This window comes from Gopherus evgoodei, chromosome 10, assembly GCF_007399415.2.
Source record: "Gopherus evgoodei ecotype Sinaloan lineage chromosome 10, rGopEvg1_v1.p, whole genome shotgun sequence".
In the NCBI taxonomy this organism is placed as follows: Eukaryota; Metazoa; Chordata; order Testudines; family Testudinidae; genus Gopherus; species Gopherus evgoodei.
Window position 1 is genome coordinate 8275698 of NC_044331.1, and position 72089 is coordinate 8347786.

The window sequence follows — 72089 nt, forward strand, 5'->3', positions numbered from 1 at the left end:
TCTAATATTTAGTACTTTTCTGAAAACCCCACCTCCTGAAGTTATATGATTGCATGAAAAACCTCCGATTTCATTTTTTTTTAAAAATATATACACTTCTGTAGCCATAAAGACAAATAACTCAGTATTTATTTTTATAATTCTTGTGTTTTTTATGCCAATCTCATGATTTTCTCTGGCCTCACATGATTTTTTAACATTTGAGACTGGCAATCAGTATTGCCAAGTCATGCGGCCACCCCCAAATCACGAGATTGGCTTAAAAAAAATGTCTGATCAAATCAATGAAGGGCCTCCTAGGGAGAAACAGACACAACAAAGAGGATAGAAAAGTGCAAGTTTCCCAAATTAGACTTGGTTTACATTTACGCAGAGTGATCCCTTTGTCCATAGCTATCAGGTAATAATTACGGGACAAATTTGTAGCAATATTTATACACCTGGGCACTTACCAGCACCTAGATGCATTTGAAAATTCCTCTACGTTTTTTCACACCCCTGAGCGACAAAGTTGCAGCACTACACTGGCACTTTACAGACAAACCACAAGACTCTACGTGGGAAGGGTCTGTAACCTATAAGGCCTTTATCAGAAAAGGGGATCTAAGGACAGAGTGACTGCGATCAGACAGACAGGTGTTTAGATTAATAGACACTTCTGCTGGATGGAAAGTCCCAGATTATTTAGGTTTTACTCAAATGAAGAGAATTATATAATTTATTTATTCAGAACAGATTTCAAAGTAATCCATAGACAGTGCAATTAAACCACACTGTAATTTTCTTTTTAAAAGCACAGAGCTTTAATATGTAATGGTATTAAAAAAAATTTTAAGTTATTCATTGGTGCTAGAGCATGATATTTTTACACCAAGGAGATCTTTATTGTGAATATTCTCGCTGAGTTCAGTGAGACAACCCATGATGTCAGGTACTATTCAGTGTGAGTATAGGTATCACAATCTGGCTATAGATTTTCAAATTTTGTTCTGTCAACAGCGGAAAGCTACATATTTACTCGTTTGAGTAAAGTCAGCAGGATTTCTCCCGACCCCCACTCTTTAGTGGACAAGATCGCACCTGTAACATTTATACAAACCACACCACAAAAAGTTAAACATTTTTATTAAGAATTGAAAAGCTAATATTACAAAAAGATACCCATATTTTAAATATATACATGAGGTTTAAACATATAGTAAATCTATGTACCTTCAGCTATAAAAATACATTAGATTAACTGTACTCTAATTTATAAATATATTTTTAAAAAATTAAGTAGTATTTCATATGAAAAGTATTACTGTGCAATGAAAGAATATAAATCCTCTAACGGGTCATTTTATGTTAGTGGCTAATGTTACTTGATATATAATTTAGAAAATTCAGTGTGTAAAGTCAAACCCTGATTTATACAGTAAGAGAATACATTACTACGTCATTCGTTTAACTTGAGGGGAAAAAAAGAAGTGAAAATATATATAAAAACTAAATGCTAAAAGATTGTACATTTCAGATGTTTTTATTCCCCCAAGATGTTTATCAAACCAAAAAAACACAGACAGCTATATTCATTACTATTGTTATTCCAGCTTCAGTTTACTATTTACCTTGCCTCCAGATCATTTGCTTGTAGCTCTAAAAAACGTAAGTTGGCAATAGTAAGCTGCTTGTCTGATAAGACAGTTTAGATCTCACTAAATGTACTACAAAAATAGAAATATATTTACAGTTTTCCCATTTGGACTTTCATGGGATCTCTTCTGCATTTAGGTGGGGCAATGCATCTGTGGAAGTCCCACCGCTTACATCCACGGGAGAGCAGACCCCTACCCCTCTCCTCTGGCCAGTTGTGTACAGCTGTCAGTGGCATGTTATTTATGAGTGATCAGAGTTTAAGGGGCACAAAAGCCTCATTTCTTTCAAGATTCAGTGACTAACAAGGGAGTTCAGCCCCACGCAAACCTCTTTCATACCTCTTCATCTATCAGCATGGTAATAATTCTTACTTATCCAGAAGGAGCATCTCTGGTGGAAGAAAGTTATTGAGTTATGCTCTAGCTTTGCGGTTTGCCCCACAATGCATTTCCACTTTAAACCCTAATTTCTGGGATTTGTTATCTACTGCTGCTTTAGACACCTGCATAGCTCCCTTTGACAACAAAGGGTCCTTATGAGCACTCCAGTGAAGTCAACAGGCATCCGCTGCCTTAGGAGTCCTAGGTACAACACAAAAGAGTTATACACCTCAGACCAATTTGCTCCCATGATGCCTGAGTGGGGTATTTGCCCATCACCTGCCTTCCCTCAGCTTTTATCTTGGTTGAGGATTCTAGACAGAGCCTTGCTGGAACTGGCTCTTCCAACCACCCTCACCACAAATCGCCCTCCCCAGCTAGTGCTGCCCAGTTTGAGGCCTGATTGCCAGCGTGGCAGGAATTTTATACCACTGCAAACTGACAGGGGCCCAGCTACAGGTTGCACGATGGCTTCCTCCAGCATAGACCCTAGGTGATTTAGCCCATGAAATGGAGACAGTTGAAACTTTGCATAACAGTCCTGGCCTGGGAGCAATGTCTTTTTCACAGCGTATTTTCAGACATCTATGTTAAATTACATTCATCTGGGGGCGGGGGAAAAAACAAACAGAGGTTTAGGGGAGTTTACTAATCCTGCTCAACATAAAGAACAGCTCCAGCTGAACAAAATGAGATTCACATGTTGGGATAAAAATGATGGCAGAGAAATGAGACATGTTTTGCTATCTCTCCAGCCTTCTGTTTCTTTTGGAAGATTTCCATTTGGGTTTCTAGCCCATGGATGTTTTCTGCAGTGTGCATGCCCTGCTACAAGGCTGGCAGGAGCGCTGGCGTCATTACTGTAGATGCAGTGCAAAATCCTCTTGTGAAAAGTGCCTTAGTGAAGATTTATCATACACCGTATGAACTCTTCTGAAGCCAGACAGGTTAGTGAGAGTCAATGACTTGCTTTCAGTACAAGTAGAGTACATGCATCACAATACAAGGGATACAAAACTTGCCCTCCTCCTCAAGTCTAAATATGTAGGATGAAACTGGTCTCACTGAAGTCGATGGCAAAACCCCTATTGACGTCAATGGGGCTATGCTGTCACCATTATGGAGGATGTGTGTGTATTAGAGAGACCAAGACAACTTTCAGATAAAAGTGCTTTACAAAACCTTCCACAAAAACAGAAATAAACTTCCCCGCCCCACAGGGCTCAATTCTCCTCTTCCCCTCAATATAACTCCTGTTATTTCAGTGCTGTTATACAGGCTTATATCAGCAGCAATGCCACTGAAGTCAATGGAGCTATGTTGGTTTATACCAGCTAAAGTCCACAGGTCTTTCAACATTCCATGCTAGTGATGCCTTGGGTCTCTCTAATATGGCATTGGGGGTGATTTTGCCTTCAAAGCCACGGTATGATAAAAACAAACTTTCTATAAAGCACCGTGTGACCAGAAGTTTGGTCACTGGTAAGAGACTGATGTAAAGCCAAGGACTAGTCCACTGAATGCAGCATACAGCATGTGAGGGCACAGAATGAACAGCTGATAGGTCAATTAAATTCTGTCTCCAAAAGCTAAATCGACGAGCATTCAAAGTCCAGTAGATTCAAAAAGTTTCTATAAAAAGTAAAAAAGTTCTCTTTGAAAAAAAGAAGTGCTGTTTTCTTCCTCCCACCCCTCTCCCCATGTTTTGAACTTGTGCCCCATGTCTGCGTGTCACATTCAGAGTGTCAGAATTTTTAGGCCTCCAGCTCTCTCAGTGATTCTTCTGGGATAGTTTAATAGTGACTGTTTTCACCTCAGTATATTCTGCCAGAGCGTATTCACCACTGAAAGAAAAAAATAAAGCAGTTACAGCGCTTGCATTTGCCATTTTAATCACACTACATTTTCATGTATGATAGCTGCTTTCACCCAGCACATCTTATTTGATAATATCACTACATTTTATATAAGCTATGCAGGCCCAGATCATCAGTTGCTTTAAATCAACATAGGTCCATGAAAGCCGGTGGCGCTCTGCTGACTTATACCAACTGGAGAGCTGACCCATCATGTCTCATAATTAGGGCCCCTACCAAATTCACTGTCCATTTTGTTATGTTTCATGGTCATGGGATTTTAAAAATCGTAAATTTCATGATTTCAGCTATTTAAATCTGAAATTCCACAGTGTTGTAATTGTAGGGGTCCTGACCCAAAAAGGAGTAGTGGGGAGGTTGCAAGGTTGGTGTGTGTGGAAGGAGGGGGTTGTGATACTGCTACCTTTACTTCTGCACTGCTGCTGGCGACGGTGCTGCCTTCATAGCTGGGCAGCTGGTGAGTGGGGGTGGCTGGTCAGGAGCCCAGCTCCGAAGGCAGAGCTGCTGTCAGCGGCATCACAGAAGTAAGTGTGACATGGTATGGTATTGCCATATTCCTTCTGTGCTGCTGCTGGCAGGGTGCTGCCTTCAGAGATAGGCACTCGGCCACCAGCCACTGCTCTCTGGCCACCCAGCTCTGAACGCAGCACAGAAGTAAGGATGGTAATACCACACCTCTCTCCCCCCTAAAATAAATTTGGCTCAGGACCCTCAATTTGAGAAATGCTAGTCTCCTCCATGAAATCTGTATAACAGAGGGTAAAAGCACACAAAAGACCAGATTTCACAGTCCATGATGCATTTTTCATGGCCATGAATTTGGTAGGGCCCTACTCATAATGCACTTTATATATATAAGTAAGCTTTGATACAAGTCTAGCAACGGTTGAATGGCTAATATTGACATGAGGAATGTCCCAATTCTCAGCTTGGTGGAATTCATGAAGCATTTTGGGAGTCTGCAGAAGGAAAGGCACTGCACGCACACTATTATTATCTTGTAGACAGTAACTAAAATTACACTTGCTTTCTTCTTCCTTAGAATAAAATAAGCTTCTGTGTAGGAGCATGTACTGTACATTGGGGGGTGGGGAAGAGAGGAGAACGGGACTTGTAGTGTGTGTCCTAAGAAATAATGTTAGTGTAGAAACAACTCTAACTGGATGATAGGTGCATTCATTATATTACGTCCAGGTCAGGGGGGATTTGCCCCTTTTCCCTTCATTGCCCAAGGGATAAAGCCCAGATGAGATATTATCTAATTAGGCAGGCCCTCAGACAAAGGAAAGTCATACGTTTTCTCATGGTCTTTATAATCCTTTGGAAGGATCATTCGTCCTCCTTGCTCTCCATCTTGTTTAGCAAATCAAGCATCTGAACGCATTTTTCTTCCAAAACAAAGCCAATAGAAATGGTTAATAATAGATTGTGAGTGAACACCTAGAGAGGCGCTCGGTGGTTAGGACAAAGCGGGTCCTTAGGAAGCCCCTGAACAGAGTAATGCAGTGATGAACCCGCTTCTGGAAATATGCATTCTATTCCTGGTACTGATGACTCACATGGGACCTTGGGCCAAAATTTTCAAGAGTGGATGCTAAGTTGGATGCTAGAATGTTGGAGTGACCAACCCGAGACAGACCTGGTTTCCAGAGGCACTGAGAAAAAGCTAGCAGCCCTTCAGTAACTGAAAAGCCTCGGAATGGACAAGGCAGAATTCACTTTTCTCTGGCAGAGCCACAGGAACCCATCCCCATCCCCAAGCACCTTCCCAAGTCCTAACCTCCATCAGCAGGTGAAACAAGGGGAATTAGTTACATGACAGCCTTGGTCTGATGTTTACCTGGCAAGGAAATATCCTTCATCATTAAAGCAAGAATAGGAGCTATTTAACTGAGTTTTGAAAAGCAGTTTTAGGACAGAGAGCACCGAGTGCTGTGGATGACTTGCAGGCTGGGCGAGGGGGATTCGAAGGGCACTATTCACACAAACAAATCACAATAGAAGTTTTTACATCCTCTTACACTCACTTGATCATTTCTCTGCCATTGCAGGAGCCTCGGGCACGTAACAGTCTAGTCTCCCTATTCTCTCCCCGTGGCATGCAACAATCTAGTCTCCTGTGGGCTGTAATACTTGGGTCTCGTTTCTTTCGGTGCCTGGGTTTAATGTGCAGGAGTTGGTGGCCTATGATATACAGGTGGTCACACTGATTTGGTGATCCCTTCTGGTCTCGAACTCATTGCACTGGTATAAATGACTACATAGAGGTGTAAGGGCGACAAAATCCAGCCCCAACAGTTTAAGGCAAGCTTGGTGAAATCCTTACTAAGTCATCAGGCTTACAATATCGCATTTAATGTTCTACATTCAAGAGAGAAAACAAAACTGAGTTAAAAAAAACCAACATCCCCAAAACAAAAACAAACTTACAGTTCTCTGCCATTTCCTGACATCTTAAAGCCTCCAAAAGGAGCTTGTGCATAAAGGGCATTGTAGCAGTTGATCCTATGGTCAAACACAAATTTTTATCAAATTAAACAAACACTTGGAAGGTGGGCCAAGTAGATTCATGTTTATTAATATTCAGGAGTTGCCTGACAAATGTGTCTCTCTTCCCTTTATTTATTTCACTAGGTGTTTTAGTCACTACATTTTGGTCATTTCAGCCACAGAGTTTGATTGTATCATAGCAGGAAACATAGAATATTTGAGAAACCATCACTCTCTACATAGATTGGCCCTTTCCCCGCCCATTTTCCAGCCAGGACCAGCTAACACATGTAAATGTCTTAAACTGTGTCTATGCTAGTTTCAAAGTCTCGAATAAAACACACTTTTTAAAAATATAACCTATTTTCTTGTCTAGACATGCCCACCTGAGCTGCAACTGCTTTGCTACTGTCCAGAGTACATGAAGACTCAACCCATAGCGGTGGGCGTAGGAATACAATTGTATTAGACACATTTGTCTTGTGGTGAGAATAGAAATTGCTAATGTTACACTAGCTCCTCCGAGGGCCTACTCCTATAGGACACTAGCTGTGGTGGGATTACAAGGATTCAAATCCTGTTCCCTCGACTACAGCACCTGAGCAAGGTGAGCAGGATTTGGCCTGTCGCAACAGACAGGACTGTAGCGTCACATGAAGAAGTGTGGTGGATTCTGTCTTCAGAACCAAGCCTGGATATTTTCTTGAAAATATCCTTAGAGGCTGAAAATCTTGGATAAATACAAAGCATTGTTTCTAAACGGAAACAATTTAAAAAAAAATTACTATCAAACACCAGAGCGAAACTGCCATTGACTACAGTGGGGCCAGGATTTCAGCCCAGTTCTTTAAACTGTCCTAATATTAAATACGTAGCTTTTTTACGCAAAATACTGACTTGCCTCTTTAAACAGTGACATGGTGCCATCTACTGTTCAGACCAATTTGTTACATAGTCTGAGACCTTATACAATAACTACATAATAAACAGCAACCCAATAGTAGTAGGTTTGTTTTGTTTTTTTAAATAAAAGTTTCTCAGAAGGCATAGCCATGTTATTCGATAAGGCAGGATATGCTGTTGGGATTTGCCATATGACAGATTACATTTAAAACGTGTGGGAACTAAAACGGTTTGGTTTCTCTAAAATACATTTCACTCTCACTGTCTCATTTTCAGCAACGGCTATTGCCTTTTAGGACAAAATTGCAAGAGAAAGGGAGCTCAGGGTCAGTGCTACTGGTCACCAGGGCTCAGACACGTTGTAAACTACCTCTGTGTATCACAATCCCATAAGCAAAAACACATTTACCACACTGTTCCGGACTCCAGCGCAGAAGCTAAAGTCAGAGCTCTGTCCAGATTCTTTGTGAACACGGCTGCTGTGAGTCCATATTCAGTGTTATTCGCTCTTTTTATGACCTCTTCTATACTTTTGAACTTCATTATTGACTGCACTGGTCCAAAAATCTGTAAGCAATTCAACAGGCATTACTCACCAAAGAACAGTGAGTGTTCTGAAAATTAAAACTTAGAAATGTTATATGGACATCTTCAGTTTTGGTATTTTAATGTTTTCAATCTGTATGACAGACCTGCTCTTGCAGAAACCAATGACAAAACTCCCCACTGATTGCCAATGGAATGTGGTTCAGGCCTAGTGTGCAGTGAGGTGCTACAGTAGTAGACCCATGCAAAGCTCTGAAGATTAAAGATTTTCCTTTGCATTATGCCATCTTGTAATCTACATGAGCAAAAGTTATTTAGTTAAAATGGGCAAGAGTTAGTTCTGGATACGTTTAAAATGGTTCATTCTTTCTCCGTTCAGAACTCTAACTCTCTATGGGCGCAACTGGCACTTGACGTAGTTGAAATATAGAAAACCTGGGTGAAAGTGTGTGTAAATGTTGTAACCTTTGCAAAATCAGCTGCGTGTATCACACACAAGTGGCTGCCCACCACTTCTGCATACACTAGCTCTGCAGGTGCATAACTTGGCTCATGGATTGATAAGGGCAATCCGCAGCCACACAACAGTACAAGCCTACTTTTCTGAGCATAAGTGGGCTGAAGTTTCATACACAGTACAATACAGAAGCAATGCCAGGACACTTCTTCTATGTGCTGATGATCATATGCTATGCAAGCTGATACTCCACTGATGAAATGGAGACGTGCTCCTACACGTAGCTTTCCACAGGGACATCCCCTGCAAGAGCTTAATCAATTGTTTCACAAAAAGGTGGACTCCAAACAAGTGGCTGCAAATTCCTGCCTTTTTAAGGTAGGTGTTCTTAATGGACTCCTGCTAGCAGACAAAGTAACAGGACATGAAACTGGAGAAGCCCCATGAATCATGAATTTGGGATCTGGAGGTAATTCATTTGAAAGAGGTTTGTCATGGGATTATCTGTTCAGCTTTTATTCTTCTCTATTTTTAGGACACTCATGCCTAGGCTGACTGAGATTTTTCCAGGTTTCTCAGAGACTGCATGGCAGATCTGACACACCAAGATGACACTTTCTTTCCCAGGAGTATACAATAAATGACCCCATAAAAAGATCTAGGCTAAACTATCAGACATCTTGGCATATAATAGGACCTTGGCAGCCACTTTATTCCCATTCTATTCCCCAATGGAAATACATTAGTTAATATTGTTTGAGAGGGAAACCTCAGGGTCTAATCACAGGCCCCTTGTTTCAGCTTGCTTGCGATTAAATACTGAAAACCTGAGAGAGTGTCTGACTTTCAAGTCTGGTTTTCCCAGTATTTTGACACTAGGATGACTGAACCAGCACAGACAAGGATATCAGCAAGAGAAGAATAGGGTTTACATCTGCAATTATTGGGCTCACCAAGTTTCTCTTTGTAGGTTATTGGAATATTCTAACTTGTCCATGAGTTCCAATATCAGGGTTTCACTGGGAGGTACTACAACTACTCAGGGCTTTATGGCAACAGTGGGGTTAGAACTTAGAGCATCATGTCCAAAAGCAAAGGGGGCATATCCCTGGAGCCAAAGGGGAAACCTCTCCTAACTTCAGGCAGCATAAACCCTGGCATGCACAGTTGGGCAATTCTGATTCCATCCAGCAGGGGGCATAAAACAGCACATGGTACCCTACCTTACCAACTAGGCATAACATGTAACTGTGGATTTAGATGGTCCAAGAATTTTCTGATCATGAAGAGGGAGCAGGCAGGTGAGGAATTTCTGTAACTAGTAAATCTATGCCTGAATTATTGCAATTTACTGAATTTTCAAGTCAGAAAAACACTGTCAATGCCCTTCCATTAAAAATGATTTCACTTTCAGTAACAACGTTTATAGCAACTCCATGAAACCTTAATTCAGCACCACATGGAAGCATATGCTTAAAGGTAAACAGGTGCTTAAGTGCCATTGACTTTAATGGGGGCGTAAGAAACTTTCCTGATTAGAAGTGCTTTCCTGAATGGGGGCCTGAACACTTACAACTGAAGTTCATACATGGATGTGTTATTATGGCGTGCTCATGAGCACGGTGCTGATGGCATTTTTTTGAAAAAGAAGGGCAACAAAGCACTTGGTTTTTTCAGGGGAAACCCCCAGGAATTGTATGTACTATGCAAACAGATAAAAGAAAAACATGTGATCACACTCTGGCTCTAACAGTTTTGACAGTATCCCCTTCCCTTTCTCCTCCTATTAAACTTCCACTTCTGGTTACTGATCAGATTATTTTTTAAATAAACCTCGGAAATTCCCTTATTATGATGTGTCAGAAATTCATTTCTGCACCACACATTTGTTTGGGATGCTCTGTCGACTGAATACATTCTGCAATTTTCAATAGTTTATTTTGCTTGACATCTGCTAAGATCATGGCAGAAAAATGTTCCAATTAGTGGGACTGCCACTGAAAATAACGAGGAAAAGCACTGTTAAAATATTGTACTGCGATTGCTACATGTGACCTGAAATCTAAATCGCCGATGGAGTACTGTACCTCTTCTTTGGCAATTCGCATGTTGTCGGTAACCTCTGAAAACACAGTGGGTTTTATGAACAGACCTCTGTCTCCAATGGCTAATCCCCCACACTCCAGCTTGGCACCTTCTTTCTTCCCACTTTCTATCAGCTCCAAAATTTTATCAAACTGTTTTTGGTCAATCTGTCAGATACAAAAGGCATGTCATGGAACAGCAGCTCTATTGTGGCATGTAATTCCAAAGACTTAGTTCAATGGCAGCTATATTATTGGACGATGGTTAAACTACTTCAGCACATGGTTAGATTGTACTACTGAGGTTTGCATTTCACTTAGGATTCAGCTACATTACAAAAATGACCATACCTAAAGCACGATTAATAGAGCTTGTCTATACCTGGACTTATTCCAGAATACCTATTGCACTTAAAATTCACTTCCTCCCTTAATGTGAATTAACACTCACACATAGACAAGCCTTTTGGAGACTAAGGGTATGTCTACACCAATGGCTCCGGACCGCTGCCCGACTACCGTACCCCTTTCAGGAGTCTGATTTGTGTTGCATACCCCCAAGTTTCACCTCACTTAAAAACTACTTGGGTGCATCTACATGACCTGCAATCACCCCCCTCCACGGTACTAATGCAGACAGATGCATAACCATGTCGCAACAATTTCTGGTGTTCAATCATCCTTTTTCCACACTGGCAGGACCAGACAGCCCTAGGACAGTTAGTCCCCAACCTTGTTAAACCAGTGAAGATCTAAGCGTACCACAGCCCTCGACTGGGCAGTACTATAGCCTATTGCTTTTGGAAATCGTTTTTAATAGAAAGTGCACATCAAAATCACCCAGCATTGGACTGTCAATCTTTCCCACTCGCTACAAACTTTCATTAGTAATTTGGGCTCTAGTCATAGAAGGGTCCTGTTTTAACTTCAGTAGATGCATGCATCAGGATGCATGAGTCAGGGTTTGCAAGCCCAAGTCCAAAGCAGATGCAGTTATATAACCCTCACTAGATTATCCACCAGTGACAGTTCACCATAATTAATTCTGACCTCATGCTTCCAATCTGAATTTACCCAAAAACAAAACATCAGAGCTCTGGGGAATAATAAGATATTTGAGAAGCCAAGGAAAAACACAATATAATGTACATGTTGCTGAGTGCATGCAACATTTGCCTCTGCAATGTAAACACAAAGCAAATACAAAGTATACATGTTACACTCACATATAACACACAGGGTAGGGTAAAATGGGATGGAAAACAATCTTTCAAGAATGCACAGTACTGCCTCGGGAAATGGCTGCTATCACAGCTGATGCCACATGGCACTTACAAGAGTTGGCTGGTGGTTTGCATATTGTTTATTTGCCTGGTTGCCACATGTGAATAACTTGAAAGTATCTGTGAGTGCCTTCCATGCTGACCTGTCTCTGGCCAAGACCAATCTAGGTCAACCACTTTACATCACAAAAAACAAGAATATTTGTACAGCTGTAACTTCTTATAAAGCAAAAGCCTGTTAGATGAAGAAATACTGAGGAAAAGCAAAAACAGCCACCTGTTTCCAAAAGCAACATAAAAGCACCAACCGTCCTACCCTTGTTATTTCAACTAGAGCTTGCAAGACTCTTAACTCTGACTGCTATTTTATCAAGGAGAGGAAGGATGGTCCAGTGGTTAGGGCAGTAACGTAGATCCTGGGAAACTCAGGTTCGGTTTCCTGGTCTTCCACAGACCTCCCCATGTGACCTTGGGCAAGTCACTTAGTCTCTATGCCTCAGTTTCCCCATCTGTACAACAGCAATATTAATACTGCCCTACTTCCCAGGGGCATTGTGAGGAGAAATAAATTAAAGATTGTGAAATATTCTGATATATTGTATTTCTCATCAAACAAGAGCTATTTATTACAGTTTTTAATTTTGGTTTTACCCTCTATTCAAGAGGCCTGATCTGGTAAGACAAATCTAAGGTATTATATACACACACACACACATACACACACACACACAGTATACCCTCCCCCCAATGACCATGGTAGAAGAACCTGGAGAAAAAAACAAAACAAAAAACCTCCTCATAGCACACCTGATCAGTTGGGCAAAGGTCTGCATGGAGAAGCTTTGCCTTCGTGGTGCCTGCACTATTTCAATATATTTTTTTTATAAGCAGATGTTTATGACCCGATGTGAGAGATTTGATTACTCTTATCATCTTGCTTTGCTCAACTACACGTTACTGAAATTATCCAGCCTTTTAAAATCCAGCACCGATGTCTGACTCAGCAGCTTCTGCCCAGTGCATTCCTTAGGGTGACTCTAGGTTGCATAAAGTAATATTCCCTTTCATTTGTTTTATGGGTGTTGTCTTGCTCATTTATTACAAGGAAAGGTATTCAACCTACAAACGCACATCTGACTAACTGGAGTTGAAGATACCACTCAGAATTTTGTAGAGCCCCTGAAGGTCCTGCCAACATTTTCTTTTCAAGCAAAACACATTTCTTATTTGTGGTTTCTCCTCACATGTATGCCCCATCCAGGTCTTTAGCTGACTCTGGACCATTTCAATCTCTTCTAAAGATTTAAGGTAAAATACCCCTAACCAATGCATGGCAGAACACTGTACTCTTTTCTTCCACCACTGGCTGTAGCAAGTAATCATACAAGCAGACTAGATACCCAATCCACCAATATCTCATCAGAATGGGCAGACAGTGGCAATCTGTCCTAGTCTACTAGGGTTTTAACATAACCAAATACTGTCTGCCAGGTACCATTTATTGATGGATTAGGTAGCAAGTTTGCAGCTTGCACTGACTTACTGTATTATTCCTTACAGTCACTCAAACCCCAAGCCCCAGAATTCCCTGGATCTGCATGTGAAATCAGCACTTGTCTCAGACAACCCTTGATGGATGCCATGTATGCTGCAGCGTAGTTCAGATCTGCAGCCAGCAAGCAAACTCACTGGGCTTTGTAGAGAAATCACATTAAAATGTGAAATATCGATGAGCTGAGCAGCATTGTAACCAAGCAGAGCTTTCGCTGACCTGTTTCAGTCCCCATGCCCCGCCCATCTCAGCACAGCTCTTTGCTTGGCTTTCTACAGTTTTGTTTCATAGAGCACAAACCCTAAGTCCATGAAATGGCAGAGGATTTCCCAGCATTTCATCCTCTGCAGTCATTTTAAATTGCTACACACAGGGCTTGTCTACATGGCAAGTTAGTGCATAGCAAGCCAGGGTGTGAATCTACAGTATGCTAACTTGCTGCACACTAGCTGGCTGGGAGGACCCTGCTGCCACAGACTAAAAATTTTCCATAGTGCACTTGGACGCACTCCCATTCCCAAGTGCACTACGGAACTTTTTTAGTGTGCTGTAGCAAGGTCACCACAGTCACTTAGCACATGGCAAGCTAATGCTCTGTAGTTTCATGTCCTGGCTTGCCGCATGCTAACTCACCATGTGACAACCCCATGGTATCTGTCTAGAAGCACCTACAGCTGAAGCAGGACCAGAAAGTCTGTCCACTAAAGTCAACTTTAGCCTGAAGACAGGTAGTGTCCTGTTCTGTCCACCAGAGACCCACAATCCCAAAGTTTGTCCCAGAGTTGGGTTTCCTGACAAACTAAGAAGGTTACGAAATATCCGATGAGCCACAACTGCTTTTTATGTAATAACTTCATTCCATATGTAAGTAGAGTCTGGATGAGCCCTCCCCTGACATCTAGTGGTGAGTTGTGGAAAAAGACTTTAGAAGCTGATCTTTGCATGGACACACGCACCCTGCACAGGTGCTCAGCATGATGGGACTGCTTGCCCAAATGATCCCTTGTGGCTGGTGTTGTTGGATCCCCAGGCTCCTTGTTATTGGGGCAGGAGTAATAAAGAGTTGCTATTCTTGTGTGAACCAAGGGCAGCAGAACTGTACCTGACATACCCCGATGGAGGGACTCACCTGAACAGCACTCACTAGGCAGGAGACCTGGGTTCCAAAGCCCAAGAATGGGGTGGGGGGAGGGGGGGCAGGCAGCGACTGGTATTTGTACCTGGTGGTGTTGGCCCTGTTTAAGGTTCTAGACACCATTTGGCCCTTCTTCTCTCCATGGGAGAATAAAAGAGCTAAGAAAGACTCAACTGAGAGTCTTGTTACATGCTGCAGAGCTGAAACCACTAATACCTATGTTTAAGTATTAGGCCTACTTTGGGACAGTGTCTCTATTGCAAGAGACTGCCCAGTGTGCACTAGTGAAGCTCCCCCACTAACAGCTGAAATCACTGAGAGCTGTGTTAAGGGAGGGGGGGGGGGAAATGAAGAGATCTTGGTGAGCAGGCAGCTTCCAGAGAGGAGTGACAAGCAGCTAGCAGGGCAGCTGGTGGAAAGGTGTTGCAAGGAGCCAGCAGAGAAGCTGGTGGAGAGGGCCAGCGCAGAGCCCCACAGAGGCATGGCAATCGGCCTTTGGGGCAACGAGTGAGTCCCCAAGCAGTGCAGCATGTAAGGTGCCTCCTTACCCACCCTGCCTTCCACACAGAGTGGGAAATGAACTCTGGGGCTGAACCTCTGAGCTCTGGGGCTGCACTGGCCCAGGACAGCAACAATGAGTGGGATACAGAGAAGGGACGGGCACACTGAAGGGACTGCTGGACTTAAGACCTTGAGGGAAAAAAGACACTGCACAGCTTATTTGGGGGTGGGTCTTTTGCTCATCGTTTGTGTTTATGAGCCCTAGCTGTGGTGTTTTCCCAAATTAATGCTGTGTTAATTCCCTCCTTTTGGCCTGGTCCACGCTACAGCGTTAAACCGATTTAACGCTGTGCCCGTCCACACTACAAGGCACTTTAAATCGATTTTAAGGGCTCTTAAAATCGATTTCTGTACTCCTCCCCAAGGAGAGGAGTAACCCTAAAATCAATATTACTATATCGATTTAGGGTTAGTGTGGACGGAAATCGAAGTTATTGGTCTCATTCTTTTACTGAGCTACCCACAGTGCACCGCTCCGGAAATCGATGGTAGCCCAGGACCATGGACGCACACCACTGAATTAATATGCCCTAGTGTGGACGCGTAAAATCGATTTTATAAAACCAGTTTTATAAAACCAGTTTTAATAATTTCGATTTTATGCTGTAGTGTAGACATGGCCTTTGTTAAAAGTTTTTTGCTACACTCAGACTCTGTGCTTGCAAGAGGTGAAGTATTGCCCCATAGAGGCGCCTGGGGGGGGTGTAATTGTCCCAGGTCACTGGGTGGGGGCTCGAGCTGGTTTTGTGTTTTATTGTTGAAAAGGTACCCCTAGATACTGAACCTGGCCCTTGTTGCTGCTGGCTTCACTTGGCAGAAGGGTTACATGTATGTTCCCCTGCAGGCTGCGGCACTACGAAGGGGAAGCTAATGCAGTAAGTTGGCTGCTCATATACGTGGGTTATACCCGTCCTTCCCATGGATCAGCGAGACAGAAATGGACACAAGGCCAGGGGATCCACAGGAAAGCAGCCTCCCAGCCCCTAGGCATCTGCAGAGAGAGTGGCTTTTGACACAGAGTAATATTGTGGCCAGCTCCCATTGGCTGTTGGTCACAAGCTGCATATGACATGACCCAGCCCAGAGGAGTAATGCAGTGCGAGTGGCTGGTGCTATTGCCATACATTTTAACTTTTGATGCAAAGGGAATAAAAGACTCTTTGTGGAGATATTTGCTGGGCCCCAAAACTCCTTTTCTATGTAGCCCGTCAGTCATATGGATATTCTGCAGCATATAATATATATATCCCAAATACAATATGTCCCAACAGTGTGCATGGGGGCAAGAGGAGGAGAAATATTCTGTGTAGCTTCCTTGCCCTGACATTGTGCTCCTTCTCCTTAATGTTTGGATGCCTATTTGACTCCCCTCTGGGTGTACCATGTCCAGCACAACAGCTGAGGCTTTTAAGTATTGCAAGGTATTAACAAACAAATCTAAATACAGAAACAGCACATATTTATCTTCCCCACCCAGGAGAATGCAATGGAGAGAACAATGGAATCTGCCTACTTCAGCTCTGACCATGGAGACAGGCCTAAGGAGCCATTCACCCAAAGTCTCCCAACCGTGTTTTTAAAATATGTCTGTAACGTGGGCCAGGTTTCTGGCTGCTGTCATTCTATATTGCTCCATTGACTTCAGTGGAGCTACTCTGATTTACATCAGCTGAGGAGCTGCTCCTATATTTTCACAGCAGCACCAAAAAAAAAAAAAATCTCTCTTGATTTGGGACATCAGGGATTTTTTTCTGGAAAAAGTATTTTGCAGAATTTTTTATAAATACCCCAGACCAGATTTTACTCTCATTCAACCTTGTGTATTTCAGGAATATCTTTACTGACTACAAGAGGAGTAACTCCTGAGTTACATGGGTGTAAACGAGAGGAGAATCAGATTCAGACACGCTGGACCAGATGGTGTAAGCATAATTTACAATGGTTTACAACAGCTGAGGATCTAGCCCTGTATCTTTGGAAACTACTTTTGGAGGATTTACTGGTTTTTTATATTTTAAATGGTTCTGAAGGAGTCCCCCCCCCCCTTCAGATTTGAACCATTTGATCCAAAATGCACGTTTCCCTAGTGCCAGCCTGGAACGCACCCTGTCCAAAAGCCAGACTCCAGAGAAGCAGCTGTTCTGATTATGTGCAGACAGAGGAAATGGTTTGTGTTGCACTGGGAACCACACAAAAGCTCTGAAAACAGCCTCCCCCACTCCACTCCCTATCTTGGATCTCCTCTTGTTTAGATGGTTGGCACGCAGACATGCAGGAGAGAAGGAAAGGGCATATGCATCAGGTCAGGTAGAACAGGAGAAATAGGACATGTGGTCCTGTTGTATGTGAGTCAGTGGGCACCCCAACTTCGCTACTAGCCACTTTATCATCTGTATTACCATAGCATCTATTTATGGACCAGGACCCTGTGGTGCTAGGTGCTGTACAAACACAAAATAAAAAAAGACAGCCCCAGCCCTTAGGAGCTTTCAGTCCGAGGTACCTTCAGTCTCCCTGAATAGCAACTAAGGCCTGGTCTACACTAGGAAATTAGGTCGCTATAACTACATCACTCAGGGTGGGGCATGAAAAATCCACCCCCCTGAGCAACACTGTTAAACTGACCTAATGTAGACAGCACAAGGTTGACAGAACTCTCCCGTCAACCTAGCTACTGCCTCTCTGGGAGGTGGATTACCTAGGCCAATAGGAGAACCCCCTCATGTCAGCCTATGTCGCTGAAGCGGTGTGGCTGCAGTGTTTTTAGTGTAGACCAGTTCTTATTTTGCAAGCAATTCCACTGGCTTCAAATGGGACTGTTTGCAAAGGAAGGTGTTGCTTAATGCAAGGCCATGTCTACACTACAGCTCTGTAGCTGTGCCACTGTAGCTTAGATGCTTCCTACAGGGCCAGAAGGTTGGTTTTTTTCTCCTCCAGTTCCAGTAGTTTTTCTCTTCCCCTCAGGTGGCAATAGCTAGGTTGACAGAAGCATTCTTCCATTGACCTAACTGCCTCTACACCAGGGGCATAGGTCGGCGCTCAGGCATACACATTTTTCACACCACTGAGCAATGTAGCTATGTTGATCTTAAGTTTAGCTGTAGACCAGGCCTAGGCAAAGATATCAGAATCTGGTCTTATCGCACTAGCCATCACGTAGGATTCTTTGATTACCGCATACCTCTTATCAAGGGCCCCATTCTGCCATCCTCATTCACCTTGAGTCATAATTTACTCATGCAAGCAGTCCAGTGATTTCAAAGTCATGACTTGCATGAGCAAGTCATTATGCACAGTCAGAATGGCTGGCAGAACTGGGCCCTCACTGGTTTCAGAACTCCAACTGTAAGTAGAACCTGCCTATTTCATACCAGGCTATCATGGCGACGGCCTAAGACTTTCTAGTTGGTGTTAGGAAAAGTCAGAACCAATAGAAAATTATGGATTCCAGAGTTAGACTAAGTTGTGAAACTTTTTGGAATGGCATTTTCCCCATTTACCTTTGGCAGAGCATAAGTTCTGTTTGTTGTTATGTTTTATTAATAACTGGTTGGCCTAGGAGAAGAGGAAATATTGCCCTCGATCGTGGATCTTTATGGCTTCCTTAGAAGGGATAAGAAGAGGTGTAAAAGCCCGAAATGTTGGCAAGGCTGATATTCAGGTCAGCTTGGCATCCTCCTGCCTTCTACGGCCTCTGCTTAACCCCCCCCTGTGCATTAAAGGTTTTGTTTTCCACTTCTATAGATTACCCTGTGATGAGGTAGCATCAGTATTTTATAGCTGAATTATAACACATCTGCAGCTACCATGCTCTGCCTGCACAAAATACTCCCTGTGCCATAACAGATTTTGCATTACTATGCAAAAGGGAAGCCCACTTGTATAAATTTCTTTATCAAGCTTTCAGTTCATTTATAGAAAGAGCCAACATGTCAACCATCATGATTAATTGATGTTTAGAATGGAGAGAAGAAATAATAAATGACATATCGCTGGATCAGGACTTCAGCTCTCACACGAACACCACTTGCACCAGGAGAACAGAAAACTATTCTCAAGCACATCATTACCTGTGGCCCTTGTTCAGTTTTGGCATCGAATGGGTCTCCAATGAGTCGTTTCTTGGCGTACTCAACGCTGCGCTTGACAAATTCCGGGTAGATCTGCTCCTCCACAAATACTCGAGAGGCAGCAGTGCAGCACTGGCCTTGATTAAAGAAAACTCCTTGATGGGCACATTCGACCGCCAAGTCCACTGGAATGGAAAGGTCACCACAGACAGAGTGAGGCGTTCTACTGACTTAAACCAGAAATTAATGAGACTTGTTGAAACTCCCTCATTACCAGTTCCCCCTCTCAATGCTTCCTCAAAAAACTTACTTCAAGGAGGCCTATAAAAATATCAAGAAAGCAAGCTCCCTGTAAGCAGTAAGACACAACCAAATCTTCTGACTGACTGCACCATCTAGGGTGACCAGATGTCCCGGATAAAATTGGGACTGTCCCAATATTTGGGTGGTTGTACCGCGTCCCAATCGATCTTTGGTTGGGACGCAATTTGTCCCGATATTTCGCTCCGACGGCAGCACTCAGCCTTTTTTTCTTTTCTTTGCTCCAGCAGCAGACCCATGCGCCCACCTGCCCCATGTGTCCCAATATTTTCTTCATCTCATCTGGTCACCCTAGCACCACCATCCTTACTCTTGGCACAGTATCCAGTTGCACGTCTCAGCTAAGGGCCCAGTTCTGTCACCTTGACTCACACTGAGTAGTAGCTTATTCCTCACTAGTCATCCCATTAAGGATGGCAGAATTTAGTCCTTATCCCCTGTGGAAGTATTGTGGGAAGGATGCTGCCTTTACATAAAGCAGCTGCAGCTTCTCTTCTGTCAAAGAGACTAGAACGAGTCAGTGCAGGTGTGCTGGCTGAGCAAATTGTGTGGCCAGCCGAACAGGGCCGCACTGATACAATACACCATCTTTGCAGCCTCAGCCAGCAGGGTTCTTTCCCAGTGGGTCACCCCAGGGAGGGGAGCATTCAGAACAGTCCACTCTTGTTCACATGAACCCTCCTTTTGTAGCCAAGCACCTGGCTGGTGCAGGGAGCAGCGCAGCACACCCTCTAGCAAAGGAGTCTTGGCCAGGCTTTGTGGCAAGTTGGACCACACTGTGTCCTCTGCTGGAGCCCTGTGAGGTTACATGGGAGCCACTAGCGGTGCTGTGCTGGCCACGGAGACTAGAAAATTATTGAACTGCAACGTGACAAATACTTACAGTCAGCATCCGCACACACAATGCAGGGGTTCTTCCCTCCAAGCTCCAGTGTCACCCGTTTGAGATTACTTTTAGAGGCCGCTTCCTTGATCAGTTTTCCAACCTGTGGCATTGGGATTCACAGGGCACAGGTTTATTCCTCTAAAAAAAATTACTTCATTCAAAGTGTCAAAATGCATGAGGTTAACAAGAGCAGGACAGGCTGTGAAACTGCTAGAATTATAAAATAATTCTTCCAGGTTTCCAATCTCTGAATTTTCTAGTTCTCACCACCTGCTTCTACAAGGTACTGTGCCATCCAAGTTGGATCTTGCAATTTTTAAAATCACAAATATTTATCATTTGTCTTAGATATAACTGAAATGTAGGGACCTGGTATTACATAGTTCTTACCTATGCACATGGTCCCCCAGAAGTCATTTTTTGGACAGAGTAAGGGCTGCAGGATCAGACCCCTAATTGGACAATGCAAGAAGTATTGCTAATGGACTACTGTTCTTATAAAAAGTATAATCTATCAGGTGACACCCTGCCATTTGTTATGAAGGTACCAGTCATGGCTCCACACTTAATGAGGTGAATTTTGCACTTAGAGAAGGGATTCGGTCTCTGGTATTAGTATATCTACTACCACATGACAGGTTTTACTTTTTGGCTACAGAATGAATTGTCCTAGGAATTTACAATAGTCATATAATTAGGGCTGGTCAAAAAAAAAACAACACAACAACAAAAAAGAGGAAATGTTTTTTCCCATGAAAATTTTTGAAGCAGAAAAACAAACCAACAAACAAACAAACTATTGTTTGATTTGAATTTTCCCCTAGTATTTTCTGACAAGGTGATTTGAAATCAAAGACTGATCATCTAGTCTGTCTTCCTGCATAACACAGATCACCAAACTTCCCCCAAACAATTCATGTTTGAACTACAGCTTATCTTTTAGAAAAACATCCAATCTTGATTGAAGAATTTCCAGTAATGGAGACTTCATAGGTTGTTCCAATGGTGAACTCTCTTGGCCGTTAAAAATTTAGGCCATGTTTTCTGTCCGAATTGGTCTAGGCTCAAATTTCAGCCACTGGCTTTTGTTTTACCTTGCCTGCTCGACTGAAGAGTCCATCATCAAAATGTTTGTTCCCCAAACATGCATTTAAAAACTGTGACCAAGTTACTCCTCAGCCTCCTCTTTGTTCCGCTAAAGAAATTGTGCTCCTTGAATCTATGGTATGTGAATGGCATGTCCTCTTAACCTTGTACTCAGTTTTGTGCCTGGGAGAAACACTCGGATCTTGTTGAATCAGAAGAGTAAAAAGAACATAAGTGTCAATCAGCTGAACAGTTCATTGCTACACTCAAGTTTCATCTGCTACCTTTATAACTAGGCAAGATTCCCAAACTAGAAGTGGCCCTGGTCCTTCCAATTAACAGTGCAGAGTCTGCCATTAGCTTGCCTGGCTAGCCCTCAAGATAATAGAAACAGAAAACTGTTTTCTGCTGAAAATTAACATAACTTGCTATAAAGCTAACAGGGTAAGAGAGACATTATATGGTAGCTGCTTGATTAGGAATAAATTAAACTCACTGAAAAGTAGGAAGCTAGAAGAAAACACTATCAGATAATTAAAGATCAACATTGTTATGTATTTATGTTAACCTAACATATTTTTAAAAATATGTTTTCATTCTCCCTACCCCATGTTCATTTTGATTTAAACATTTGCCTGCAGTATTTGCAGCCAAATATTAAAGCATGATACTAATGCACAAGAACCAGGAAGTGAAACTGGTTAGAAATATCTACCTACCTAATGTACTCAGTATGACCCTTATTACTGTATCAGAGCACTTCAGTTTTTAAATGCCCACCCACCACTCAAAGATAAAATACCTGACTCCAATGAAGTTGATGGAAAAACCTCTCACTGACTTGGATGGAGCCAGGATTTCAGCCCTTAAGAAAGAGGCTATTCAATGCATTTTCTTGTGATGACAGATTGTTTTTTTTGTTTTTTTTTTTTTATAAAAAGTGGATACATAATAGGCCAGACTATTTGTTACAAAAACAAGAAAGTTTATAGGATTTTAGAACAGGGAGCGCCTGATTTTGATGATAGAAATAATTATCTTTGTAAGCTAAGAATAATCTATGTATTTTACATATTTTGTCTAATTATACAGAGAATCAAATAAAGGTCAATACCCAACACGAGCATGCTGCTGATCCCATTCATATTTATACTACAATCTTCACAAGGAACAAGGATGCTCCATGCAGAATCCCCTATGGGATAACCAATGGGAATGCACATATGTATGATCAGCCACTAGATGGTGCTGTTAAAAACACACAACATTTGGCCTTCAGCATGTCTTTGAACCTTTAAAATGACACACCTCTGGTGTTGGAGAAGGCAGCTCAGGGTAATTTATCATAATTATGCAAATTATAAAAAGCATGCGGTGAATGTCAAAATGGAAGAGTTGGAAGAATGCTCAAGTAGGAGGTAAATACTCAAAGGAAAATGAAAAAACACAAAAACAAACACCACAAGTCCAACACTTGGCCTGGTTGAATAGCCAACACATGTAGATCCTTGGCATAAGCACCTTCCTTTATTGGATGCTGCCCTTTGTCATGCAGGGGATGAGGATATACACATGCTGCATACTCATTGCTATAGCTTTTCTTGCAATATTACTACAGGGGCAAAGTTGCTAAGCAACTAGTGAAAAAACTGTTCAAATTTGTAGGCAAATTTTGATTCAGCAGCACTCACGCACTTGTGTGTTCTCTTTCGGCCTGCCATTAGCGCGCTCAGGCTTCAATAGCAAATATCTAGCTCAAAGCCTCACCGAAAGTGAAATTCAGTATACAAGTTGGTTGTCAGTTATTTGCTCAGTACTAACAGACAACAAAAAGAGCAAGACAGACCAGCACAACCCTTCCCCCACACGGCTAACCCCAAGCGACCACTTGGAGAGGTCATTTTCCCTGATCAAAGCAGGTGTACATCTCTATCTTGCACATACAGCCCCAAAAGGATTCTTATTGTTGTCATATTTTAATTGTATGTATCTAAATTTAAAGGGAGGGGAAAACACTGGGTTGAAGGTGTTTGTACTATACCATTTTTACTATTAGAGGGCCAACTCTTAGTCCCTTTCAGAACAAATTTTGTCATTGACTTGGACTCCAATGGGATCAGGATTTGGCCCAAAATGGATAAAGCACTGGGTTTTATTTTTGTAGAAGACTCAATAACTAGTGTGTGATTAAAACACCAGCAGAATTGTTTAATATGGAATATAACATTGTTTTATAGTTATGCAATCTTGTTGGCCAATGCTGATGTCCAACTGATGAATGCCAGGTTATTTCAGATAATGTGATTTTTAAATCATTATGATGCTAATGACCGCTCCAGCAGATCACCTTGTCTATAGACTAGGCACTATTCGTGATGGACCTTCAGAATTTTGGCAAGAATAAGGTTAAAAAAAAAAAAAAAGTAGAGATTTTCAAAAGCATTAAATGTTGGCCTAACTGCTTCGACAGAAGTCAGTGGTCATTGACTACAGTGGGAGCAGCGTTAGAACACGGCCCAAAACTTCTGAAAAATTCCACCATACAGATTTTTTTTGTCCCTCAAGCGCTGAGTATCACTAAAATTACAAGGGTCTGAGCTTCCCCAGACAGAACTTCTACCAGAGAAATACCGCTCCTTGCAAAGAGCAGTGTCCAGTAATTCAGTAAGGCTAAAGGCAAGATTAAGCAGAAAGTGATCACCTACCTCTGTTGATCCAGTGAAAGCTATTTTGTCAATGTTCTGATGGGCGGAAATGGCTGCCCCAGCTGTGGGGCCATATCCTGGCACAATGTTTACCACACCGGGAGGAAAGCCCACCTGAAAATGAAGTTAGAGATTAGACTATAGAAATAGGGCAATAAGAACCATTCAGATTTCATCCCAGCACTCCAATTTGCTTGAACTAAAAACCAGGATATGCTCCTATATGAAGGATTTACCATCACTCAATGGAAATTTCAATAGTGTTTTCTATCTGAGCATCTCAAAGAACTTTCTAAACATTAATCAGCTGAGTCTCTCAATGCCCCAGCAAGTTAACCAACCCCCCCATCCCCGATCCTGCAAACGCTTTACATACGTGCACGACTTTTCTCACATAAGTGGCCACACTGAAACCAGAATCAGGGCCCGAATGTTCATCAAACCCCAAGGTATGCTTAGTACTTTTTAAGAATGAGTCATGCAGCACACAAAGCTTTGAAATCAAAAGCAAATGGACAATTTACCAGATTCATGACCTTTTCCAGCACTCAGGTTCCAGAGGGGTAGCCGTGTTAGTCTGTATCAGCAAAAACAACGAGAAGTCCTTGTGGCACCTTAGAGACTAACACATTTATTTGGGCATAAGCTTGCGTGGGCTACGAAAGCTTATGCCCAAATAAATGTCTTAATCTCTAAAGTACCACAAGGACTCTGTTGTTTTTCCCAGCACTGTGCTGCTTGTTACCTACTGGATTGGACATGATGAAAAGAAGAGACAATTAAGTGCCTGGAATCACCAGGAGAATTATTGGAGGATTTGAATTTCGCAGCTCTGCTGTTATAACAAAAAAATCTTCTGGCCAAATTTAGCCTTCAGCCACAGCTATACAACCCTAGTCAGTGGATGACTAAAGGCAAAATTTGGCCCTTTAAAGTTTGTTTTGAGCAGAAGATCCTGAGGTTGCCTCTTGTGGTTCTTCAGAGGGCAGGAGGATTAAGATACCAGTAAGACACCACTAGATGATGTGTTTATTTTCACTAGCTCCAAGAGAGCAGATGGTAAGAGACTTACACCAGTTTTCACCACATTTATAATGTATTAACCTATGGCAGCCATTTTGTGTGTTCTGGCACAATGACAATAGGCAAAACTTTGGTAAAATTCTAGTGAAATGCAAGCCAAAGTCTTGGCCCAGCTGATCTGTTTATTGCTCTCTGAAACGTGGGCTGCTACGAAGAGGTGTATTTCTAGGCTGGTTAGTCTCCATTTCTGACTGGGAAGTGCAGGCACACAACCTGCTTGCCTAGTATCCCATGAGTTGATCGTTATTCAGCTCCCTTCATTTCCTGTGGGCACTTCTAGTACACACATTCATGAGGCTAATAAGAGCCTGCACCTGCACTAATAGAGTTATTTGTGTAACTTGCATGAGATTCTTTTTAATGCATCCGATACAGGGGGAAAAAAAAGGAACATGGTTTGGTTATAAATTGCCTTGGAAAATTCTACTCTCTTCTGGGTCAGGTTTTAGGGGTTTGATGGTTGTCTAGTTTGCCTGTTCCAGCTTGGGAAAGGGGAGGGAAGAGACAAAGGGTGTTCAACGCTTTGCTGCTCATTCTGCTGGGAACATTGGTTTAAACTCCTGGGCATTTGCTAAACTATTTAAAAAAAAATTAAAGCGAGCAAGAGATGTGTGTGGCCATATAAGCATTGTCTTTGGGACTGCCTATGGCAACAATTCAGCAAAGCACATAAGAACACATATAACTTTAGATCTGTGTTTAAGTGACACTGACTTTAATAGGACAACTGACTTGTTTAGGCCAGGATGGGCAAAATTGAGGCCCATGTGAGTAAAGGCTGCAGGACTGAGCCATCAAGAGGCATGGATGGATGAGTTGGTGGCTTCCACTGGGGGCGGGAGTGGGGGAAACATATTCATCCTTGGCTTAACTGCATTGATGTCAGTGGGCTTGCACCAGGGGTGAAGTCAACTCCCTGGTTTAGGAAGATTTAGGCCATACATCTGAAATGTATTTCCCTGGGAGGGTCTTGGGTCCTGATCTTTCAACCAAGAACTGTGGGAGCACATGGCTGCACCTGCATTGTTTTCCATGCAGGATTAGGGCCCTGGGTCATAACCCCTATGCTCGGTATGGGGACTAGATCTTTGTTCTCTGTTAAGCACCAGGCACACTTTCGTAAGTCAGTTGTAATACAACGGTCACGATGATGTAATGCAATTTCTGTGCAGGAAGCAGCTGCAGGATCCGGTCCTATATTCTAAGGGCCAAATTCTGCCACCTGTACTACTGCCAAGTAGTATCCTGCTTTGTGATCAGTCCCACAACTTATGGGACAATTCCGCTAACATGAATAAGGGGGGCAGAATTTAGCTCCAAATAGTCTCACTAAACGTATTAGAAAAAAAACAGAAAAAAAAAAAAAACAGAAAAAAAAAAAAGACATACCTAGTGATGTAGGCACTATCTCAGCAAGATACGCGCCCACCACATGCCCAATTTTAAGTATGTGTCTAGCCTGATCCCATTGAAGTTACTGGGACTACTTGCATGTTTAACACTGGACACTTGCACAAGTACCTTGGTGAATTAGGGCATTCATTCACAGAGATCAAGAGATAAAAGTTTGAAAGAAAAAGAGAAGGTTGTTTCTAGGTCTGGTATTGAACAGAGCTGGCAGCAACATCTTTGGGAGCTGACAGTGGCTACAGCTGCCTTTTGAACTGGACCCACTGCCTATGAGAAACAATAACCTGGATAAACTCCTTGAATGTGCTGCTAAGATTTCTTACCTCCTTGACTAAGGAACCAATGTAGAGGGAAGTGAGGGGTGTCTGCTCAGCTGGTTTAATAACCAGTGTGTTCCCGCAGCACAGTGCTGGTGCCATCTTCCAAACAAGCATGAGCAATGGAAAGTTCCACTGAAAGAGAGTAAAAAGTTGATCATATTAGCGCCAGTCAGCTCCCTGTTGACCTCTGTGCAGCATTCCCCTTTGCTTTCAGAGAAAATAAAACGACTAAGGAGATATTCACCATTACAAAGGACTCATGACAGTGTATGCACCTGCGTGGGTTACATAGGTATCGCCTTTGGAAAAAAAAAATTTAGAGTACAAATTGCATCAGGCATGAATGACAGGTTCTCTTACTCAGACAACTATGGGAGAAGTTTTACTGAGCTGGAGATTGGTGAAGCACACAGAGACTTTATGAGCTGTAGTTAGGACAGACAAATAGAACTGAAGTAGAAAAATCAATCTACATGTGTATAAGTACTATAGTTTCCTGCATTGTACATACTTGCAGCCTTTATGTTGTGCATAGTCACAGCCTATGGAGGCCGTGAGAAGTGAAGCTGGAAAGAAATGTAACTGGAGAAATTCATAAGTGGAGATGCCATTCTGGGCTCCCACCTACTTTGTCACTCCGATGTCCCAACTAAAAAACAAGGTGTAAATCCAACTTATTTTATATCTCAGGCCTCCTTCCCCTGCACAGCCACACACCACAGGACCATAATTGACTGAATACTGGCCCCATGTCCATGGATGGCTATCCAGGAAACCACAACTGGAGTTCCAATTTGCTGACATAGTTATTTGCAGCAATACATTTCCCAATCTTCCCAGTACGTTAATGAGGGTAACCTCATGGCTTACACATTAAACATCTCCAAATAATTCCACTGGGTTTGTTCTTTTGTGGTTAGTTTATTACAAAGCACTTAATTTTATAACCCTAGATAAATTAGCACAAGAATAAGTACTTAATCGCTTACTCTTAGGCCTCAACTGGAGCACTGTGTCCAGTTCTGGGCCCAACATTTCAGGAAAGATGTGGACAAATTGAAGAAAGTCCAGAGAAGAGCAACAAAAATGATTAAAGGTCTAGAAAATATGACCTATGAGGGGAGACTGAAAAAAACTGGGTTTGTTTAGTCTGGACAAGAGAGGGTACATGAGAACAGTTGTGAAGTACATAAAAGGTTGTTGCAAGGAAGAGGGAGAAAAATAGTTGTTCTTAACCCCTGAGGACAGGATAAGAAGCAATGGGCTTAACTTGCAGCAAGGGCGGTTTAGGTTGGATATTAGGAAGAACTTCCTAACTGTCAGAGTGGTTAAGCACTAGAATAAATTGCCTAGGGAGGTTGTGGAGTCTCGATCATTGGAGATTTTTAAAAGCAGATTGGACAAACACCTGTCAGGGAAGGTCCAAAGAATTCTTACTCCTGCCATGAGTGGAGGGGACTGGACTAGATGACTTTGAGGTCCCTTCCAGTCCTATGATTCTATAACTGTTAGGCCTCTGCTAACTACCAGTACGTCCCTCAGCCCGCACCACTTCCAGCAGCTCCCATTGGCCTGGAGCAGTGAACCGCGGCCAGTGGGAGCCGCGATCGGCTGGACATGCAGACGTGGCACATAAATAAACCAGACCAGCCTGCCAGGGGCTTTCCCTACACAAGCGGCATCCCAAGTTTGGGAAACACTGATCTACAGGAGACTCTCCTATTCCATCTCCCAATCCCTCTGCAGTCACCTCTCTCAGGCAAACACAAACAGCCCATTCAACCCCGAGACTTAGGTCAGAAGTCAGTCACGAGGGACCCAGTCCTGTTCCTACTGAAGTTAGTTGCAAAATCTTCCACTGACATTAATGCAAACTGGATCAGGCTCAAAGTCTTCAGTGTCCCACCAAAAACACCAAGTTGTTTTAGTCTGGTTCACCCTCCACAACACTGGCCCGAGATCTTCCTCTGACCTTCCCCAACAGACTCCCACAGGAAAGTAGCTCACATACTGCTCTTTACCTCTAACACAGATGTTCAAAGCACTTGACAATCATTGCGGCTCCTCTACAGCTGTAAAGTCGGGCTGCCTATTTAAATAAAGCAAATACCCATTCAGGAGCGGCGCCAGGGTTTCTGGCGCCCTAGGTGGAATTCAGCGGGCGGCATTTTGTGCACTCCCCACGGGGTGCGCAAGAGTTTCCGGTTCCGCTCCCGTCGCGCCACCGAAGAAGGACCCTCCGCCGAAATGCCGCAGGTGACAGCGGCAGCCGTTGAGCTGCTCGATTGCCTGCTGTTGTTTTCCGTGGCATGTCAGCAGAAGGTCCTTCTTCGGTGGTGCGGAAGCGGAACCGGAAGCTCCCATGGGGCGCACACAAAATGCTGCCCCCCGAATCCTGGCACCCTAGGCGACCGCCTAGGGTCACCTAATGGAAGCGCCAGCCCTGTACCTATTGCTGAAGAACTGACAAATTCCAAGTACTAGCCAGAGTTTCTCAGCATCAGAAATAAACCCACTAGGAAAAGGAAAAATGGTATTGATCAGCTATAAAACAAAACAATGGGAACAAGGAAACAAACTAATAAATGACGATTTAAAAACTAAACAAACCACAATGCCTCAGAGCCAGTCAACAACCATAACTGTCAGGACAACTAACTTGCAGCCACTCAATAAGAAAAGGATCAAGAGGTAAGAACAGCAGATGATCATGGACGGGTCACTGGTGACTCTTATGTAAGTGCCATATGAGAGACTGACATTTGATCTTGAGACCCAGCCTTCTATGCCAAAGAGCCGTTCAGAATGCCATAGGTTAATTCCTTCTGATGAGTCAAGAAACATCAACAGGCTCCAAAAGGAATGCCCTCCAGTTCAACCTCCTCATCTAGGAGGGTGTGATGGGGCACACTTGTCCCGCACTGGTACTGCAAGGGTTAACTCCACTCTCTGGACCAAGGAGGCCACACCCCCGCGGCCCTGCTGGGCATGCTCCAGCTGGAGATTAGGTATAAAAGGGAGCAGCTCAGCTCATTCAGAGCTGACCACCAAAGAAAGAGGATACATGCTGCAAGCTCCAGCCCAGGAACCGCAGAAGCCCCAGACAGCGGAAGCCAGGGATGCTTAGACTCTGGAGGTTGCCCAGTGAGTGGTGGAGTTGTTGGGAGCTGTACTGATTGAGGAGTCCAGAGACCGTGGTAACGCTGGGACCACAAAATCAGGAACCAGGTAGGAAGTAGCTCAAGGAGACTAGTTCTGTTGCCAAGTGGAGTCAGTGTATTTCGGACAGATTCCCCACTAACCGGCATACTTGCCACTGACAGGGCCCTGAGCTGGGACCTGGTGAAGCGGGGAGAGCCTGGGACCCCCCCCCTACCAGGTTGTCACCCACCCTGGGGTGGTGGCCCACTCCCCTGACAGGCCACTAGGTCACGTAGCCCCATGGAAAGGGCAGTTATACTGACTCTGGCCATTAGGCCCCACGTCCCCAAGAGAGGGGGACCTTGCTGATGATGGCCACTAGGCCACACAGTCCTGAGTGAGGGTGGCTCTGACTCTTGCCACTAGGCCATACCACCTTGCTGAGCCAGGTGGTCAAACGGGTTCTGATGACCACTAGGTGATATACCCAGTTGAACTGGGAAGCCATAGTGACTTGAGCCATTGGGTCCCACAGCCCTGTGAGAAGGGGCCATCACCCTGACTCTGGCCATTGGGCCACACAACCTTGAGAGCGCACACAACCATATTGACTTACCATTTGTCCCACACAACCCCAAGACAACAGGTGGTCATAAGGACATGACCGCGGGGAAGTAATTATCCTGCCCCAAGAGGGGGTGAGGCAAACTTGCCCTGCAACAGAGGACAATGGCTGCAATGCTGGGGTGGGAGGGAATGCATATATATTTTTGTAAATAGAGGGGACCCTCAGGGTAGGAGCACCTCTTGGCTAAAAACATTAGACAATCTTATACTTACCGGCGTTATAGCTCCACAGACCCCCATCGGTTCATGCATGGTGAAACAGACAACATTTTCATCTGCAAAACAAAAACATATAAGGGATCAAAGCTAATATTGTGACATACCTGCATGTACTGCCCTTGTGGGGGGTTGAATAGTGGAAACAATATAAAATGAGTCTATAAACAACAGACCAGTGAGGCAGAATGAATATAAACTAGTTAACTAGGTGAAGCTAATCTGAGAAGATTGTGGAATCACCCATTCTATCCCCTACACAGGCGGGGTGCTCTTCAAAAGGGTGAAAATTATCTGATAGGAAACATCTATCCCAGAATAATTCCAATCTTCTGCTATATACAGAGAGCCAAGTGCTGCTCTAATTCAGACTGGTATAACCCTTCGAAATCCACGGACTTTCACCACATCAGTTCCACTGGGTCAGTTCCTCTCTTACACTTGCTACTGCTGCTCAGACACGTTCAGTTGGTGTAATTCTTCATTTCAGTGAAGAATAAAAGAAAGTGAATTATCAACACTTATGATTTTTAGTTGGGGTGGGGGGGGGGAGAGAAACAGGTTTATTTCCCAGAGAAAAATTTAAATAAAGTTTTGCGACAAATTGCCACAAGAAACATTTAAACAACAACAAAATTTCAATTTGATTCAAAAAAATAAAGTTTTGTTTTGATTCAATTAGAATCAAACATTTTGTTTCTGATAATAGAAACAAAAAATATTTTAGTGTTAATTTCCTGCCAGAAGCTTTAATAAAACCATTTGCCCATTAGATATTTTGCTTTCTATGAAGCACCATTTTGGGGGGCCTCTAGTTATTATGCACTTCAGAAGTGATCTCAAACAAGACAGAGCCAGTCGCCATAGGAAGCAGATCTGCAAATTAAAGCTTGGGTGACAGAAATCTCTGATTTGCCACAGGCTTGGACTCTGCTACCCTTAAATCAGTGCTGACTGGTGGAGGGCGGGGTGGGGGTGGACAAGTGCCGTCCTTCGCAGCTTCCAGAAGGAGCCGCTCTTTAACCTTTGTCTGTGGTGCTCTTTCCTTCATGGATGACCACCAGCTATCACTAGGCCTGCTGACTTTCAATTAGCTGTTCACTCACTTCATGCAAACCCCTTGTTATCTTAAGTAAACCACCTGTCATTTCTCAAGGTCACACCTGTGCTTACATACGAGCGGATAGATTCTTCCCTCGGTTACTCACACTAAATCCACTGGCGTGGGTGTAATGAAGCACGGAATTGTGCACAACTCCTGGCAGAGGAGTTTTAAAAAAAAATGCTGCAAGTGTTCAGAAATCAATTAAATACCCCTACAAACTAGAGCTTGACCAAACCCCCAGGAACTGAATGTCTGCCACGTATTTTGATTACCGACAGATCTGAGCTAGCAGGTCTGGCCTCTCTCCAATAAACCCAATTTAACTAACAACAAAGAAGGTACTCAAAAATATCCTTTGAACTTTGATTTCCAATGCAGTCTCACCAACAGTGAAATCTTTAGTTTCAGTGAAACTGGATGCACAATAACCAGGGATAGAATTCTCGTAAGTCTATAGGGCGGTTCCAAAACTCTCAGGGAGATACATAATCTTCTGTTAAACTCTATGGCTTGTCCATAAGGGATAAGGCATAAAGTAATTTGGGGGAGTGGAAGGGAGGAATGATTTTTTCAGAAGGAAAACTCCCTAAACTGGTTCTGTCTCAGTGTACTTGGTATCACAGACTAAAGGAGCTTTTAAATGTGAACGTGGAATGGTTCAACTTACCCACTGGGATAGTTCTGCCTTGGACTTTATCAGCCCACCCAGCATAATATCTAAGTGTCTTTATACAGCCTTCCAAGTCAATGAAGAAGGCATGAAGAAAAGGTTTCCCTGTGTCCATTGTTTCCAAGGTCTGAAACAACAAATCACATGCATGGTTATATACGGCTTAATATTTATGGGGGGGGTGTTGTTTTTAAAGATTCTAGACAAAAAAATTCTTCTGCAATCTACAAGGTTTATATTTCTCCCACCCCACACAATGGAGAGGGGTGCTCCCTTCCCCCCTCCCCCTCCTACTGTGGATGATGATGGGATGGATTGCACCCTCAGCAAGTTTGCAGATGACACCCAGCTAGGGGGAGAGGTAGATATGCTGGAGGGTAGGCATAGGATACAGAATGACCTAGACAAAATGGAGGATTGGGCCAAAAGAAAATCTGATGAAGTTCAACAAGGAGAAGTGCAACATCCTGCACTTAGGATGGAAGAATTCCATGTACCGCTTACAGGCTGGGGACCAACTTGCTAAGCAGCAGTTCTTCAGAAAAAGACCTGGTGAACGAGTGAACGAGAAGCTGGATATGAGTCAACAGTGCGGCCTTGTTGCCAAGAAGGCCAACGGAATATTGGGCTGCATTAGTAGGTGCATTGTCAGCAGATCGAGGTAAGTGATTATTCCCCTCTATTCTGCACTGGTGAGGCCACATCTGGGAGTACTGGGTCCAGTTTTGGGCCCCCCTACAGAAAGGATGTGGACAAATTGGAGAGCATCCAGCGAAGGGCAATGAAAGTGATTAGGGAGCTGGGGCACATGGCTCATGAGGAGAGGCTGAGGGAACTGAGCTTATTTAGTCTGCAGAAGGGAAGAGTGGGGGGGGAGGGGATTTGACAGTAGCCTTCAACTACCTGAAGGGGGGTTCCAAAGAGGATGGAGCTCGGCTGTTCTCAGTGGTGGCAGATGATAGACCAAGGAGCAATGGTCTCATGTTGCAGTGGGGGAGGTCTAGGTTGGATATTAGGAAAAAAACAAACAAACAATTTCATTACGAGGGTGGTGAAGCACTGGAATTGGTTACCTACGGAGGTGGTGGAATCTCCATCCTTAAAAGGTTTTTAAGACCCGGCTTGACAAAGCCCTGGCTGGGATGATTTTATTGGGGTTTGTCCTGTTTTGAGCAGGGGGTTGGACTAGATGACCTCCTGAGGTCTCTTCTAACCCTAATCTTCTAGGATACTCTGATAGAAAAAGCCTTCTTTGTTCACTGGATGATTGAAAACACATTTGGAGATCACGTGCCTTCAGTAAAGTAACCTCTTTGGGCCCAAATGTGCTCTCACACTGATGCAAACCAGGGATATCTCCAATGAGGTCAATGAAGTTATAGCTTGGACCAGTTTTATACCAGCATGTCAGAATCTGACTCTTCCTTTCTTTGCAGTTCCAAGTTCCAGCAGCCCGGTTCCTCTCCTCTTGTCATGCAAGCTGGACAAGAACCAGCATAAAGGAGGCACTACTCCTTGGTTGAATTAAATGTGTGAACAAAGATGAAGTTGTACAATGCCATCCTTCAGAACCTTTGAGGTCCAAACAGGATCTGAATAGAGTTCCTCCTTCACAGGGAGTAGTAGTCTTATCCAGCTGGAGCAGTGCTTGCTAAAAATTATTGTACACGCAGTGCCCCAATTTCTAAAAATAAAACAGACAAAGTGGTCATCAGAGTGACTGAAAGAGCCACTGAGCTTCAAACTGAGCTTCCTGGTTTGTTTATGGCTCAAGAAGGTTCTCTTAATTTTCTATTTTTGACACAAATTTAAACTTAGCGAGCAGTGTTTCGATCACACAGCCTTTTGCAGGCTATATCTGCCCATGAAGATGGGCAGAAACATTTATGTTTCCAGTAGTGTTGGAACTAAGCCACATGGATGAAGACCTGGATTTTTCCTAAATCCAGGGATGTTCAGAACTGGGGTTTTGGTGGTGCTCATTCTTGAGATTTGAGTCAACCATGAAGATGGGTCAGTGAGGTTGCCCCAGGAAAAGCCTCAACTCACCGCAGCAAGTTGTTACATCCTTAACTTTAAGCCTACGATTAAGCCCATCCCTATTCACTGCAGAACTTGGGACTTAAGCACGTGCTTAAGTCCCAATGACCACAATGAGACTTAAGCATGTTCTGAAGTGCAGTGCTAGGTAGGGGTAGCTTTCAGCCTGTGCTTAAAGCTAAGCATAAGCTCAAGCATCGTTTTGAATCAGGGCCAATATGAACACATAATTTGGCCTGAGTACAGATACAAGCCCTCCTGGAGTTCAGGGATGTCAGATATGTTTTTAATTTAGCCCCACATCCAAGTTAGAGAAGAGTCCCACAGAAATCAATGGAAGTCTCTGACTTTATCAGGTTGTGGAGCAGGTCGTCATTCCCTTGGACCGACCATGAGGCTTCATTCTTCAAGTCCGACCATGAGGTTTCATTCTTCAAGACCAAGACATTGTTACAAAATGATATTTTCCCTTTTTGGTGTAAACAAGAGTGTGTCCAAATTCATACAGCATCACATCCTATTTGAAGTTTCATTTTGCAAGCAGCATGTTCATGAAAAGTGTGCCCAATGATACATTTAAGTCCTGAACTAAAAGCGGCAGGAAGCGCTTGCTTTTCCCCACCCCTGCCGTTTACTCTTGGGGCGGGGTGGGAGGGGAAGTAACTTGCAAACTGACAAGAATTGGATGTGCACCCTTCTTTGCTCCTCTAATGTACAGAAAAGGTCAAGAGATTTCTGTGCATGTCTTTACACCATCTAACCTGGAAGTCTCCATGACAGCATCACAAGAGCGAAGACTGAAAAAAGTGGAGAAGGAAAATTTTAACAGTTTAAAAAGAACTGTTTGTATTAACACCCATTTAATACCAATGGCCAGTCAACGTTTTGGAGACAATCTTGTTAAAGCTTGTTCAGTTAAGTGTGAGAGCTAACAGACATCCTCTAAAATCCTGTCAAATCCTTTGGCAAAAGAAGACAACCAGACAGGACATTCCTGATATTGAAGGTTAAAAGCAAGCAGAAAAAATTTGTCCATCGGAAAGAAAGAGGCACAAGGCCAACTTCAACAACTTTTTTTGTTACTGAGATCAAATACTCTTATTTCTGGGAAAATTTGAGCCAGAACTTTGTGGCTTAGGCCCATAGTTATTTTGCTTTTTTAAAAAAAGATGACAAATGTCCAAATGAACTAGTGTTTCTGCTCCTGGTCCCAGCTTGCGCATATCACACAGCCATCACAAGTCTAGCATCACTCACCTCTCTGTCTGGCAGAGGCACTAGGAGCACATCAGGACCGAACTGCATGGACCAAGCTCCCCGGGGGAACCAGATTAGGAAGAGAAAGGAGTTGCAATACACAATGCAGGTGCATTGGTTCTGTGAGCAGTCAAGTCACAGTGGAATAATTTTTATGATGAGCCAGAGGCACAGATGGATGTTTTGTGCACAGGGCTGGTTCCAGCTTTTTTGCCACTTCACGCAGCAAAGCCAAAAAAGAGCCATGACTGGCGGCACTTCGGAAGCAGCTCTACCACGCACAGCTTCATTCTTCAGCGGCGGGTCTTTCCCTCCGAGAGCAAGTGAGGGATTCTCCGCCAAAGACTCTGACAGGTCGCCCCTTTCCACTGGCTGCCCCAAGCGCACCTGCTTCCTTTGCTGGTGCCTGGAGCCGGCCCTGTTTGTGAATAGCTCATAATCTTCACACACATCTTTCTGCCGTTTATTTCAATTGCTATAAGGAAGTTAAATCCTTTAGACATTCCATTTGATGTGGCTTACTGCAAATCAGTCGTGTTGTTTTATTGTTGCCATTGTCACTTGTCTCTTTTAATGTTCTGAGAAGTAGAACACCCAAGTCAGGGATGGCACAGACCTATTTAGGTCATTCTTTGCTAGTGCAAGATTGTTCCCAACTCTGTATCTTTGTTATTCTCTTCAGATGTTTCTTTCATTGAATTCCGCACAGACATGATTCCTTATTTAACATAGTGATTATAGAACCTTTTAGCCTTAACCCCCACTCTGTTTAAAACTAGCCGGCAAAGACAACCGGCTATTTGATCATTTTGTTCTAAGACTTAATTTATTTAAAAATATTTATTTAATACCATAGGTAAGAACGTTAAATAAATAAATACCAATATCCTTACTTGAAGTTAACAAGAGTAACTCAAAGCTAACACACGACATGGACATCTCCAATGCATGCCCTAAACTCTCTTAAATCAGAGTTGAATTCACCCCAGCACCAATGCAATTAGCCAAGGATGAATATGACCACTCATGGGTGCCACCACCTCCCATGAATCCACTCTGTGGATGCAGGCCCTGATGGCCCCATCCTGCAGCCTTTACTCACGTCGGCCTCAGTTTTGCCCAGCCTAGTCTAAAACAAGTCAGTTGCCCTGTTGAAGTCAATGTCACTTAAGCACCTGTCTAAAGTTATGTGCTTTGCCGAATTGCACTAGACTGCTGAACAATCGCCTCAGAGGCATTCCCGAAGACAATGCTTATGTGGCTCCACTGCTCAATCTCTTTTTAAAAAAGAAAAAAAAATTGTTTAGCAAATAACACCTAGTAGTTTAAATCAGAGTTCCTTGCAGAGTGAGTATAAGCAGCATTAAGTGTTGAGCATCCTTTGTCCTCCTACCCCCCAAGCTGGAACGGGCAAGCTAGACACCCATCAACTGTATTTCACCAAGTGTACAAGACCAGACAGGGTAGGGGAGGGTAAACAAACCAGCCCAGTGGCAAAAAGAAAGGAGTTAAGAAGGTGAGGCTTTGCCGCGGTCGTTCCCTGACGACTCAAGCTCATTGACTTGGAAAAAAGTTTCCTAGCCTCCCATTGCGTGGGACATGGAGATCAAACAGGGGAGGAGAGGCAGTTTTTCCAAGTCAGCAGTCAGACAGGGGCTTTACCCTCTCATGGTGTGTGGGCATGGGGGGGAAGGGAGCGCAAAGCACTATTCAGGTTTGAAGAGGGAAGTAGGCTTCACCTGCAAAGCTAAGGTCTAGGGTGACCTCATCCAAAGCACTGAAAAGAATGCTGGATTTGGAATTTTTCCCTTTAATGAGGCAGAGATGCCCTTAAACAGCTCTCTCAAAATCAGTGACTTTAATAATAATATTAAAGTCCCTCTATCCAAATGTTACTAAACCAAGCTGGGAGCTCGGGAAATGAAAGCCTCCCTGCAGATGGGATTCCCCTTTCAAATAAACTAAACACAAGCTACAACCAGCCCCAGATCTCCAGGGCAGCCAGAGGGACAGAATTAGTCAGTCAGTCAATTCTAGTTTATTATCACTCCCCCAACATGTTTCACTTACCGCCAAAATGACTCTGTCTCGCTCGATGAGATCAGCTAGTTTGTGGAGGAGCCTTCCTCTGCTTAAGGCATCCATTTGTCTCCATAGAGATCCTCTCTGGAATGCTGCTTTCGCTGCCTCTACTGCCTTATCTACGTCGGGCTAAAGCAACCAAAACACACACAATATTCAGGTTAGAGAGACAAAATTGCATAGTGCTATGAACAGCTAGCAGGCAGGTTGGTTCCTATGCTGTGTCTTGCAGAGCCTGCCTACTGTAATATTGAATCATCTGCTAAGAGTCTCCTGTTTTGCCGCTGAACATAGGTCAGATCTTGCAAGATTCCAAGCGGTTTCAGACTCTAGTAGGATTTGACCTTGCCGGATAGGAACCTAAATTCAAATTTTGCAGAGTTAAGATCTTTAAGGGTGAGTCGTGAAGTTTATGGAATTAGACCAGGCTTCGCTGACAGGATTAAAAATATATATACATTTTATACATATTTTCAAGTTCCTATATTTTCTTCTCTAAATACTTCGTTGGCAAGAGTGAAAAATATGCCCAGTCTGGCTCCTAGTGGACAACAGGCAAGACTTTCATTGACCTCAGCGGCAGCAGGACTGGGCCTGGTGCATTCACAAGCCAAATCTGGATGGATCAATATTTTTAAAACAAAGATGTGGGAAAGAAGATATATTCAGAGTATGGATATTATGATGACTTTAGCCCAGGGAATAGTTACAGCTCACAGACCCCACTAGACAATCCCAATTTTCCTTGTAAATCCATAATCAAACGTGTCAATAACAGTTTTAATTCACAAAATTCACTTAGATCCTAGACAGCGTTTTCAGAAGAACCAAGTGCCCCCCTTTATGGAGGGCTGTTAGTGTTTTTGGCTCAATGCTTTGGCCCTAACGCTCAGTTGATGTAAATCAGCATAGCTCCACTGAAGTCAATTTCCAGCTGGGGATAGGGGCCCATGACGATTGATATGTTTTTTGTTGTAACATTGGCTGCTACATTTACTCACACAAGACATTGCTGTGGATTACTCACATGAGTGAAGTGTCCCTACCTACACCTTATGCATTTAATCTGGTCAAGATATGCCCCAGCAATTTTCCCCTCTAAATGTACACTGATACTTTTCAGCCAGGGTGAAATCCGGGCCTGACTGAAGACAATGAGAGTTATGCTGATGACTTCAGTGGAGCCAGGATTTCACCCCAAGTATCCATAAAACATCCAAAGACAAGCAGCAGTGTAAGGAATTCCACCCTGTGCAACATCGTCTAGAATACATCGTGTCTTTTTCTCCAGGATTAATCTAACTCTGTGAAACTACAGAATCCTCTAGTATGGGAGACCACAACAAGATAGACCTATCCCTGCACAGATTTAATGCCAGACAAACAAGAAATGACACCTTTACTAAGGACAGACACTTTCAAGGGAGGAGTGGGTCACTAAAGAGTGCTACAGAAAAACACAACCAGTGATTAATTACACCGGAAGGTTTATACACAAAGCAAAGCAACAACAAACCACTCACAGCCAAATCCCATGGTTATTTAAGGTCCTTGGGCAAGGTGCTTCCCATATGCCCTCCACCCCAACCTCAGGGTAGTTCTGCAAACATTTTCCCCGCCCCCACTGCCCAATCCTCTTGTCCATTCACAGCCATTCTTGGTCCTGTTGTATTAAATGAACAAAAACATTCAAAATAAAAACAGGAATACTTGTGGCACCTTAGAGGCTAACAAACTGATGTGAGCATAAGCTTTCGTGGGCTACAGCCCACTTAAACGGATGAATGTAGTAGAAAATACATTAGGAAGATTCTCTCACACACACACACACACACACACACACACACACACACACACACTAAAGTTCTTCAGTCCTACCACATGTCCATCCATTTAACCCTTCACTCCCAGGCCTCTTTCGCCTGTAGTATCACCTCAAGTTTCTCTGCTGGAGCCTACTTGTTCCCAACAGCCTCTGATCTCCCTGGGCATCCTCCTCTCTGTGGCATCCTGCTGCTGGCTGTTACAGGGGAATCAGAGTTCAGATGTACCTCCTTAGTAACTAGGGTGGGTCGGTCCCATGCCTCTAGCTCTGAAAAGGCAAGCCACCCTGTTACAGGCACACCTGTTTCCAGGTCTGCAAAGGGTTACATGGTATTTTGATCAGTCTATAAGCAGTTGAAAACAGAACCCTACCCTTGTCAGAAGGGCATTGGCTATGCTACTGTCTGTTAGGAAGCTAGTGCACTTGGGCACCCAGTTACCTTAGTCATCCCAGGCTATTTTTATCTCCACTATTATGGCAGATGTCTGCGAGATGAAGTGTATGTGGGAGCGGGGGGTGTCAGAGTGAATGCACACTGTAACTGGGTGGATGCATTAAACAGACAGTAGCAGGGCTCTGGAGTTACCAGCTATCTAGAGTTACCCTGAATTCACACAGGCAACATACAGAGCACAATTTGACCTAATCAGTTTAATCTGAAACAATTCATTTGGCACCTGCTAATCAGAGCAGAAACCACAGTCAAGCCTCCCCACTTTTAAGTCATCCCCAATTTCATGCTGAAATTAGGATTTACAAGCCACGCCTGAAAGAAATATTTTAAATTGTAAATCAGGCAGGACACAAAACATAATGAAGGTGTCAGGTTTAAACACATTCCCTTTAAAAAGTGTTGTTTATCATCGCGATATGGAAGACAGTTGGCACAGGTGAGGCACGAGGCAGTGCTCTGGCTAGGTTGTGGGAAATGAAGTTACCAGGATTGCCCCTAGCTCTGCGAGTGCACACATGGGAGGGCAGGCATGCAGCACAAAGAGCCTTCCCACCAGCCTTGCACAGCAATGGACAGGCTTGTGATCACAGGGCCCATGCACATCTGAGGCTTCATCCAACTCCTACTGACATCAATGGGAATATTTCCATTTGCTTCAATGGGAGTTGAGTCAAACTCCAGGTGTGCATGGAACTGGGAGCTTTACTGGGATATCAATCACGGCTGGTTTGTTCACTCACCCAGCGCTCCTAGTCACACTATCTGTGGCATGATGCTCCATGAGCTAACACTGGAGTAGTGCTTAAAGTCACAAATCTAGACCCAAGTATGTATTTGCCTCATCCAGCAGAAAGGCACCAATGCACAAAATGGGAGAGACGGGGGCTAATTCAGTACAGAACCCTAGCTGCTTTCACACTGCACTCCCAAGTAGGAGAGACAAGCTAATTGATATGCAATATATTACTGAACATTCAAACTGTTACTAAAACTGGGTTGTTCCTTTAAAACAGCAAACATCCCTTCTGAATAGCATGACTACCTCTCCACAGAGGATGGCTGAGACTCAGGAGCGGAGTATTTTAAGGCTAGTCCTGCCCTGGTTAGTGTAGGAAGAAAGAACAGAGATGCTGCCTGGTACAGCCTCTGCAAAAGGAGTCCTGCAAGCCAAAGCAGAAGTCGTCTAGGTGGTGGGATGGCCATTAGTGCTTCTCTGAGTGGGAGCAGCATGTGTCCCTCCCTACTGTTGGGTACTGATTGCCACATACTTGCTAGCCAGCTGCAAGGCTAGATGTGCTCCCTAATCTGCAGACCACATCCTCTTGGGCTCCTGAGATCCTGTTTATTTCCTTTCATGGGACCATGGTTGGGGAAAGGCCCCCTTCCTGCATTAAACTACCCATATGCTAGCATCACAAAAGAAGTGACTTCGCCCTCATCAGCTTTGCAATTTTCCACTGAGATCATCATCATTACTAACAATCCAGCCCTTTCCAGAAGTCACGCTAGGAGCAATCTTACAGAACACAGCATTACTGCGGACCACGACTGTTCTCCAAAACTGGACATGTGGGCGACTCTGTGGTTAGTTATGTTCATTCCTACTCATTGCACTCCCAGATACCATACATGGTTTGGTGTTTTGTATAGTCATTATGTATGCAAGCCGAAGAACTTCCCCAAAATACCTCAGTGGAAACTCAGCCACCCCTCACATTAAGTGTCTGAGTTCAAACCAGCAAAGACAAGGAATCTCTTAGGTAGGGCTGAAATTCCATTCTTAATCCACTCTGTGATGACTAGGCATAAAAGGGGTCAGAATGGTGCGCTACACTACACAGATGTTGCAATCCGTAGGCACCATGCATGACATAAGGACAGAGTCATAGCTGTCAAGGTGCCAGGGACAAAAGAGGGACACATAAGACCTAACAATTCACAGAGTTTCAGTCTGTGTGGGATTTATTTAGTATTGCACACACAAAAACTACCTCAAGAGTGTTAGGGTTGCAGAATCAAATGCTAAAGGTTAGGAAATGCTAGAATTAAAGTTGCCTGTGAAACCTTAATTCAGCCCCCTTGTGTGTATGCGACTGTGATAGTCTCTAATTACATCACCACAGACTACTTTTTCCACAGGACCCTTATGGCTCTTGTCCCATCTAACCCACTTTCCCCCGTGTCCCCTACTCAAACTCACAAGTCCAGTTCATCACCTCTGCATTTGAGTCAGGCCCCTTCTTCCTCCTCCCTGCCAGGGCGCCAGGAGGTAGAACATTGAGTCCATAAGGAAGACAGTCTCCTGACTACTCGTTCCTGAGCCAGTGCCACAGCAGCCCAGAGGAGCAATGGCAAAGAAAGTCCTGGTCAGCTCCAGGCTCTGTGAGGATAGCACACATGCACTACGGTTAGCAGGTGATGTAGGTGAAGAGAGGGGATAGAGCATGCCCAGTGCAGACGGAATCACCAGGGAATTCTGCAAAGTCTCCACTGAGCATGTGCAAACAAGTGTTTAAAGACTTACCCATCTAAGTCAAATTTGGGCATCTCCACAGGAACCGCAACAGGCACATGCCTGAAACCAAGGTGACCCCACCACCACCTGTCAAATGTCAAGTCCCTGTTTCAAAGCACGGAGGCCCTAGCGCTTTTCAATGAAGCAGCTTGACGAATTTTGTTAACATGTATTCTCCCCTCTAATCTCTCTCTCATAAATGACTGAATCATTTCCCCTGAAACATCCCAAAAAATATCCAGACTGAGGCAGACACTCAGTCAGGGCTGCCGGGGGGGCAAGTGGGGCCACACAGCAGCTTCTGTAGTGACAGAACTCGCAGCCTCCTACAAGAGTTTTGGCCACCACAGCTGCAGAGCTCCTGTTTCCTCAAGCTGCCCCACCGAGAATACCCCAGAGCACAGCTCCACAGCAGTCTTCATTAACGAACCTAAGTCTGCCTGCATGAAACACCCGGAAATCTAGGATGTGAGAATTAAACTGCGGCTGTGTTCATCTCAGGGGGTTCAGTTTGCACAAGACACTTTGGTTCCAGGCCATGTGGATTTGCAACCACTAACCTCCGAGTTGGATTTTTAGGTACTAACAGACCCAAAGCAAAACTCAGGTGAATACACCCAGTTTGGCCTGTTTGGGGCCCTGAACCCAATTTTTTTTAAACTCACTCAGCCCCAACCCCAGCCTTGTCTGCCGCCCCCTTCCCACCCCCCACACACAGCAGAAGTGTCTGCATGTAGGATTTAGGGGGTGCAAGGAGAGACTCTGGGTACAGCTAAACGGCAATAAACACCCCCCCACAGCACTGAGTTTCAGAACCCAAACCCAAGCCTGAGTCAGCCAAACCAAGCCAGACATGGCCAGGCCACAGGTCTTTTACAATGCAGTGTAGACGTACCCAAAATATCGTGCATTTGACCCCCATAGAGAGATTAGCCTGCCCACCAGATAGCCACAGAAACTCGCAGAACTTCCACAGAAGCCATAGAGTTTCTCTCTCAGGAGAGCCCAGAGAAGGAAGTTTTCCAATGACAGTCCCACGAGCTAGAAGTTAAAATCTCTCCCTGGCACCTGGGAGAGAACTGAGTAATGAGAGCTCTCTCTGTAGGCGAGACATGAGGTTGCCTTCTTTGTTTTGCTCAACAGTTCTCTTTAACAGAGGCATGAAAAGCAGGCCTGAAATACCCACCTAACAACTACTTGAGGAGGCACTTAGCTCACATAACTATAGCACGGCCATGGTCTCTGCCTAGTAAAAGTTACCTCAGGATTAGCCTCACCCCAGAGTTTATACAGTAATTATAATTAGACGCAATTATGTCCTATATAAAATTAATCTATATAATTCCATGATATTATCTGGCCACTTTACAATTGCCTCCACTGTTGCATTGTGCATGGACAGTCTGAGTCTTCTGGACATCACGGGCATGAAGACTGCTGCTTATTCCAAGGGGTCCTTCTCCCTGGATGTGGCTGTAATAAGCAGGTTATGAGCCACTACCTAGGCTTGCCCTCTTCTCTAGGGCAGAGTCACAGACCCCACCCCATTGCCAAATATAGCTAGGGTGGCCACCTGCCCAGGTTTTCCCAGGATCATTCCTTTTACTGCAGGTAGCCTGGGAAATCTGGAAAGGTGCTCAGTGTACTGAAACATTTTGGTTTTTTGCACTGCAGAAGTGGCAACCCTGTTATAGCACTATGGTCCATGGGAATGTCATTGGGATGGGTAGAGGCATTCTTTTAATAAAGAACATTTGGCACAACGGTTTTCTTGTCCTAGAGCCAGGGTGTGTAGCTTGACCACAGAGGTGATGATACTCACTGTGCTTAAAACATTCCCCATCCCACTGCTGATAAGGAGGGGACTTCGTTCCACAACATGAGGGTGAGGCCCCACCACTAACAACGGTGACAGGAGAGCCTTCCAGTCATCAGATGGAAAAAGGCAAGTTCTTGGACCTATCCTTCCTCCTACCACATGTCCACAAGGCCCACGTTTATGAGGAGTTGTGGTATGGGTAGAAGGCAGGTCTACTAGTGCCACTAACTCTAGTCAGAGGTTTGTGTGCCCAAGCAGGGCGGGATTACGGTTCTGAGGGGCCTAAGGCTAACAGGAGGGAAGAGCCCAAGTATGAATGACATATTGCAAAAAAAATTATGAAGGCATCAAACATTTCTCCACATAATTTTACATAAATAATATGTAAATGTGTAACAAGTTTATTCTACTCTTTTGACACTCAATTCTTCAAACAGATACTTCTGAGTAAGAGGTAGCACGAGGGATGCTATGCTGTCCTTTGCTTAGGTTTCCTCCCTCCTAGCTAGTGGAGTGCTCATCTGCATGGGGATGAACACTGCAACATTCCCCAATGCCTGCTCAAACTACACCCACGGCTGGCACAAGTTCCTGTAGTAACTGGGTTTTTAGTGTCCGGTCACCAGTGTTAACCAGATACCTGGCAGTGTGTTCCTGCAGCATGGGGAGATGCAGCAGGCTGCCAGCTGAGCGCCTTCCAAGCCACAGGGGGCTGCTACATGAGCAAGCTCATTCTCCCCACACACACACCTGGCCCTGGCTGTGCCCCCTGCCAGACCAGTAGGGCCTAAAAAATAGGAGGGCCTAAGGCTATACCCTTATTAGCTTAATGGTTAACCCGGCCCTGAGCACAAGGCATAGACTATGGAGTTCTTGATACTTCTATCAAATATTGAGCACTCCCGTTCATCCTTTGGTTTGACTGATCACCTGTTAATGGGACTGATGCATATCCGCAGAGAAGGGACCAGAGTCCAAGGTGGTTTGTTTTTAAAAAGTGTCCCTAAGAGGATCTTTAAAAATAAATGTGCATTCCTTCTTTGGTCTCAATCTCTGTCCCCAACCCTGCAAAGGCTTCATTTTACACATGTGAGTAAACCCACTGAAATCACTAAGCCTGCTTATGTGTGTAAAGCTAAGCAGGTGTGTAAAGCATTTGCAAGCTTGGGGCGGGGGGCTGAAATACATCAAAAAAGTGACCAAAAAAGGGGCTGCAATGGGGCAATAGTTGTTTAATCAAATCACTTCTAAACCTTGCAGACAATACGTGGGATCGCACCTAAAAATTCGGTTAAAATCGTTACAGTAATCACTATCCCTAGCAAAGAAGCAACTCTCATGATTCTAGCAGAGTGGGACATAACTGATTCTCTCTAATCCATTTGAACAAGCATAACAAAATGTTTAGCTACCACAGGCTTTAAACCTGCAGCTGGGCCAATCACATTTTGTAGCAAAAACAAAAATGTACCCAGAACGCTTTCCTGATCTGTAGCTCAGAGAAACTTACCTTATCACCTTCCTCTACATCACAGATTTTCTCAGCCGTTGAGGGATTATATGTGGGAAACGTCTTTCCACTCATGGATTCGTGCCATTCGTTGTTAATAAATATCTAACAGGGGTCAAAAAGAAAAAAAATAGCAAACACACATGTACCATCTGGAGGCTCAAGTATCTCTCTCTATGAGCCTGATCCTGGAATGGGTGGAGAACCCACTGAGGCCAAAGGGAGTCAAGAGCATTTAGCACCTTTGCAGGATTAGGCCCTAACGTTAACGGCTGTTTCTGTTGTTAATTGGCAGTTAAACCAAATCAAGGGAAGTACACATACATAAAGATCCAGTGAAGTCAGTTTTGATTGACCAAAGAATGCAGGATCAGGTCTACACAGTGTAATTCATCTAATTTGACTTGTGAAACAGCCAGGGTTTATTTCAAACCCATATCCTTGGGCATGGCAAGCAGACACCAAGAGAAATCTACATATTTCAAGCACTATAGCTCCTTCTGCTGCACAAAGCACGAACATTATAGATGTTGGGTATATGCTGCTAATGTTTCTTATTTTGGGCTACTCACGAGTGATTTCTCCATTAGTATTTACCACCAGTGAATGTGCAGTATGGACCCAATCTTGCCATGCTACCTCACCCAAGGAGTCCTTACTCACAAATGCCCCTAGCACTTTGCCGTCTTTTGTCTCCGTCAATATCAATTGGAAAAGTTTTGTCTATGGCAATTTATTCTTAAATGCAAATTAAAAAAAATAATTATTCTTTCAAAATATGGCCTTTCTATAGCGAGGACAAATAGAGTCCCAATGTTATATAACTAAAAATGCATTCAAATACTTTTTAAATGATTAAAATTTTGATATTTAATATATACTAGTATCTATGCACAGTTCATAATTGATTGATTCAACATGCATTTGCACTATTCTGACCCAGCTTGACACTATCTGATGATGCTTTTATTAATGATTCTTTGTAAATAAAAGGAGTTTAAACACAGTCTTTAGAGAATGAGCCCTGGTTAATCTTTGCAAGCTAGTAAATTATTTTATTTGAAGAAAAAAGTGTTTCACCTTTCCAGTGCAATGTACAAGTCTATTGGCACATCAGCTCATGCTAGAATTCTGTCCCCCAATGAAAAAGAAAAATAAAAAACCCAACCAAACCTGCAGTCTTCGCACACTCAAAACTCCCATTGAATTGGATCCCATGAGTTTCTTTTCCTGCCCATTTCAAAGCATAATTACTCCTTAACATCAGTATCATAATAAATATTTTTCTCTGAATGCTTCTCCAAAGCTGCCTAAGGGCAAACTCGTCGGAAAGTTGATTTTTAGATCTACCTATCCTGGATGATTTTCACTTTTTTTGGCGGGGGGGCGGGCGGGAACAGAGGTGTCATGATTACAAAATTCAGTGTGACAACATCAAAAAGAAAGTTTTGCGCATAGGAAATTTTAAGTAGCCTGGAGCTCACAAATTATAATCCAGCACTTTGGATGCAAACATTTTAAAATGGTAAGAATAAGCAGGTTTATGGAAGACAAAGGCAAATTTGGATCTAAAATGAGGAACATTTCACTGCAAACTTGAGAGATACAGGAAGGGAAGCCCATGAAACAACAATGGAATGTTTACAGCTACTAACGAACGGGGCACCATTTTGCTGCATCTATGTGTTAGCATTAATTATGGATGAGGGAGCTGGAGAAAGGATGAAATCACTCTAGCGAATGGCGGATTCAAGGCGACGGACAGAATCGCCAAGATTTTTTTCAGCTTCATACAACTAAGCTTGAGTCTTCCATAAGAAGTCACTCTGCATGTATTACACGGATCATCACTGCACTCTCTTTCATCTTCATCTCTAGAGATGTTATAGAAAGATCATTTGTGAGCGATCACTGCTTCATAAAAGCATCATGCTGATCAATGCAAGACTTGATCTTGAAACAATTTCCCCAATCCAATAACTAGAAGAACTGAAAAGAAGATTCACACTTTAGAGGGATGACTGCTATTTGGAGACAGCTGCAAACGTCTGGGACAAGTCAATAGAGTTTGCAGAATACCCCCATAGATGTGTATTTATCATCATTCTAAGCTTAATATTGCCCATAATTTTCCTCATCAGATGATGTGTTCTGAGCATCAAATCAGAAGCAGAACTTGTACTCTAACATTTTTCACTTTTGAGACAGTCTATTTGATTGTGTAGACACCTTTAGGGGTCCTATTCTCCACATCCATCTCACACGCAACCGCCAGTGAAGTTAATAAACGTCTGTCCAAAGTAACATTACACCACTCTGAAACCAGCAGCAGAAGATGCAAGTTTCAGGTTAGCAGAAAGCTCAGCTTTTAAAAAGCAATGTAGGGAAAACTGGTTTAAGAAGGTTTATCTGCTGACAAATTAATAAATGGCTAATCAAATTTGGTTCCTTCGGTGTGTACCTGGATCAACATTCAACTTCAGAAATTAATGCAGTTCAACTTTATTTGTCCTCTTGCAGCTGAGGGACAAATTATAATGCTCTCTCTTATATAACGTAGGAAGCATGAATTATTTTATATTAAATTAACCCTACTAGCCAGTTTAGTCCAGCTGCATAGTTGAAATTAGCAAAGTAAAGGTCATATGTCAATAGCACAGCATAAATCTAAGGAGTCCCTCCACTACCGGAACCTGTGTGTTAGGATACTGGTGAATACAACATAGGGGGTTATTTACCACAATGTGACAATTCCTAAAAGAGATGTTGAGGTCTGCAATGACTCTTAACTCTGTGCCTTAGAAACTAGCAATGAGCAGACGTCTTGAATATCAAGAACAAAGTAGGAAAACCAGGAGTCTTCTAACAAGGGCTTTGGAAGTTTTACATTTCAGTGGCTTGGGATAACCAAGGCGTTTTAAAGGGAAGCGCTGTTGATCGCATAAGAGCTGACTGGACTTTTGGTTGTGTGTTTTTACACTGAAGCCCTGACCTTAGCAAGGATACCAGGAGCTTTTTTCAAGTGTAAAATCAGACATTTTGAGAGGGGTAAGATCAGCGCAACCAGCAATGTTGGGTCTGATCCTAAACATTAAGAAGCATCCTTCACTTCTGGTGCCTGTGATAGAAGCTGAAGTCACTCTGAACCTTGCATCATTGATTCCCCAATTCCTTTTTCTATACCATAAATATAGGGTCTGGTCCTGCCATCAATGAAGCCAATGCAACCCCCCCCCCCCAGTATCCACAATGGGAACAGGACTGAATTCACAGAAAAAAAAACCCTGCTTTAAAGGAAGTTCTTTTTATCCTCCTCACAGCTTCACTCTATCCAGATCTGACTTCTGCTGAGTCCTCTCAGTTCCCAAGAAGTGCTCCATATCTTGGAGAACTGGCTGTTGTAAACCCAACATAATAATTTGGGAACATGGCATCACCCTGTTAGTGACCCAGGATGACATGTCCATACTCAGTACAAAAAACATTTTCTTGGATAGCAAAACCCTGGACAGGAATACACAGATGCACCTTTATTTGGTGCTGAAGTGAGTCTAATATGCAGAAGGGGAAAATTATGACACCTTCAACTTGTAGCAGAAATTGCTAAATCATAAATTTTGGGAGGGAAACACCCTCCCACCCCATCAATTTCACTTGATTTCCTGCAGTTGACGTGTCTGCCTAGGCAGGATAAGTCCACTGACATGCACTTTTTTGTATCACTCCTAGAACTGACACCTTTCTCCACTTGCTACCAATACTACAATAAACTTCCAGTCTCTTAAAATACAAGAGAACAGACTGCGGTTGTGGAACATCAAGCTAAAAAAAGTATAAACAAAACACTGCATGATCAGTAAGGATTTAACTGAGCCTCTATCACAGCAGACGGGGGGGGGGGGGAGGCGGGAGATCTGCAGTTAATTAAAAGTACTAGACAGATGTATCCTGCGACAATGGAAAGTGCAACGCTTTTCTATAGGAGCAGGACCCCAAACAAACACAGAAGAATTATAACAAAGCGGGAAAAGTTTTCGCAAACTCAGGTTTTGAGGAGGAAATGACCCAATTTTCCCATTTACTCTTGAATATTGTTGTTGACATAACACAATAAAGAGGTGCACAAAACGAAGTTTCCTGCCTGAGAGGTCAGACCCTGCGTTCCCGAAGCACCTAGCTCCCCGCGGAATCCAATCCGGATTGAGGGGATGCAGGATCAGGCCCCAGCGCATTCTGCGTCGGAGCTGTATTACTTTAAAGTCACCGTACATTGATTTGGACATCTAGGGTTGTTTTAAATCACTGTTGGCTGCTGACCAGATTGGTCACAACCTATGGATCGGTTCCAGCCAGGCACCCTGACTCCTGGAGAGAATAAATAGTCTCCCGAGGGGGGCTGTTCAGAGAGCGGTAATTTCCCCACCCAACTGGATTTAAGCGGGTGGGGGTCCCCTCCGGGGAGCAAGGGGGGTCCCCTTTTCCAGGTCGCGCTGCTGCTGCGGGACACGCTGCTATCTGGGGACGGGCCAGCGCGGGGCTCCTGCCAGCCAGGCCATGGGCACCTCCGGCTGAGCAGAGCAGAGAGCAGCGCAGCGCGGATAACGGGTGGCAGGCTTCGCCCCAGCCCCAGCCCCAGCCCGGGCGGCGGCAGGTGCACGGTGCCCGGCTCACCTTGGTGTGCCGGATCTGCAGGTTCCCCACGGGCCGAGGCAGCGCGGGCAGCTTCTTGTCCGGCTGCCCGTTCTCCACCGCGCCGTTCAGCGCAGCCATCGCGGAGCCAGCGCCGCGCTCCGCCTGCCTCTGCGGCTGACAGCCGGGCGGCGCGGCCTTTAAGGGCTCCCGGCCGGGGGCGCCCATTGGCTCCGCTCGCCGCCCAGGCCACGCCCCCTCCCTCCCCTGGCACCGCGCGGCTGGGCAGGTACAGCTTCCCCCGGGGGCTCGCCGCTCGGCTCCCCCTGCTCCGGCCGCCGCAGCAGCTGGGCCAAGCCGTGGCCCTAGGAATGAGGGCCGGGCTCAGACAATGAGGGGGATTGTAAGTGTCTCACTAAGCAGCGGGGGTGCTTTTAAAGTGTCCTCTGGGGAGGGCAGCTGCATGGCCACAGCCGCTGGTTCCTCCTTGTGAGATACAAGGGGGGGGGGAGGATTTGATAGCAAATTAACCTATTAATAAAAGCGCAGAGGTCCAAAAGCAACATGCAGCCCATTGGCTAGGCACCAGAGCCCCTGAGCTAGGTCTCTCTGGTCTTTTCAGAGCAACCAGGGACCAACCCCCCATTAAAAGTTTAGCCACTGTCTTTGGAATAGGGTCAGCTTCCACCTTGGTTGGGTGCTGCAGGGTAGGCAAAGAGCTTTGGCAATGTTGAAAAGTTACATTCATCCCAACAAAAGAACATAGGATCGACAACCTCAGCACTTGGCACAGGTGTCATATCCTCAGCCCAGCCATCCCTTCCCAGCAGGTCTGAGATGCAATGAGCTTTGAGACTCATCTCTCAAAAGATGCCTGCAAGCATATTGACTGGGGCTATTTTGGATCAAGTCAGGGCAGGCAGAGTTCTGGAGAAGGCCCTGTTGGCAGCTCCTATTTCAAACCCTGAAGATCCAGTTTGGGTACCTGCATGACTGCACGGCCCAGGGAGGCTGTCTCTCTCTTCATGCCTTTAAGTCAAAACTAAAATCTTAACCATAAGGGCTTGTGTCACAAGGTGTGTGTGGGGCGGGGGGCCCTTCACCCTCTGTTCCTTTCTACAAGGAGCCCTCATGCACCCTGCTGCAAAGTTTGACAGCAAGTGCTTTATTTCCAGTGTTCTATACAAGTCCTTCTCTCCCACATATGGCTTTTGTCTTCTTCTTAGGTCCAGGGCAAGAGACCTCACTTTTCTGGCCTTCCCCTCTCCTCCCTGTCCTCAGCTGAATCACAGGGTTAACAGGTTAATCATCCAGTCCTTTACCAATTATCTCCTCAATTTGGTTTATGCAGGGACAGTTGCCACTTGCCAAGAACAGTAAGTCAGCCTCAGGCTACTCACAGTCACACCTCCAAAAACCCATTTGCATTGAAGCCCTCTACTCTCAAGGTGACAATAGCATAGATCGCAGCAGCAATGTCTATATCCCACAGGAAAGGCAGCACCCTCCTCATTAGATGGATGGGGAATTGCCCTATATCCCTGTCCCCTGGCTCACTCCCCCCTTCAGATCCTTCTCCTGCCTTCAACTTCATGCTTTCCTGGATACTGCCTTTGTTTGGAATTCCCTCACTTTCCTGGTGCACCAAACAACCTCCCTTTACTCATGCAACCCTCCTTCCCCAAACCTGTACACTCACGTCTTCTGGGGAGGCTTTTTGGTTTGCAGAATATTCCAAAGAGAGACAGAAAAAGAAGAATTAAACAAAAACAAAACAAAACTCCTGACTATTAGGATACCTAGATTCCCCAAGTCCCACGTGCATCTACTGTATTATCTGAGTCTCACTTCAAGCCCAAGCCTGTCCTAGTTGAGACAATGGCAGCTTTGCTGTCTTAAAAGGAAACAGAACTGGGTCCTTCAGCTGCAACTCGCTTGAGGAGATGATCGGCCATGATGTGTACGCGTCACACCTTGGTCAAGCTATCAACATTATATAAGCTAATTATCAGGAGAAGTCCTTTCCTTCAAAGATCTGTAAGAGACTCCAAGCATGTCCAAAGAGTCAGATTTAGGGCCGAATCCTGCAAAGGTGTAACCAGTTGCATAACTTCACTCACTATAAGTAAAATTAGGCCGGTATGTAAGTTTTTGCAGGACTTAATGAACACTGAGGGCAAGTCAATACATGTATATATAGAAACAGGTTTCAGAGTAGCAGCTGTGTTAGTCTGTATCCGCAAAAGAGGCGCCACAAGCACGCCTGTTCTTTTCGTAAAGAGACATGCACTTATGTGAAATATGCTACAAGGAAACTTTACTATCAAAATGAAACTTCACCATACTTCCTTTTGTCTGATATAAATGTTCCACAGAACATATTAAGATGAGTCAGGACACCAGAGTTACCCTACAAAATGTTTTATGGTGTCTCAAATCTCCATGAGAAGTCAGGATTTTGCTTTTATATCTTGGCCAAAAGAATAGCACTACCAGTGGCAGTAGACCCATAATATCATGCCCATCTAATGGTTAATACTGACTTAGAAGAGAAAGCACTACAACATGAATCGTAAGCATCACTTCCTGCATTTCCTTTGAGATCTTCTATCAGGGTAACAACCCAGTCAGGTGCTGCTTGGCTTAGCTTGTGAAAGCTGATAAGTAACACAACATAATATTTTCCACAGCCAGAAGAGGCGTATTAGTCACAAATCGCTATCCAGATTTCCCTTGTGAGCTGCAAATACTGAAGGGGACAGATGCCTGGCAATAATAAAAACCAAATGGCGATGTGCATTATTTCTCAATAATTTGTGGGGATATTCTGTTTTAAATAAATTTTTCACTTTTTTGTTGCAGCTATCCTGGTATGTAGGTATCACTTTAGGGAATACTGTCATCAAATCAGTCAGTCAGAGAAAATTATGGAATAAGTTATGTAGGTAGAAACTTCTATTTGTTTATAAACTACCCATCACTTTTGAGCTTGTCACTCTCATTTAGGCTAGAGAAGGGTCAAAGCAAGAATCTCAATGAAATCCGCAAATTTTGGTGGTTCTGAGAAAATGGAACTTGGATCCAAACTATTCCTAGTTTTCATTAGATTTCACTAAAAATTGGCTGACAAGATTTTGCAAAGTCAAAATCATCCTAGCTTGCCTGTTGCAAAAAAGTTGGACAAAACGGTGACCTTTTGGGTGGAGCAGATCTAGAGTCCATTTTATCGGGACAAGCCTTTATTTCAGACTGGTTTTGCAAAACTAAAACCTGCGCTCACTGGCCCATCTCAGAGTTAAGCATATTTTATGAAGATTTTTTTGGTCCCCCATAAATTGCAATTCCCAACTCGGCCACTAGGTGGCACGGGACTGTGACCAGTCCTTACCTTAGACCTTAGTCCAGCCCGTGCTTTGCTGCATATTGGGCTACCCACATTTGCCATCCTTGCCTGACAACTGCCATTCTCTCCAAATCTTCCCATTTGAGGTGCTTGATGTCATTCAGAACTGTTTCCCTATTATCTGAGGTCTTCTTCTTGTCTTGTGTTTTCTGGCTTCTGTTCAAGGGCAGTATTTGGTAAGCATTCTTTTCCCATTCTCAGCCCACGTCCCAGCCACTGAGGTCTTCTTTTGCAGAGGATTTGGGAGAGGGTGCCTTGTCTAGTCATTTTTCTGACTTCATGTTTCTTCCTATCTCTGTATGTTAGTCCCAATATTCTTCTCAGACATTTGTGATGAAATGCATTCCTTTTTAGTATATCTTTCTTAGTAAGTTGCCACGTCTCACTGATATATTTTGTGACGGTGATAATTCACATTCAGTTTTGTCTTGAGGGAGGTGGTTTTGAGTCTCCCAAATGCAGAGGAGGGGGAGGGATAGCTCAGTGGTTTAAGCATTGGCCTGCTAAACCCAGGGTAGTGAGTTCAATCCTTGAGGGGGCCACTTAGGGATCTAGGGCAAAAATCAGTACTTGGTCCTGCTAGTGAAGGCAGGGGGCTGGACTCAATGACCTTTAAAGGTCCCTTCCAGTTCTAAGAGATTGGTATATGTCTAATTATTAATTATTATTAGTTTGCCTTCCCAATTCTTATTTCCTCAGAACTAGTACCATCTTGGCTGATGGTACTTCCAAGACACACAAATTGTGTGGGAGCCACAATCAGTCAAACCTGCAGACATGTCAGGTAAACAAACCGGCCCAGCCCACCAGGGGCTTTCACTGAACAAGCTGCAGAACAAGTTTGGGAACCACTGTTGCATTGTAGCTTCTCCATTACTTTTTACTTGGTTTGTGCATTTTTGTAATGTGTTGGCATCTTCATTGAGACAAGCGATGTCATCAGCAAAGTCCAGATCAAATAGCCTTGAATTCTTGCATTTTAGGCTACATGTATCACTGTCATTGTTTTAATACATAGTCTTTGACTAGCATAAACAAAAAAAAAAAAAAAGGAGACAGGACACACCCCTTCCTTATACCTGTCTTGACGCTGAATGGCTTACTCAATCCATTTTAATGCAGCATTTTGTGTTGGCATAGAATGCCTTCATAATGTTGATTAATTTTGTTGGAATTCCATATTGTTCCACAATTTTCCATATTGTTTCTCTGTTTACATTATCGAATGCCTTCTGAAAGTCCACAAGATTGACAGCAAGACTGCCTTGAAATTCAGTTGTGTTCTCAATAATCGTCTCAGGATGAAAATAGCATCTGTGCAAAATTTCCCTTATCTAAATCCAGATGGTTGTTCATGCAGGATGGCATCTATCTTTCCTTTCATTCTGTTCAGGAGGACTGCTGCTAATACTTTTCCTGTGACAGAAAAAGTGTTACTCCCCTCCAATTTGAACAGTTGTTTAGATCACCTTTCTTTGGTAACTTGATACCGAGGGTCCATTCTTCTGGAACTTTTTCCTCTGTCCATATTTTGTTGCACAGCAAACAGATGACCAATTCCATGTCTTCGCCTCCATATTTAAGCATCTCAGGATGAATGCAGTCCAACCCAGGTGCCTTGTTGTTTTTCAGCTTCTGCAATGCTTTTTTTTTTCTTTTTAAATTTGATTTTTACCTCAGATACATCTATATCTCGGTCTAATGGTTTATCATTGTTAAATTCCAGTCTTGTAATTGGTGTAGCACTTTTGAAGTGTTCCACCCATTTATTTTCTTGTTCCTCCTGTGTTTTCAAAAATTTCTCCTTGTTTTCCTTTCACTGTGACATTTCTTAATCTTGATCCATATCCTGTTAACTGTTTCAGGATCGTGTAGACTGTTCTTGTATCATTTCTTTCCTCTGCTTCTTCAGCTTTACTGGCCTAACTTTCTATCCAGTTTTGATTATGTCTTTTGCATTGTTTCTTTACTGCTTTGTCAAGGTTCCTATAGGTTTGTTTTGTTCCTTCAGTCATATGTTGTAGTACTAGAGCCTTTTGTATTCTTCTTTTGTCTATAATTTTCCATGTTTCTTGTTTCTCTGTTCTTTATTGCTCCCTCTTTCGACCAATTATCTTTTCAGCTGCTTCTAGCATAGATGTTTTGAAAAGATCCCAGTATTTTTCCATTTGTTTTCCTCAAGATCTTTAAGACCTCAAACCCGTTCTTGACCTCTATCTGGTACTCTTTTCGTATCCCGTAATCTTGTAGTTTCTGTGTGTTGAGTCATCTGAGTCTGTTCTTTCTTTTTGAGCGCTTTAAACTTCAATTTGATGTTTGCTTTCAGCAAGTAGTGATCACTTCCCATATCTGCTCCTCTGAATACTCATGTCTAACACTGATGTTTTCCACCTCTAACACAGATATAGTCAATCTCATTGTGTGTATGGCCATCTGATGAAATCCATGTCTTTTTGTGTATGTTTCTATGTTGGAAGAAAGAATTGCAGATGCTAAGATTGTTTTTAGCACAAAATTCAAGAAGTGTGTGCCATTGTCTGTCATTGTTCCAGTTGTATGTGGGCTGATGACTGTTTCCCAATTTCTTCTTTCATTTCCAGTCTGGGCATTAAGATCTCCCATAACCAGGACAAGATCGTGGTTTGGTATTTCTTTCATTACATCATTCAATTCTGAATAGAATTGCTCTTTGTCCTCTTCATCTGCATCGGTTGTTGGCGCATATGCCTGGACTATGGTTCACTTAATGTGCTGAGAGTGGAACCTAGCTGCCAGTAACTTATCTGATATTGGCTGCCAATTCAGAAGGCATTTCTTTGCAGCGCTATTGCTGATGATTCCTACACCTCTCATGTTCGGTTCCTCCTGAATAGAACATTGTTATTTCTCCAGATGTTATCATACTTTGATCTTTCCATCTAACTTCACAAAGTCTTGGATGTCAATTTTATCTCTGTCCATTTCTCTGATTACCTGTACTAATTTTCCTGGACTATTTAGAGTTCATACATTCCAGGTAGCTATGGATGTATTCTTTTTGTCCATCAGAATTTGGACCATCGAGTGGGTTACTTCGATGGATTTGATCATCCACTGTCATATGCAGAGGAAGTTAACTGGGTAAGGTCTGGCCAGAGGGAATGCATTAGAAAATTGGTAGAGTGGAAAGTGCACTGTTAGAATTAATGCATTGCCCTCAGTCTTTATTTTAACTACCAGGACTGCTCAGCTGAAGTGCCAAGTATTAGTGTTATAGCAGGACAAAATATCTGGAGGAAAAGTAGAAAGGGGAAGAAGAAATTCCAGAGCAATCTAACAACAAGTCATGCCAGTGGGTACCCCCAATGGAGTGACAACAAAACAACGTGTATATCACACAATAAAGGGAGATGGTCTATTTATATGCCATTGTTGGGAGAGTATTTTAGTTATAACCGGTTGGTTCTGTGTGTGAATTTATGGATATTGGAGGGATGTGTTTAAGGCAGATGTTTTGCATGCTACTCGTTCTTTTAAAAGGTTGCTTGGAAATAACATGAATATAGGGCATGAGCTGGTGACACAGAAAGGATGGGCAGAAATAATGCACTTTGACCAGCCACTTGCATGTGCAGCCTCCCCTAATAACGCCACCCATAAGCACAATAAAACTTTCACCTTCAAAAGAGAGATCTAAACATTTATTGATCCCCTTGTGACAAAGGCAAGAATGATCACCCCCATTTTACTCCTAGGGAACATGACACACAGGAGGACAAACGCAGTCCTGGCGTAAGCGGGCACAACTCCCCTCAGCTCAACAGGAGTCTTATCTATTTTTGCCAGGGCTTGAATTTCATCCAGAGAGGTTGGGGCTGAGTCCTGACAGCTGCTGAAAAGTCTTCAGAGGGAGTCAAAGGCATCCAGTAGGGTCAAACTAATTGATTCAGCCAAAGCCATACAGCAAGTCTGAGGCAGAGCCGGGATTCAAACTCAGGTGGTTTTGGTTCTCAACCCTATACTCTGTGCAATAAGACCAGGCTGCCATTTAGATGGTGAAAAATGGGTAAGCTCGTAATTGTTCATAGATGTGTCAGAAGTAGATGCAACAGGAAGAGACTATTAAAATAAAGGTTACACGACTCTTGACTCACCCTATTGCATTCAACCACCACAGCTATATTTACAGTTGTCTGCAATATCTCCGGCATAGCCTGATGCGTTAAGGATGACAGCTTCAGCTCTGGATTAATTTGTTGTTTTGCACTGTTGCAGAGCCCCGTCTCTCAACACTTTTTTCCCCACCTCCTCTCAGGCATCCGGCACTAGCTCCTTTGCCTTCCTGATGCTGGGTCACACGCTGTGTGCTCTTCATGTGCGGCCGCCAGTTAGACCTGAACACACCTTTGTGCATCATTTTTGTCTACCCGTGCCATGAGGGTGAGCTCACTGGTGGGCAGGTCCCTGTCACTTCAAGGGACAGTGCACTGCCATGGCTGTCTCACAGACTAATCTGTGCCTCAAGGCCTGCTGGGATTAGATCAAACTACCTCAGGGTCAGGGAGGCATTTTAACTATGTTTTCCACTCATTTAATCTTACTGAGGTGGATTTTTCGCCTGCAATGGATTCCTGCATCCTAGGTACTCAGATCACAGCTCCTGTGCTGTTTTCCAGGTTTACTTGCTTTGTATCCAGGAGAATTGACAGGAAGCCCCTAGATAGTGCCTCATTCTCTCAGCACAGTGGTGCTGGGGAATTTAGATGGCAATGCCTAGAAGCAAATCTGGCATAAAAGCCTCACCCACTGGCTGACTAGGGAATCGGCTGTAGGATAAATTAGTTTAACTTCAGTGTAGCTATGCTGATTTACATCAGCTGAAAACTAGGCTGCATCTAACGGAAGTGACACCATTCTGGATCAAGACAGTGTTGGACATCAACTTGTATGGTCCATTGTTCTTCCTACACTTATTATTTCACCCCACTGATGTAACAGCATCCATTGTAATAGTTCTATGACTGAAGGCAAGTTTCCCTTCTCCCCCAACAAAACAAATCATGTTCTAAAAGTGAGAAGATGTAATGAAACAACATAGGTATGGCTATGATGCTAGTAGTAAAACATGAGACAGTCCTAAATGCAAAGCAACCATTTGGTTTTCAAAATAGCCCTTTATAATTTACATCATGTTTAACTAAGCAACAGATCTGGTCAAAATCATCATCTTCTTTCAACCAAATCACAGGCACTGAGCCATGCTTTCTGAAGCCTAGGAGTGGCCTTTTCTCTGGTGTTCTCTGGTCCACAAATATTTTGTGAAGTAGATAGGGAAAGAATAAAATAGCAAAATGTTTTGTCGTCTCACATGCTGAAGGACTCTTTAATTCCCTCCTCCTAGCCCTTGTCTTTGCCAGCACCAGGCTCTGGGGAAATGGGAGTATGAATGGAAGTGATTTTTGTCCTTGGTATGGGATAATCGCTCTTAAAATGTGGGGCCCACTATGAAAAAAACCTTGAGAACTCCTGTTATAAACCAATCAAGGTGGCCGATACTATGAAGCTACAGAAAACACGATTTGTACGTTTGGATCCACTTCCTGGATTGATCCAGTAATCTAGGCCAGGGCATTATTTTGCCTGCAAAGAGCTAGCTGCATATTATCTGTAGACAAATACATATTATATATAGAGAGATTATATCACTATAGATTTTAGCCTTATCTACCTCACAGTGGTAAGAAGCATTGTAGGCAAGTGCACAGTGTCGTAAGCAATGGATGCCTACTAAGGATCTTAGGATCCTAAAATATACTTTTTCCTTCAGCTCCTCTTCGTTCTTATTCAGGACCACATCTGCTCTGGGCCCAGTGCCCAACAATTTTCCATTAACGCCTCAGTACACACAGACTTGCACAGCTGAACAGTTTACAATGCAACATGCCCAATGCCATTACCTCTTCTCCCTCCCCAAATCAAGCTGCTGCAAACATTCCTGTTTGCAGGGATAATCATTTGACTTTGTAACATTATTAGTGAGCGGCACCAGACAGCTCACCCATCTCAGGTTTTCCCATAGGAGAATGTTTGCCTGCTGCAATCATACAATTAGAAAAAGCACAGAATAAATTAGGTAAACAAATAGACTTAAATAAGATACCCTCTCAGGCCTTGATCTTGCAATCACTTCCTGCTTAACTCTAGGCACGTGATCAGTCCCAATTGACTTCCCATTAAGGTTAAGCATGTGCTTAAGTTGCTGCTGGATCATGGCCTTAATGTCTAATTGCAAAATAAGAGGCATGTCTCCCAATTTCGTCAGCAGTAATAAATTGCTATTAACACCACATTTAAAAAAATCCCTCTAAAATGAGTCTTTGAAAATAGCAATGGGGCAGAAACCAACCAGTGAGTCCACTTGGGACAGACTGTGACCCAGGAATGGTTTGTTCTTGGACAAACACATTATTCCTGCCTTATGAAACACAAACATTACAGGGAGATTTTAAAGATGTATCTGCCTTGTGCTAAGCAGGGGTTTTTGTTTCATGTGTATATGCTTGTCTTTGCACAGCTACTCTTTCTAGCTAGTAAATAACCCATCCCTTCCTGGCCTAATTCAGTTTTCTTTTTGCTGCTATCTTTTCCATTTCAAGGCCTAGCCCTGTCCTTTGGGGGCAGGGTGTGTGTGTATGCAGGGGTCAGGAAAAGATATAAAATCATAATGTAGGGGAAAATTATGACTGTCCTTGTACATTGGCGCTGCAGTAAATAAAACACTTAAAAGCCAAGTACTCGTCCATTGGGGTCCATGATCCCACTCTGCACTGAGATTTGTCTATTTCCGCTCCTAGGTGGGGGTAATGAATACAAGAGGAAACACTGTGGCCTGCAATAAAGTATTAGTCCCTGCTTTCAGTTACAGGGAGGGGAGTAAGTCAGTCCTGGGAGGCAGCTAGGCATGTCAGAGAAAGAGAGACAGAACACAAGGAGTCCAGTGGCACCTTAAAGGCTAGCAGATTTATTTGGGCATAAGCTTTTGTGGGTAAAAAAGCTCACTTCTTCAGATGCATCAGAGAGAGGGAGAAACCCACCCAGTTTTAAATGATTATATTACACACACATTAATGACGGCCCTTTCCCCCACTCCCTGCCTCATTAACAAAGGCCCCAGCCTGGCCACCGAGCCCAATCAGTGCCCCCACTCACCAGCCCCATAAAGGCAGAGTGATAGAGTGACAATAATTCATTTCAGGGCAAAATATTTACACTGTAAGGGAGCCATTTTGATGCGGTGCCCCATGGGAGCGGTGCCCTGATTAGCGCTGACTGCAGCTCTCGGAAGGTGGGGTGGGTTCCGAGGGTCTCTGGGGTGGATGGTGTTTGCACCTGGGTCTGATGAAGTTTAATGGACTTTAACACATGCAAACAACTGCTTTTGTCCCCGGGGACAAAGGCTTTCCCAGCTCGGGCCTGCGTCCCCAACACTGGTGGCATTGTTTCCCCTCCATTGCCTCTTGTCACTCTCCTTGTCAAAGTTTAATTAGGACAACGAGCTTTTCGCAGGCTCATTTCGCACTTCAGCAACTTTCCAACACTTCCTAACGAGGAAAGAAGGAACTGGAGAGGCCTAGACTTTGGGAGGCCCCGTAGGAGCTGTGCCCAGCCAGGGAGAGGCCAGGATCCAACCAGGAGCCCTGCTGCGCCCAAGGGGCGTGCATGTGATCAACCAGACTCAGATCCGGATCCCTGCACCACAGACAGCATATGCATGTGTAATAACCATAGGGTGACCAGATAGCAATTGGAAAAATTGGACAGAGGGTGGGGAAGATAATAGGCGCCTCTATAAGAAAAAGCCCCAAATATCAGGACTGTCGCTATGAAAATCGGGGCATCTGATCACCCTAAATAACCAGTGTATGTATGTCTGATACACCAGAGTCCCACCTAACCCCAGATCCCTGCAGAACTCTGCACAGTTTGGGAATTCACACCCTCGCTGTTCTGTGAAGTTTGGTTCTTTTGCATTTGGGGAGGTATTTTCCATTCCACTTCAGACCACCCCCCATATCCTGCACACATGCTCCTTGTCTTCAGGATTTTTAGCCACCCTCAAAGCATAGTCAAAGGCCTGGTCAACACAACCTGGTTAGGTTGATGTGAGCTGCCTTGGAACCTACCCATGGAAGCACAATCACTTAAATTTGGCTTCTGCGGACTTAAGTGCCTCTCTGCATGGATTTAGTAACAATGCGGAGTCAGTGTAGGTACTGTTTTGCTTCCGTTGATTGTTACTGGCTTTCAGGAGCCATCCCACAATGCCCCACACAGACCATCCAATTGATAGCAGCACTCCTGGGGAGGAGTATGCACACAAGCAGAGTTGTGAGTTAGGTCACCATAATATTGTAGTATAGACACGGCCAATGAGTTTCCCAGATCTCCTACTCCATACATCTCTGTCCCAATTCTCCTCTCCTGGGTTTAACCTGGGCATGAGAAAGGACTGGCAGAGGGACATGGTTACCAACACTAGGGAAACAGTCTTTATGCGTATTAAGGAAAGGCCGTCTTTGCTTCAAACACAAACCGGCCCACAGAAACCACCTGCTGTTAACGTGCCAGGGTATCAGAGGTGCACCAAGCCCCCCTTAAAATAGGTTGGGATTCAGGATAAACTTCTGAGGGGGACAGAAATCCTCCCTGAAGAAATAAAGGAAAGGTGAAGCTCTGGCATTAAGATGTGCTCTCTCTATACAAGGAGACAAGACGCCTTTCCCAGGGGCTGGCTGAAATGGGGACTTTGCTCACAAAACAGTCAGCCAACAGATTCAGTCACCTGAAGACGACATTTGTTTATTGTTCCTGGGCCTGATTTACCCGTCAGGAGAGAAACCCTTGAAATCCTGGGCCACACCTCAGAGAGAGAGCAACTTGCCAGCACTGTAGAACCCACCCGAGCACTGACCGCAGTTTCAGGGCCTCAAAGGCAGTATTTTGCTGCCTACCTCCCACTGACATCGATTTAGACACCTGTTTACCTGGGAGGATTTGGGACTCTGTCCAAATCTCAGGGTGAGCTGGAGTGAAAACGCTCCTCAGGTACTGGGATGATGTCTTGCTGCTCAGGCCAGTAAAACCTGTGTGTTAGTGTAAGGCCTGGTGTGGGACTGCCAAATCTCACACCTCCTCCAGCACTCCCTCCGTTGGGTCAGAATTCTCAATGCTCAGCAGAAGTCAAAAAGGCTAACTGAATGTTAGGAACTATTAGGAAATGGATAGAAAATAAGACTGAAAATATCATAATGCCACTATGTAAATCCCACAAATGTGCCCACATCTGTGTCCAGTTCTGATCGCCCTGTTGCCAAAAGGATATAGTGGAACTGGAAAAGATTCAGAACAAAAATGATCAAGGGTAGGAACAGCTTCCATACAAGGAGAGTCTAAAAAGATCAGGGCTGTTCAGCTTGGAAAAAGGGGCAACATGATAGAAGTCTATAAAATCATGAATACTGTCAAAGAAGTGACTACAGAAGTGTTATTTGCCCTTTCCCACAATACAAAAACCAGGGGTCACCTGATGAAATTAATAGGCAGCAGGTTTAATACAAGCATATGGAAGTACTTTTTCCACACAGCACACAACCAACCTCTAGGACTCATTGTCACGGGACGTTGTGATGGCCAACAGTATAACTGGGTTAAATAAAGAACTTGATAAGTTCAGAGAGGATGGATCCATCGATGGCTATTAGCCAAGATGGTCAGGGATGTACCCCATTCTCAGGCAACCCTAAACCTCTGACTGCCAGAAGCCAGGAGGGGAAGACCAGGTGGAATTCTCCAAAATTGCCCCTTTCTGCACATTTCCCCTGAAGATCTAGTGCTGGCCACTGTCAGAGACAAGACACAGGGCTAGATGGGCTATTGGTCTGACCTAGTATGGCCATTCTTGTGTTAACTGCATCTTCCCCAAAAGGAGGAAGGCATTCACACAATGCTCCAGGGAGACCATTCAAAACTAAATCACCATTTAGTAAAACCACACTCCTTCTAATTGGTCCAAATGATGTACAGGAGTCAATAAGCCACACTAAAATGGCTTGTTCTGTGCAGGGAAATAGGAACACCCTGGGTTTTGGCTGCTCTCCTGGCAGATGTGTCTTATTAAAAAAAAAGAGTTAAAGAAATAAAAGTCAGGGAGGCCCAGATCCACAAAGGTGTTCAGGCTCCTAACTTCTATCTATTTCAGTGGAATTTAGGAGCCTAAATACCTGAGGATCTGAGCAGGGTCCCAACCTGAGCCCAAACTTCTACACAGCAATCTTTCAGCCCCCAGAACCTGAGTCAGCTGACCGGGACCAGCCCTGAGTATTTTAATCTCTATGCAAACATACCCTGGGAGAGCATGGACACAAACCCAAGTCTTTGGCTTGTGCCCTGACCATGGGACCATCCTCCTTCCTCGTGCATCAGGTTCAACTGCATGATCTTCAGACATTCCAAGCTATTAATCAGAGGAGCTGATTCTATGTCTAAGGCCTTGTGTCTACACACAAATGTAGCTAGTCAAGGTCCACCCTAAGTGTAGGTTATAGTGTTGACTTCAATTACCTGCACAGATATCAAAACTATCTGCAACTTGTCTCCACTAGGATTTTATAGCAAGATAGATATTACAATGTTAAAACTACACCTTTTTGGCACTGAAGACTGTCACCAAAAAAGTGTCCTATTTTGATTTTTAATTTTAGATTCAATAGACAAAAACAAAACAGGACACTTATTCTGAAATTATAGACACACCTGCACTAAAATAACAAAAAATTATTCATTATATAGTTATTTTGGTGCAAGTTTCTGTTTGGAGCAGCCATAATACACTCAGTGACTCCTTTACAGGGCTTAGATGAGGCCCAGAATGATGAGATTTCTGTCTTCTGGACTCTCCACACTGAGAAGTGAATAAAAGCCCTTCTTTGAACAATCAACATTGGAATCTACAACAGGGCCAAATTCTGTCCAGTTAACTCCTTTACATGTCGGTAAAACAGGAGAGACTCCATTGAAGTTAGTGAGCTAAATCCTGCTCTCAGTGAAGCCAGCACGGGTCTGGAGTAACTCCAATAAGCAATTAAGTTACTCCAGATTTATACCCATGTAAATGAGGATAGAATTTGGCTCAGTAGAGTCACACTGGTGTAAAACAGTTGTGATGGAAAAAATTAAGCCAAGCATGCTAGTGAAGGTATGGCTACAACTATGCATTGCCGTAGTGGTGTGTAAGGAATATAGAGCTAGGCCCCGCAGTGAAAAGCAGGCTGCACACATCAGAGAGAGGATCTGGCAGTGGGGAACGGCTCTGGCCACAGGACACTACATGGCTAAAAAACGTCAGTGTAAATGGGGGGAGACAGTCCTCAGGCATGTAGAGGGCCATGTAGGATATGTGCCTATCGGGTTCAGAGGAGTCTTTACTCACCTCAGCGGTGCCTCACTATCTACACCGCTATTTCTATGGTGCTAGGGAGATGTGCAGTGTCTGTGTTCCACAGGCAGCTGAAAGGAGTGTACGGGTAGATGTATGCAAAGATACAGAAGAGGGCTAGGACAGAGTATGCTGTAGCCAGGAGCAGGGCCGGCTTTAGGCCGATTCGACCGATTCCAGGGAATCGGGCCCTGCGCCTTAGGCACCTTTTTAATTTTTTTTTTTTAAACTTACCCCAGTCCCCGGCTGCGGTCTGCTCTGGGGTCTTCCATGGTCCCGCTCTTTTGAGCGAAGCACCGGCGGGAGCGCGGCGCGGCCCCGCTCTCCCAGCTAGAGCTCCAGCCAGGGCAGCGGGGCTTGCCATGCTCCAGCCAGGGCTCCAGCCGGGAGAGCGGGGCCTGCTATGCTCCAGCCGGGAGAGCGGGGCTTGCCACGCTCCGGCAGGGGCTCGCCACGCTCCGGCAGGGGCTCGCCACGCTCCGGCAGGGGCTCGCCACGCTCCGGCAGGGGCTCCAGCCGGGAGAGCGGGGCCGTGGGGCTTGCCACACTCCAGCCGGAGTGCGGCAAGCCTGGCGGCTCCGGCCAGAGCGTGGCAAGCCCCGCAACCCCGGCTGGAGCTCTGGGCCCTTTAAATAGCCCCCAGAGCCCTGGGGCAGTGAGGGGCTCCAGGGGCTATTTAAAGGGCCCGGGGCTCCAGCTGCCTTTGCCACCCCGGTCCTTTAAATAGCCGCCGGAGCCCCACCATCCCCATGCATTCCCCAGGGCTCCCGCAGCTATTTAAAAGGTCCGGAGCTGGGGAGAAGGGGATTTGGGGGCTACTTAAAGGTCTGGGGTTCCAGCTACCTCTGCTGCACCCCCTGACCTGCCCACACCAGTCCGCCCCCCCCGCCTGCAGCCAGCTCTGCACCCCGTGCCCACAGCAAGCCCCTGCCAAACCCCCTGTCCTGTCTCCAGCCAATCCCTGCCACACACTCCTGCAGCCCTGCCCAAAGCCAGCCAGCCCCCCACACACACTGCTGCCCGCACCAGCCCTGCCTAGCCCACACCCTCTGCCCTGTCTCCAGTCAAACCGTGCTGCACCCCACTGCCTGAAGCCAGCCAGTTCCACACTCCGCTGTCTCCAGACCTGCAAACCCCTGCTGCACCCCCCTGCGGCCCTGCCTGATGCCAGCCCGCCCCACACCCCGTGTCTCCAACCAGCCCCACACCCCTTGCCCTGCCTGCAGCCAGACCCTACCTCCAGCCAGCCCCATGTCCACTGCTGCCCTGCAGTTTCCAGGGCAGTAACCCTGCACACCTGCTTCAATGAGGGGGGCAGGGAGCAGCTGGGACCAACACATGTGCACACCCCCAGGGAGTGGCGGGGATCCACACATGTGAAATGGCGGTCATTAATAGCCAATCAACAGCATACATGATGCAATGTACATAATATATAATTTTATTATTCATATAGTTATGGAAAGTAAATAATACATGAAAGAAATGAAAGGCTTTTTTTTTTTTTAAGTCATCCCTGCCAGGGCCCTGCTAAAAATGTTTGAATTGGGCCCCGCACTTCCTAAAGACGGTCCTGGCCAGGAGGAAGGATGGTTTAGCAGGTCAGGCACAATCCTGGGATTCGGAAAACAGGTTCCATTCTCAGCCCTGCATCTCACTCTATGACCTTAAGCAAGTCACTTAGGATCAGTGCCTCAAAGCTACTTCATCTCCTAACATTCATTGATTTCAATAGCTGTTAGGAGCCCAACATCTGGGAGGATCTGTGCCTCACTTCCCCAGTTATAAGAGAGGGAGAGTGGCACTCCCAGGCCCCATGGTGTGTGTCTGGGGGGGTAGATTAAGGATTGGGGGGCAGTCAGCTTCTACAGTAATGTGGGGCACAATACCATAGATAACAGGTGAAATAACTGCTGGTCCAGCTGCATCTGAATAATTCTCTCGCCACTGGATTTTCTCCCCTGTCCTACATTTACTGGCTCAAAGTCCAGCCCTACTAAGGGTACACTTATAATCCCTGCAGTTGTGCTTTCAGATCAGGTAGCGGCCTGGCCACCTAGGCATTGCTGCCTGCTAGTCACTCAATTAAAAAACAATTAACTAATCACCAGCGGAGGACAGGAACTGAATCCTATCCCACATCCACGCCAGGCACCGGCAGTCCAGAACAGGTAAGGAGGGGGAAGTGGAGAGAACCCAGTAGAAACGGGGGCGGAGGTAAGTAGGGAAAAGGGACTTGGAAAAAATGGGGGAAAGCTCAAGGCAAAGCAAAGGAATCCAGGCAGCAGAGGCTGACGCTTAACCAAACGCTACACTTGGGCAGAAGGCAGGAATCCTCCCTCTAGATCCAGAGATCATGCGGAGCGGAGCGAGTCACTAACCAGATCCATGTTTTTAGGGGGTGAGCCTCTTCTGCAAGGGCTGAGGCTCGCAAATCTCCCCTGATGAGGGAGCAGCCTTGTGCATTTACACGTGTTCGCACCCGGGGAAATCGGGAGCCTACCTGGTCCTCGCCACTTTGATGCATTCACACAAGGATCGGACCTTTCCAAAGCACTGGCTTAGACTACAAGGCAACTGTGGATGGATCATATCAGAGGGCGGGTGGGGGGGCACGGGAGAGTGGCTGCAATTAACCAGCGGGTCCAGGAGTCCCATAGGAGAAAAGCCGAAGTGGCGGGAGGGGGTGAATGGGGTGTCTGGTCATTATTGGGGGAGCCCCAACATAACCCTGTAAATCTGCCCACGTACAGTAAATGCACAGCCCAGATGAGACACGCCGCTTGGGACGGACAAGGACCCAGTTCAGGGTGCAAATCCCGATAGTCTCGAATTAAAGGCAAATCCTACCGTCTCCGTACTGTCCGCTGGGCCGGAGCCGGAGCCGAGACCCGCGCTCCTAACGCCCATGATTTAGCAGCTGCTACCCGCCCCAAAATATCCCGCAGCTCTGCGCCGCTTCTCCCGACAGAGGGGAACCCCAGCACCCCACCAAAGGCTTTCTTAACATCTCTGCTTCCTACCTGTAGCAAAGGGGATCGAGTCAGCAAAGCCGGCGTGAATTAACGGCGCGTATTTAATGGGAAACTGGAACAGGTGTGAATTCGAATCAGGGGTCAGGGCGCTGGAATGAGCCTTTCCCGACTCCTTTTTTCAAGCCCACCTGCCTCTCTTCATGCCAGGGGAGCCCGGGTTGTTTTGTATGGGACGCGGGGGTAAAAACTGAACAGATTTTAGGAAAGAAAGAGGAAAAAGAAAGAAAGCAAAAAATTAACAGAAACCTGATTTCCTCGAGGGGTGAATGATCCATTGCAAACAGTCTCGTACCCTGATCTGCTCTCGGTCTTCTCTTTCAACACACTCCCCCAAACAAATTCGGCCCCCAAAACTTAGGTTTTTTCAACAACAAAAAATCCAGCCGCGCGGATGGCTTAATTTGCCCGTCCCCCGTGGATAATAAGTGGACAGTGAACACGTTTGCTGCAAAGGGAGTTTGCTCCTTTTAAATGCCTCTCCCAAGTTAGCTTTGAACTGAAGCAACGCGCAGGTATAGGACCCGGGTCTCTTGCTGTTTCTCCGTGACAGCCTTGCTAATCCGAGCCGCCCCCAGCCGAGGAATCTTGTCAATTTCTAGGCAACATTTCACTTGCTATCACGCCGAAATTATTTCCTGAGGTTTCTGAAACACCGTTGATTTTAAAAATCAGGACTCACCATTTATTTCAATAGGGAATTCTCATTCTCTCTCTCTCTCTCTCTCTTAAAAATACCCTGACTCCAGGATAGGGCCCTACGCAATTCGAAATGAGTTGTGTGATTGCTAATATTTTTGTTTTATTCAACTTTCCTTTGTACATGCTCACCATAGGTGCTGCAATGTAACCCCAGTATTGACTGAATGGGACTGTTGTCAGTAATACTATGACAGACCAAACAAAGTTACTGATACACAGGAAAACAACAGGAATAATTTTTTCCAGATCATTTTAGCCATGCATAATAACATTTTATAATAAAACAGCAATAAATATTTTAATTTTCTGTCCCTAGCTGCAGTCTATGTAGGTTACAATTTAGAATTGTATTTTTTAATGTATTTTAATTGTATTTATTACTAATCTTTTGTTCAGACCATTTGGCATTAAACTTTTTATCCTTTCCTTGACAACCCTGACCAGGCTTTGCATATCTCCCTCAAGCTGGTCAAAACCCTTTTTTATATTCAGAAGAAAATTGTAAACAAAGCATATATGTCTTTTATGGCAGGATTATATTAACCTTCCAAGTTTCCTGTTTGAATAACTTTTCAAGAGGTGTCTTTCATCATTCCACTAAAACCTCAAGATAGCAGTTCAGAATTTAGCCTTGCAAACTTGTCTTTGTCAGGGTGTCTATGTGTGTGTGTATATATATACACAACATTTATATTTGTTAGGTTTTCTTTTAGACATAAATATGTAAAAACTTAAGTTTATAAATTCCAGATTTGCATAATTCAAAGAAAGCTTTGATTTTAAAATAACTGTTGGCAAGAAATACTTCCTTAGTATGTTTTAACTGCTTTGATTACTCAGGAAATTATCCAAATACCTAAAATACTGATTTACTTTTTAAAAAAAAAACCATACAAATAAAAAAATAGACTGTGGTTTCATTCCAAATTGTGGTTGCATTTTCCCCCATCCCCAAAAACATTTTGATGAGGATTTTTTTGTTTTGTTTAACCATTGCAAATCCCAGTTTTAAAGGCACATCCTAATGATCTAATTACGCTGTTTGTGAGAGATTTGGAAAGCTCAAGAAATTATTTCAGTGCAAAGGGATTTTTAAAAAACACAAAGTATGTATTGGAAAAAAAAAGTACCCCAATCACCTAATTAGATAATTATCCAAGGAGCCATTTTGCTCTGTTGGGTATAGTACACAGTTTATAACCTTCTCGGACCACAAATATATTCAGTAATTACCTTTTCTCCCTCACAAGGGGATGAGCTAAGAATGGAGTGTGATAAACTTCATTCTGTTTGTTGGCTGCTGTCAGAATAACCTTTAGATTTGTTCGTATGTACTGAATGAACGGGGACAGTTTGACTGCTGGTTCCTTGCATTAACGGCAAACACTTCCTCTCTGTGTGTTTTAAATATGTGCTACAGCCATAAATTTTGTTGCTAGAGATCGTTATCCCCAGAATATAAATTGGTGGGTTAGGGAGTTGGTTTTGCCTGTGCCTATACTATGTATTATACCTAGAAAGGCAAAAAGTGTTTACAAATCTCGATGGGGTTTCTATTGCCAGGTTCTGTGATATTGGATACTAAAAAAGCCAAGAAGATAGACACAGAAACACAAGACAACTATCTGTATATTTTGTTTCAAAGGAAAATCTCTGTTGTTGTCCCTGGTTCTGTTAGGCCTTGGATCGACTTAATTGTTAAAACAATTCAAACAAATCCAGCTATAGAAGGCAGCTCCTAAGTAATTAAACTATGTCCCTGAGTTTTGATACAAAGCATAGAGGAAAATGGTCAAATCCTTCTGAAAGTTTCTCCCATTTCCTATAGCAGATAACAGGATTGCTGGCATGAGTAAGGTGTAGCGTTATCATTGAGATTCTTGCAGCATTAGAAAGGGAGGCAGGATTCGATGAAAATACAAGCTTACGTTTATGTGTGGAACAGCTGCTGGTATCTGGATAAAGACTGAAGATATACAAGGTACAGATACTCTCTAATATACAAATTGCTTTAATCTGAACAAATACACGAAGGGTAGTCCCATGCCAAACTACTGGGGTTTGTTTCATGAGAACAGATGGGTCTGAAATAAGATCGTCTCTAGTATTCCTAGGGAAAATGTTTGCTATTTCACTTGGCAAACCTCGCCAATCTGCTGTGAAAACAATGAAAAATCCCATCTCGCCTGGACAAAATAGTGAATTTACCCCCATGGTGGTATTGCAAAGAAAAAGGGGTTGGTGGTGAATTGTTACTTCCAGCTCATGTGATCCATCTTTGATATTTGTTGAAAATGAAAAGTGTTAGAAATATACCAGGCCCAATTTTACAAGAAGCTGAATATCTTCTGCCTGCAGTGACTACCGATGGCTCCGGCCACTGGATTTTCAGGCACCTCGTACTAGGATTTTCAGGATCTTGGATGACTACTTAGAAAGTTAAATTTATCATTATAATACTTTTGTCACCCAATCCTTCAAGCCCATTGACTTCAATGGAAGGTCTACACACACAAAGGGCTTGTAAAATTGGACCTCAAAACTAACTGACAGGAGCCAAATCCTCCTTCCACTGAAGTCGGTGGCAAAATTCCCATAGGCTCTCATGCAAGCAGAACCGGAAACATGGTTATATCCATTAAGTACCAAATGACAGCCCTACAAGCACAAAAATTTCTATTTCCCTTTCTTTTCTTCTCTCCTATGGTGAAATATTTTTTTCTAAATCCTATAAAATGCGGGGAAAGACTGAAAAATGTGGGGTTTGTTTTTTCTGTTGGTTTTGCTGGTGATGAATTTTTT

General features: G+C 44.1%; 1 protein-coding gene across 1 annotated transcript; it reads right to left on the reverse strand.

Annotated features, from left to right (window-relative positions):
• Window positions 1-1173: 1173 nt before the first annotated feature.
• On the reverse strand, window positions 1174-50836 carry ALDH1A3 (aldehyde dehydrogenase 1 family member A3). The gene is made up of 13 exons (XM_030578738.1): window positions 50720-50836; window positions 46049-46153; window positions 37914-38054; window positions 32544-32673; window positions 30769-30830; window positions 26791-26919; window positions 23975-24088; window positions 20181-20283; window positions 18977-19161; window positions 10379-10543; window positions 7698-7855; window positions 6326-6400; window positions 1174-3862 (listed from the first exon to the last, which is right to left on the reverse strand). The coding sequence occupies exons 1-13, from the start codon at window positions 50816-50818 to the stop codon at window positions 3790-3792; spliced, it is 1539 nt and encodes a 512-aa protein (XP_030434598.1). The 5' UTR covers window positions 50819-50836; the 3' UTR covers window positions 1174-3789.
• Window positions 50837-72089: the final 21253 nt, after the last annotated feature.

Coding starts and splice junctions, on each gene's coding strand:
- ALDH1A3 (XM_030578738.1), bottom strand. CDS start 50,818: ATGGCTGCGCTGAACGGCGCGGTGGAGAACGGGCAGCCGGACAAGAAG. Junction 20,284..23,974: donor CTTTCACTGGATCAACAGAG/GTAGGTGATCAC, acceptor CCAATGCCACAG/GTTGGAAAACTGATCAAGGA. Junction 10,544..18,976: donor AAACTGAACAAGGGCCACAG/GTAATGATGTGC, acceptor TGTATCTGACAG/ATTGACCAAAAACAGTTTGA.